This window comes from Rhinatrema bivittatum, chromosome 12, assembly GCF_901001135.1.
Source record: "Rhinatrema bivittatum chromosome 12, aRhiBiv1.1, whole genome shotgun sequence".
Taxonomy (NCBI): domain Eukaryota; kingdom Metazoa; phylum Chordata; class Amphibia; order Gymnophiona; family Rhinatrematidae; genus Rhinatrema; species Rhinatrema bivittatum.
Window position 1 is genome coordinate 12,342,865 of NC_042626.1, and position 72,089 is coordinate 12,414,953.

Here is a 72,089-nt window from a genome sequence, read left to right on the forward strand (position 1 = left end):
TTCTGAGCAGTCCGCTGGCTATTTATTTATTTATTTATTTATTTATTTAAAACTTGGATCAGTTAATTCTGCCAGCAATGGCAGCCAGTGCCAGGAAAAGGGATTGCAAGAGCCACATGGATGGATTGGGACGATGAGAACCCTCCTCTTGTGCGAGAGGAGCACTCACTAAATAGGAACCATTTGACCGGAAAGCTCATCTGCATACTGTTCCAGCATTCCCCAGGAGAGGACTCCAGAGTCACAGCAAGTGGTCCAGGTTTCAAACTCCACAGCCCCAACTTCCAGAGGGCCTGCACTCTTTGCAGTAAAAGAGGACTGGCAGTGCACACCATTCTCAAACCTCTCAATCAATTGAGAGAAGATCAACTTGCTGGTGGTTGAAGAGGATTGGAAACTATAGCTTTGGGAAATCTTAGGACTTAACAAAGTTTGGAGAGAGGTGAAATAGTGGGATTTATTTATTTATTTGTCGAATTTTATATACCGTCATTCAGTTTTACCATCACAACGGTTTACAAAGGATCGATTTTTATACTCATATATTTGTTAACATGGCTTTTTAGTCATTCTAGTATATATTTTTTCATAGAGTCAGTCTGGTATAGTCTGGTATATTCTGGTATAGTCGTTTTAATATAATGTCATTAGGAGTTTAGGTAGGCTTTTGTAAACATCCACGTTTTTAGCTCTTTTTTGAAGGTTTTTAAATTTTGTTGTGTTCTCACATCCATTGGGAGGGAGTTCCAAAGTTCAGGGCTTCCTAGGGATATGGCTCTTTTCCAAGTTGTGATGAGTTTGTGACGGGTTGGTGGGATTTTTAGTAGGCCTTTGTTCGCTGATTGGAGATTTCTATTTGGTGAGTGGAGTTTTATGGATGCGCTGAGCCAATTTATTTGTTTTTCATATATTATTTTGTGAATTATGGTTAGTATTTTGTAGTCAATCTTGTATTTTATTGGAAGCCAGTGTAGTGAAATGAGGGTTGGAATAATATATTTGTTAGAGTTTGTGTGTCTGAGATAATAAGCAAGCCAGAGGGATTTAATTCTAGTGTCTGTCTTTCCCTCCCACCTACCCCTAGCTCATCTCTTGATTTATAGGCAAGAGACACTTTCAATCAAGCTCTTATCTAAATTATACTATTGCACCAGATCTAATTGAGAGTTTAATCATCCCCTTGTAGGTCATTACCAGATTAATTAGTGAACACACCTATAAACTTAAAGGACTCTAATTCCAACTTCCATAGCAACCTAAACTTAACTAGGAACTCAACAAAATTAAGATGAAGGCAGCAGTCCAGCAGCAAGGGGGGGGGGGGGGGGGCTTTCCAGTCTTTTGCATTGAATGTCATATGAATGATTTTTTACCCACCAGTGAGATGTTATATGTGTGCTCCTGGTGCAAGAGTTCCGGGCTCTCAGAGAACGAGTTTGATCTCTGGAGACTAGAGTGACAGACCTGGAGGAGCTGAGGCAGAAAGAGAGGTACATTGATGAGACCTTCAGGCACATAGTAGCCAAGTACCATAATTTGCAACTCAGAGACCTGGTGGAAGGAGACTAACCAATGGGACAGTGCTATATCAGGGTACAAATTATATCGCAATGATAGGGAGGATCAACTTGGTGGGGTTGTGGCACTTTATGTCTGGGAGGGCATAGAGTCCAACAGGATAAAGAACATACAAGAGACTAAATGCTCAGTAGAATCTATATAGGTAGAAATCCCATGTGTGTTGGGTAAAAGTATAGCAATAGGAGTATACTACCATCCACTTGGCCAAAATGATCAGATGGATAATGAAATGCTAAGAGAAATCAGGGAAGCTCACCAATTTGGCAGTGCAGTAATATTGACTGGGTAAACGTAACATCAGGACATGCTAGAGACATAAAGTTCCTGGATGGAATAAACGCTTTATGGAGCAATCGGTTCAGGAACCAATGATAAAATGAGGAAAATATTAAAAAAAAATGAAAGGTGCAGCTGCAAAGGTTAAAAGTGTACAACAGGCGTGGACATTGTTTAAAAATACAATTTTAGAAGCGCAGTCCAGATGTATTCCCCACATTAAGAAAGGTGGCAGGAAGACAAAATTAAGCTCTGAAATTTGTTGCCAGGGGATGTGGTTAGTGCAGTTAGTGTAGCTGGGTTTAAAAAAGGTTTGGATAAGTTTCTTGGAGGAGAAGTCCATTAACTGCTATTAATCAAGTTGGTTTAGGGAATAGCCACTGTTATTACTGGCATCAGTAGCATGGGATCTACTTAATGTTTGAGTACTTGCCAGGTACATGTGACTTGGATTGACCACTATTGGAAACAGGATGCTGGGCTCGATGGACCCTTGGTCTGACCCAGTATGGCAACTTCTTATGTTCTTATGCGGCCACTTAATCTGTTACGCAAACAATGTTCATTTTTTTCAACGTAAGATAGTATAATCTTCAAAATATCCATTTTCTGCTTGCTCCTCCCTCCCTCCTTACCAAATCATTTTATTGATTTTCATGTTAAGCAGATTAAGCATTAATTATGATATAATTACAATATGGGGAACTGTCATACCTCCCAAATTATATCAGAACTACAGTTGTTTGCAGAAGGTTGGAATTTAGCCTGCTGGTTTCTTGGCTGTGCTGCTTCTGCTTTCTTCATACCCTAGGGTCATCTTTATCTTGGCCCACTTCCTAAAATCTCTTGTTTATGTTTTAGTCATTCTTTGCAATGGCTCACTGCGATGGCAGAGTGGACTTCTGATAAGCATTGACACAGCAGCCCCCTGGAGAGGGTCAAATCCTTAAAATATGCAAATTGAAACTATGAATATTCAAATATCATGAAAACCCACCTGGCTGAGGTTACTAGGATAGGTTTGGGAATCACTAAGATAGCACCACCCAGCTTTGTCTCATGCATGATCATTGGGGGTGTCCTGGAAAGCAGACCTCTGTGCTGCCTTTGAGGACCAGGGCTGCCCATTCACAGCTCAGCTCCATATTGATGAAAGCAGCCAAGTAGGACCTCCAAAGGAAGCTGGACCGATCGGGTTCAGTGTATGTTATGTAACTGCTGGCACTGCTGGTCTGGCTGCCACCCCTGAAAACACTGGATCCAAGTGTAAGGCTGCAGGGCATGCGATCTTTTGAAATTCTGGAGACCCGGGGATGTGGTACAACCTAGTGGGAGACTTTAGGTTGGCCCCGGCTTTTTGGCATTCCCTTTCTGATGCATCATGTTACAGGCAGCTCTGATCACAAATGGAAGATGTGGTAACGACGAATGCCATAAATGCTCTCTGGGATAGAAACGGATAAAAAAAACCATGGGCTGGCTAAATATCCCTCTGGAAATTGGGTCGCATCACACTAGGGTTGCCAGCTAGCTCCATACTTTTTCAGAACAGACTGGTTTACAACCGGATTTACCTCTGTTGCCTACAGGTCCATGCAGTCCGCCAGAACTGGATCAACCTCATCTTGCAAAACCAGGGCCACTTGGCCACCCTACATCAAACCCCTCACAGACCGGCTTTTATATTTTTTGTCTACACAAGCAATGGGTACCGTTGTAAACGTTATTAGTGAGAAGTAACTAATTGCATTTCTACCAAGCAACTAGGAATTATTACTGGTTGCTATTACAAGTTACTTAAATAAGCAAATAACTCATTACTTTTTTTAGCTGCTGTGGATCTATGTGAACAAGATCCTGATCGCCTGTGATTTTACCATGACTGTAAATTCACCAAAATAAAATAAAACAACATACTGCAACCACGCTGCACAAGAGACACTCCCAAGAAACTGACACACATTAATCTCATGAGAATTAATAGGCTACTTTTTAACAAAAATAAACCTGTCATGCTGTTGAAAGAGTTGAGTATGGATACTTTTGAGTTTAGTTACAAAAATCAACTGAAATTACAGTGCTTTTGTTTTGGGATAAAAAGTAGTTGGATACATATTTAGTTACCTGATGGATAGTGTAAGTAGTAATTAATCACAGCTAAGCAGTTTCTTGATACTGCTTTAATCTACAGCACTTGGCAGCAGTATTGTTGAACAGTGAGGAAAATTATTCTGGCTTGCCAAGAATTCAGGTGGCAGTGTCATTGAAAGCAAAGCTTGGCACTGCCAGCACCGAAATGCTGACAAGTCAGTGTTATGGTATGTATTAAAAGCTTCGTGTTATAAAAACGTTTAATCATGAAAAAAGCCTCATGTTGTGGGTCCAGGGATGATTGTTAGGACTCTGAATTCCGGTCTTTGTAATTCTGTGAACACACTGATATTCTTTTGTATTTCCTGTTGTTCTTAAATGTATTCTCTGCTAAATAAAAAGTAAAAAAAAAAAGCCTTATGTGACTGACGAATCCTAACCCTAGACACAGACCTCCTAACGTCTCACGAAACAATTGATACATACTTTTGTATTTTGTCTTCTTTATGAGACAGAAAGCTGAATTCTCACTTAGATTAATTTGCTGCTTGGAAGAACCAAACACTTTGGTCCTGATTTTCAAAAGCATTTACATGCATAAAACTAGGTTTACACGTGTAAAGGCACTTTACCTGTGTAAGTGGGCTTTTGAAAATTGCTACATTCTATGCCATTGAATTGGCCATAGCATTTACCCACATAAGTGCGCTTTACACAGGTAAATGGCTTTTTAAAATTGCTATAATAGTAGTTACATTTACATGTGTAAATCTTTTTGAAAATTACCCCCAATGTGTTTATCAGGATGCCGGGAGACTTGCCCCAGTGCACACAGAGAGTCAGTGGCAGAGAGACGTCTTGAACTCCCATCCCAGTAACTTCTCCTGAATCTGGATCCCAAGAATTTAACTCCTCGGCCTCCTTCCAAATGTTAAGTTTGAAGCTTTGCCGATGATGATGCTTCCAAGCTTGCATCATCTCAACCATCTTTCTCGGTGTTCCCACGTGTTCAACACTTGCTTGTGCTTTTTTTTTTCCTGTGTTCAGTTCTTTACAGTAGCAGACTGAACAGATTGTTTAAGTACATTGAGAACTGGAAAATTGCAAAAGCTGCATTAAAGGAGCAGAAGCTGAAAAACATTGGTATAGAAGGGATGGAAGTTTTTTCCAGTTGACTTAACATCGTGTACTGGATTCTCACCTAGTAATGGCACAGTCAGGAAAGCATCTCCTATTCCAGTGGCATCTTTTTGTGTTCTAGGTCCAGGTCTGATGCAGGTCATCTCCATTATACAGTTCCTGTTAATTTATGAATATTTTAGTGTAAAGCCTGTTGCTCGTTAGTTCTCTCACGTGTTTCTTGTAAAGCCCGTTGCTGCATTATGTTCTATTGTAAACCGAGGTGATGTTCCAAACGTGCCTCGGGATATAAAAACTCATAAATTCATAAATAAATAAATAAATGGCACACACTTGGACTGCTGCCTGCAGGATGTTTTAGGATTGTTCCTTTATTGGAAGGCATCACCCTCTGCCTTCTTTGCAAACACACCCAACTGCTAGTACTAGGGCTCGTCAGACCATGAAACCTTTACTGGCTTGGCCTATGAAAACAAATTATCTCAAAATAATGTTGTACATGAGCTACGCAGGCCATCTGGGTTCCTTCTTCAGATGAACGTGTGGCCTAAAAAGCTCAGACACATCATCATCATGTGGACGGAAACGTCTCAAACACTGTTGCAATCAAGACGGGACGTTTGAGACGTTTCCGTCCACATAGAAGCACCCTTTTCAACAATTTATAAAGCACTCCTGAGGAAGCGATCTTAGTATCGCGAAACACCGGCCGCTGTCGGGGATTCAACTTCTGAAGCTTATTCTCAGGGACCAGCTGATATTCTAAGACTGTTTTGAATCACACTTAAAATATATACTTTAAAACATCTAACCACAAGTGACGAGTAGTCCGGACGGCAAGTGTTTATCACTGCCGTCGTCTGACTTGCTGATGCGGTATCATTTAAAATCGAGAATTTTTTGATTTTGAGTGTGGTCTGCACAGCATTGGAATTTATTCTACTTTGTCTTTTTTGTTTCGTGGTTTGATTGATAAGACTAGTGCCGCAGTTCTTTGTTTCATTGCCTATATAATTATGTGCAACACCCTTTTATCCATATGCCCTGGGATAAGGAGGAGGGAAAGAGCCACCATGTAGACTTTCAATGTGTTCCAAGCAAATCCATATCAGAGCATCGGTCATTGGCACATCAGAAGATCAAGACATTGTAACATATCTTCCTACCCAGATGGATGAACTGGACAGGTTAAACGTGCCGCTCTCTCGCTTATCTCTGCAGGCCCTCTGGGACTAGTGCAGCCCTTGCTGAATGGTTGTTATGGTTCTCATCGATTCTTGTGCTAACAGGACAGCCCTAGTCCAGCTGGTGTCAACCCAAAGCAAAATATCCCTCCTTGCACGCCTTTACAAAGCATCTCTCTGTTCTCAGACTCTTGAGGATGTTACACTGGTTCAGGGTTTGTTCCAAAAATAAAGGAAACAAGGTAAAAAGGGACAGCCACTGCCTCAGCTGCAACAGGACCCAGACAGGTTCTTGGGTTATTCTGCACATGTGCGCTGCTCCCCACTGCTCAGTTTGTTGGTTTGGATTTAACTCTCCCTACAGCAGTATATTACTGTTGGCTACCAGAGAAACTCTGCTATGGCTTCTTGTCTGTATCCAGTATGCTCTGATACTAAACAGCACAAGATGGGTGAGGCAAGTTTTATACATCGTTTGCAGACTTAACACTGATAAGCATTATTCATTGTACAAATCTTTTAAAGTTCTGTATTTAATAGGAATATAAATTCTTCCTAGGTTTCATTAAATTGCACTACAGCAAAGGGAAAATGTGAGATGTCAATAAGGGAAGTTAAAGCAGCCACACTAGGCTGGACTCCTCAGAAGAGCAGCTTTGTTGTTTCTGGTTCCATTGTAGTCTTGATTGATCTTACTCCTAGGACTTCTTTCCTTTTGACAATAATTGTACGCTGCTCTCCAGCCCACCAGGACATGACTTGAGAGGCTGATTCTTATTAATAAAGTACCATCTGTTTACACAACTTGCTAATGGTCAAAGTTAGAGAAAATCAATATAAACAAACTACAGATGGTTACAAGGCCCTTCCTCTTGCAGGCTCACACACCAGGGGAAACGCAGTCTGCAACCTTTGAAGACTTGTTATGGGGAGTTTTTGAGTTAAGGAATTTGCTGATTGCCTGTTAAAGAGAAAGAGTAAAATGATGTTTTGGCAGTTTATTTATTTATTTATTTAAATGATTTATATACCGGAGGTTCCTGTATAATATACATATCACCCCGGTTCACAAGGAACAATAACTGTCGCTACATTTAGCGGTTTACATAGAACAGAATAAGAATAAAACAGGAGTTTTTACAATTGAACATTGAAAATTAAGTAAACAAGTTTTAACATTGTACAGATTAATCGAAGTAGGTTACATTTTCTTCAACGTGTTCTTAGCTCTAGGGGAAAGCTTGTTTGAACAGCCAAGTCTTAAGTTTCTTTTTAAATGTAGGGTGGCAGTTAAGAGATGACTGCAAGATGCATGGGGGCCAAAATCTATTACAAGCAGACAGTGTGGCAGCAGCGAGGATAAACGTCATGGGCCACTTGCACTATGACTGTTGTCAGATCCTGGATAAAATCTCAGTGATGTGTGTACCAGTGAAAATCCTGAGATGGGCTGCCCTCTTCTCCTTCATCCAAGTCCCTGGGCCAAGCAAAGTATCCAACAAGCCATACAGTAAGTCCAGTACGTAAACAATATTCTTCTGATACATTGTTGGATAATGAAGTTCCTTGGTCAGACCACTCACTAATCAGTTTTTCAATTATTTGGCCTAAAGATGCAAAGTCTATTAACCCACAGTTCCGTCAAGGCTTTATTGATAGCTCTAAATTTATTGAAGACTTACAACCTTTCTTAGACTCCAACTCTTCTGATGACCTACATGATTTAATTGATGGTTGGACTGATTCTGTTGTTTCAGTGCTTGATGTTATTGACCCCCTTAGCCCCGTTTCTCATATCAACAGGACATCCCATCCATGGCTAACTCTTATTCTGCTTACAAAATCTCTGAGGAAAAGTGAGCAAGCTTGGCACAAATCTCCCTCGTCTATAAGTGCATCTAATTTTAGACTTTTACTGGCCAGGTATCATTCTGAAACACTCAAAGCTAAAAAGAATTTTTATGCTGAAAAAAAAATAAGGGAGTTAGGCAACAATTCTTTCAGTTAGCCAAAAATGTGACCTGCGACCTGAAAACTTGTTCATCTCCTTTTGATACACTATCTGCTGAGGCCTTTCTAAACTATTTCTTTTTAAAAGTGGAGAACCTCAGTTTGACTTTTGCCAATGTCAGCCCCTGGTATCACAATCTTCCTTCACTTTCTAGTTCAATTTGGTCATCTTTTAATGACATATCTTCTTTTGAAATTTCCAAAATTATTTCTTCAATGAACAATGTGTACTGTCCTTCAACCAATGCTCCTATTGCCCTTTTTAAAGCAAGTAATGATAGCATTGCTCCATTATTAACAACTATAGTCAACAAATCATTTCAATGTGGATGTTTTCCAGACTGCCTTAAAAAAATAATTTGCTAAACCCCTTTTAAAGAAGCCTAGTCTGGATCCTTCTGACCCAATTAATTATAGGCCAATTTCATCCCTACCATTTCTTTCAAAAGCCATTGAATGTGCATTACAGCAATTTTTATTTATTTATTATATACCGACATTCAATCTGAGATATCACACCGGTTTACATTCAGGTACTGTAGGTATTTCCCTATCCCCAGAGGGCTTACAATCTAAGTTTGTACCTGAGGCAATGGAGGGTAAAGTGACTTGCCCAAGGTCACAAGGAGCAGCAGCAGGACTCGAACCCTGCTCTCCTGGGTCATAGCCCACTGCTCTAACCACTAGGCTATTCTTCCTCCCTGATTTATAGATGTTATAGAAGATAATGAAATATTTGATGCTCACCAGTTGAGTTTTAGATGCTCCATGAGTACCAAACTTCTTTTAGTATCATTAATAGACACTATTAGATGTGGTTTAGATAATGGTCAACAATTTTTACTTGTATCTTTAGATATTTCCTCAGCTTTTGATACTGTCACTCATGAGATTCTTAAATACCAGTTGCAAGAAGGTGGAATGGCAGGAAATGGTTTAAACTTGCTTTCAGCATATCCTAATAATTGAACACAATAATCAGTTCTTTACCTGGCAGCATCTTAAATCTGGCGTTCTGCTCTTTCAGCAGTTTTATTCAATCTTTACTTAGCCCCAATTGCAACCTCCTTGCTAACATTACAGATGGATATAAAATATATGCTGATGACGTTAAATTCTTCATCCGATTACATCCCACATGGGATAAAACTCTTGAACATCTTCGCATTTGCATTTCTTCTACATCAAAATAAACTCTTTAAAATGTCAGAAACTGAATTTTTATTAATCCATAGGCCTCACATTGTCTGTCAGCATGGTTCTGCTTCAATTGAGAACCTGAGCTTTCCTATCAATGTTCCTATTAAAAGCTTAGGTGTCTGGATTGACTCGTCTCTTTCTTTTCAGCAACAAATCAAGTCCATAATTGAAGTTGACTTTTTTAAATTACGTGTTATTAGCTGGTCTATGACTTCTTCTGCCTAATCATGATTTCCTCACTATTGTTCGTGCGATTATTTTCCCCCACATTTATTATTGTAACAGTCTTTACTTAGGACTTCCTTCTAACTCTTTATATCCACTACAACTGCTTCTTCATTAGGCAGCTAGATAGATTACTGATGTTAAACATACGATATTACTCCTGTACTCTTGTACATTGGCTAATGCTTTGCTAAGAATATATAAACGTCCACGCGAGTTGAGATCTTCACAACAAGGATTGCTTGACGTACCATCTGTTCATCATGCCCATCTTTCGACAAGGGGACTCTGCAGTTTCGGTTGCTGCGCCCATTTTTTTTGAATTCCTTACTGATGGTGGACTGCCTCAAGAAATGTAGACTTCTTTTAAAAAGCTTTTTATTGAAGCAAGCATTTTATTAATAACAGTATGTCTGACTTCTTTTATCATATTTTTGGCAGCTTGAGCTTTCATCACATTGTTTGATTTCACTAGGTCATTTTGTTATTTATGTTTTTATGTTATTTGTAGTGTAAATTGCTGAGGTCTTTTTGTATGAAGCAATTAATAAATTCAATAAACAGAAAGAAAATTAAACTTCCCTCCATGGCTTTCACTAGGACACTAGTGAAGATTAGGATTTATAAATACTTTTTTTTGTTAGTAAGGCTTTGTACAGACCACTCCACTTCTGATGCAACATTTGTGAACTGATAAAATACCAGCAGAAATCTGTACGATAATAGTGTCTACAGCCATTTGCCCTAGGCCTGAGTTTAATAACACACAAAACCTGCTATACAGCAGGTGGAGTGTGCACAAACAATATTTCCAGTGGAAATTAAATGTTTTGGCAAAAACCTCCACATTATTCATACATTATGCCAGTAAACTGAGTGGTAGGCTGTTTGCATTTTTTCTTTTTTGGTCAGCCTCTTAAATTTGGGTCTATTGTGTTCTAATATCACATCCAAGTATACAAGCTTTAGCAGTCAAAAGAAAACAGTTAAGCAGCTCTCCCTGTATAGGCTACTGGGGCTCAATTACAATCTTTAGGGAGAATACTTCCCCCCCCCATTTAATTTTCTAATGTGGATCAACAGAATTAAGCAGGATGGGTGATGTAGGCCACCTGGAGCAAGTCACCTCTGTTAGTTCCTCTTCCTGCATGTCATAACTTCTTCCAAAATTTTATTGCCTACAAGACGTTATAGCCATTTACGGACCAGCTTGGCAGAAGACGTGTGAAGGAGGGATAGGCCTCAGTAGTTCAGATGGCAGCTGGCTGAAAGAATGCATTCATGAGCCCCAACCCATGCAGGCTCATTTTGCAAGGGTCAGTGAAACGCTAATAAGAGAAATAGTTCTCAAGCCCTCAGAGGCTGCGGTAAAACACTCCTGTAATTTTATTAAGGCAAAGATATAACAGGAAAAGCAATTCCACCCTCCCACACCAGACAGAGCTGCCTTTTTTTTTTTTTTTTCAAGTTGTTCCTGAACACAAGGCAACATTGAACACAGCATAAGAGGGAAGGAAGAAAGGCTGTCAGGTAATTGATTGGCTAAACTAGCACCCGCTGCTAAGAGTAGCTTTGATAATATATTTTATCTAAATGCCTCTTGAAAGCTTGACACAGGCAATGATGCCCGCAAGTGGTTGCCAGAAATTATGTCACCCAGTACTATTTAAAGTTATAGAATTACAGTGTATGTATTTAGGAGCTAGATATTGCACAAAATGTACATGATTCCTTTAACAAATAAAATAAACATTTATGCATCACTGCCTGTAGACAGTAGCAGTGATGGGGCTTTGTTTCCTATGAACCTTCTCCACACCATTTCTTAAGGTTTAGAACATGTTTAGAGGCCCTAGAAAGACATTGGCTTGGAGAGGCAAGCTTATTATTTTGCAGACCCTACTACAATGGTTGTGGATAGAAGCTGTACCACCCTTTTTGATACAGCAAACATGCTGAAGACAGTGAAGAGCTTGTTAGAGAGTTGTAAGTGTAGAGATATAGAAAAGGCTCAACCAAATATAATAGAGGTAGCACCAGGCATAACAGTGCATGTGTCAGGGATGTTAAAAGATTTAGAAAAACTTAGGCACCAGCCAAGAAAATAGATTTTTGTTTTACATTTGTGTTGGCTTCGCTGCCTTCAAGGATCATCCTTCCAGCAATTTTCCTCCTCTGCAGCTAAACAGGATCCCTTACTAGCAGTCACCCTGCCATCCTCGCCCCAGCCTTATAAACCTAGCAGCCCACGGGCCTTCTATAGCGCTGCCGCCTTTGGGCCTTTGTGGTTTTTGTTCTAGGTTGTCTTGTCTAGTCCTAGTCTCCTTTTCCCATGTTGCCTGCATCTCGTCTTGCCCCAGCCTGTACCTAATTCTAGTCCCTGCACAGTTCCAGCTTTTCTGTATCTCAGTTACATCCCGGCTCTGGGTCTGTTCCAGCCTGACCAGCTTTGTTCGCACCTGCATAGACTCACCCTGATGTACTGCCACAGCAAAGATCTACTGCCCCCAGCACGCAAGGGCTCAGCCTGTGGGAGAGGAGGCTGCCTAGGCCGAAATCAAGCCCTGGTCCTGTATCGCTCCTAGGGTAATGTACCCCATCTCCAACAACCCTGTCAATACGATGTACACAGGTCCCAAAAATATGAGGAGAGCACGCACTACTGGAAAGGACATCAGGAACAATAACTACTTCCAAGGTCAGCATGGGGTTAAAAGGGGGAGAGGTGGAGGAGACCTTAAACTCACCTTTCAAAAGGCCAGCTGTAGGCAAAGGGGGGGGGGGGGGGAAGGGATGAAGAGCCTGTGTCGTGAATCACGTGATATGTAAATGCAGCCCTGCATGCCCTCCCCACTCAGGTAGCAAAGGAAAAAACTGTTTGCTTAAAGGAGTTACCAGAGTTGTCGAAGAGAAGAAAAAAAAAAAAAAAAGAGGCATCACTGCAGAACATATTTAAAATCTTAATTTACACACAATAAGCAGAGAGAGGATACAGGGAAACAAACAGAGTTATGCAGATACACCAGAAAGAATGATGAATAGTTGTTAGTTTTCACAGCAAATCCTGAGCTATAACTATACACCCTCCCCACTTCCACCCACAAGTTTCCCCGTCTTCCCCAACCCCCCACAATTCCCATTCTTTGGTGCACACAGTGGCCATTTTACAAAAAGAAACAGTCAAAACAGCAGCAAAGTGGCTCACAGAACTTTACAATATGTCAGAACTTAAAAAAAAAAAAATCTTTGAATACAAGTATGCTTGTATTGTGCAAAATTACAGCTTCTGCTCCTGTTTACGACACACAAACCAGCCTGGTTTCTAGGACACACAGAATGCAGGTGAGTGAGGACACAAGTAAATCTGAAAATGAACCAGCTGTTCTGTACCTGCAAGCCCTCACCCCCTCCCCTGCCCTGGACTCAGCCAAAAGCCTCAATATTAAAAAAAAGTGCAAGGCTTTGCTAGACAGAATTTGAATGCACTGGGTCAAGACCAATGCAAGGAAAATCCAAGGTCATTTCAGTCTTAATTCAAAGAGGTCCCCAATCTTAAAAACGCAGATTTACAAGGTATCCAGGCTTCCCACGCTGGTTCAAAATCGTAGTTCCCTTCTTTTAAAGAAATCTACATTTTGGACTGAAACAGTACTCTAACCTGTTTACTGTATTTCAAGAAAGCTTAGGGCAAGCAGAGGATCCTTAGTGGGGAAGGGTAAAGCCTGAGATCCACTAAGGAAAGTTGGACTGCAGCAGGACAGGAGGGGTGGGAATAGGCAGATCACATCGGCCTGGAGGTCTTTATCTATAAGTATCTACATAAGGAAACTTTTTGCATGATGCCAACATCACTTGTCTAAATTCAAGAAAAATAATCCAGAAAACCTGTCAACGCTTTCTTCCTTTACAACTCGGTATCCCCAAGGAAGAAAGGAAAGGAAAGGACTCTGCTCTTAAATCCCAGCAGTAGCAGCACTATTTTTTTTAAGCTGGTGACAGTAAAACCAGCTGAAAGCTTTTCTTGATGTCCGTCACCACTCTGTGGCTCCTACAGTCAGCCTCACTCGGCCTGTGTCGCATGCACATTATCTAGCAGGTGCCTCCTAAAGAGGAGACAGATTTAGTGAGCAGAACAATAGCAAGAAGTGCTAGGAGGTATGAGCTATCTACAAGAAATGGGAGGTTTCTGTGCTATTGGTGGATGAGCCTAGCATTACCGGGATTTTCACAGCGACAAGCAGCAGCTTTATTTCGTGGAAGTTCTAGCCTTCTGCACGGCATCAAACAATTTCCGCCACTGCTCAAAAAAAAAGGCCAGGAGGCTGCCACACCCAACATACAAACAGGATCACTATTCCTGTACCCAAAACAAGATGCACCACAAATTTAGACTACCAAGCTTAAAAAGAATTAAAGGTTCAGGGTTACTGATGGTGCACCAACTCATGATCATCACCATCAAAGGAAGCTGAAGGCAACAAATTCCACCCTCCCTATATGCCCTGTCCACCCCAGACTATTTATTGCTTTATTACTTCTGTACAATAGCCCAAAACTGCACATTAATTCTGCTAAAGCACAGGGCTGCTACATGAAACCAAAAAAAGATGAACAAAGGCAACAGGAGGCTTTCATATTTCTAACTCGAAAATCAGCTGCATAGTCACCCGTCTGCATTCCTACAGCAAACGTCCAAGAGCTCTGTGCACACTCATCCATGTTCTGCAGAACCTCTGTTCCCCTACCCCCAACACAAAATAATACACGAAAAAAAAGTGATCAGAGAGACTACGAACTGGGGCTGAAAATTAAGAGCCAAAGGAAAGCATCTAGGTCAATTTAAAGGTTGTTTGCCGAAAGGCAGTTCTTCGGTATGAACAGCTGGGCAGAGAACAGGGATCAACTGATTGGCACTTTCCCAGGGATATGACTGGTTGCCTACTAGCAAGAAAAGCATGATAGACGTGCAGGGGACAACAAGGTCTCATTGACAGTTCCCTGCCAACAGCTACAACCCTCAACCTTATAAATAGCCATTTTTAAACAGTCAGCTACATGTACATGCAGTTGCACAGTGTGGCCACTTTATTTCCTGCTGAACTCCGAGTCCCTGCTGACTCTGAAGCCCCCCTGCTCCAGACACGAATGGCGCAACGCCCGCTGACACAAGGCCTCCAAAGCAGTGCATGATGGGAGGTGAAGTGCCCCCAACTCTTCTTTCTTCACAGAAGCTTCATGTTCTGGATAATGCAAAAGCGGATCCCGCTGTAACAAAGGCGCCCACAGTGCATGTTGCTGTGGTTTCAGAAAGCAGCGAAACATCTGTCCCATCCACTGCAGGAGACTTCTAACAGAGTAATATCCAAGCAGTCACGTGAAGTAATGCTCCAAGGGCAGGCAGCGAGCGAGGGTGGAGGGAACGGGAGCAAAACAAGTGCCAGTGGCAACCAGGAGTTTCTTGGGAATCTGTCATATGGCAGCAGAAGTAAATAGGCCATAATTAGAGACGGGGGGGAAAAATGCACACAAACCTCTGTAACAAAACAAAAAAAAAAAAAAAAAGTGTCCTGCCAAACAGCATAAAATGTCAAACCCTGAAAGGGGCAAAGTTTGAAAGGCAAAGGTGGTACAGAGAAAGGTGCCCAGTGGTCCCAGAGCACAAGTTTCACTTCCCTGACTTCATATAGGATGGGATCGCCCCACGAGCAGTCAGACCCTCAAAGCGCTTGTATGTGTAGTTGATGAAGACCCAGTCTTTATTCTTGTAGTCTGTCTCCGGATGGTTACTCGTGGCCACTAGTAAGAAGAAACAGAGTCAGGGGATGAGAGGTGTCGGATGCAACCTCTACACAAGCCTCCCCCCCACAGCCTCTGAAAGCCGCGTCCCCGCTATCAGTAACAGAGCAACGCGGAAGTTTAAGAGGTCATCGTGCAAGAGAGACTGACTTTCTCACGGACCCTGCTCCTACACTACTGTCATTATGTATGTTGGTTATTTATGGTGGGCTGGTGCCCCATTTTTGTTTTTACTGATTTGGGAGTAGAAACAAAAGCACCAAGTTACCAGCAAATTAAATCTGCAAGCAACTTCAGCCTCTGAAAAAGGTCAGAAATCACTTCAGATGTAGATCAGCAAAGCCTTCAGCAAGACCTCTGCCGGCACATCTGCAGCTTCGTCCTGCACAATATGGCGTTGCCATGGAGGGATTTTTGTACAGGATCAGAAGGGTCACGCACTGCCATGGCAAAACCATTTTATACCAAAGATGTACTCAGAGACTGGTGTGCCTTTCAAAAGACTTCAGTCCTGAAGAAATAAGTGATTAAACGCAGAGCCTAATAGCGTGAAAGGAACAGACAGGAAACAAACAAACATAATAGTGATCTGTGAACATGGTTCCTGCTGCTTCGGGCACACTTCTCTCAGGAGCACGCGAAACGTAAAACATGCACCAGCAGGCAAGGTCCTGCCCACGTCTCTCAGGAAAGGGAGCTCTGGTTACTTTCTCCCCTAAAACTGCTTTCCAGCTAAATGCATAAAACCCAGTGCAAGGAAGCCCCGAGCTTCTCAGCCGTGCAGCAGGGCTGGCTGGCTCCGAGCCACAGCTTACCCAGCGGCTTCAGAATGTCGGACTCCGGAAACTCATCAAAGTTTGACGTGTCATCGATGCTCTTTATTTCAATGGAAATTGCAGCAGGTCTTTCCCTGTTTAGGAAAAAAAAAAAGAGGGAGGGAGGGAGAAAAGATGAAATGCCTTTCTGGGTGATTAGGCGAGTCACAACTGTGAAAAGGTTTTCAATAAAAAGTGAGAAATATGCCACAGAAAACCCGGGACTAAGCACTGCCACGCAGCCCAACATGGTAAGCAATTTCTCCATTTCCTTTCCTGCTCTGACAGCTCCGTTAGCTCACTCTCGCTTTCTGTCTCTGCTTCTCCTCCATGAACTTATCTAAACCTTTTTTAAACCCAGCTACACTAACTGCACTAACCACATCCTCTGGCAACAAATTATAGAGCCTAATTGTACATTGAGTGAAAAAGAATTTTCTCCAATTAGTTTTAAATGTGCTACTTGCTAACTTCATGGAGTGCCCCCTAGTCTTTCTACTATCCGAAAGAGTAAATAACCGATTCACATTTACCCGTTCTAGACCTCTCATGATTTTAAACACCTCTATCATATCCCCCCCTCAGCCGTCTCTTCTCCAAGCTGAACAGCTCTAACATCTTTAGCCTTTCCTCAAAGGGAGACTGTTCCATCCCCTTTATCATTTTGGTCACCTTCTCCATCGCAATAATATCTTTTTTGAAATGCTTATTAACCCCTTCAAAAAAATAAGTAGATTTGTTAGGCAAGAATTTCCTTGGGTAAAGCCATGCTGACTGGTTCCATTAAACCATGTCTTTCTATATGTTCTGTGATTTTAATCTTTAGACTAGTTTCCACTATTTTTCCCAGCACTGACTTCACTGACTTCAGTGCTGACTTCAGTGCTGGGAAAAATAGTGGAAACTGCCACCAATGAGGCCACGCCTCTGGCTGAAGTATGGACTAGATCCAAACCTGTGTCCGCTAAAAAGGTAGCGATGGGTTCCAGAACTGCTCTGGAATTCATCCCTGAATCATACACCTCCTGAGAGAGGAGTAGGCACAAACGAGCTACCAGGGCACAAGAAGCAGCAATCTGCAAGGTCATTGCTATAGCGTCAAAGGCTTGTTTAAGGATAGACTCCATCTGTCTATTGTGTGCATCCTTTAATGCTGCTCCTCTTTCTACTGGGATAGTTGTTTGCTTCGAGTCGGCACAGACCAATGCATCCACTTTAAGGAAACGCAAACACTCTCTCACTGCCAGATCCAGTGGGTAGAGAGCTTCTAACACTGGTCCCCCTTTAAAATTTGCTTCCAGGGCATCCAATTCCAGCATCTAGGCGGGGCACACGCACAGCCCATGTGCCTGGCTGTTCCTGGTTCTGTGCGCAGAGCTGAAAGTGCACATACCAACGTTCTATAGAGGCAATATGATACGCACAAAGACGTGCGCAAGATGGCGCCACTGCGGCCTACTATGCGGTGTGCCGACCAAGCCTAAAGGGGCCTAGCCCACTGGGAGCCGCTCAACCCGCTTGGAAGCTCACTTTCCCTTACCCCAACAGGATCGGGAAAGACGTCGGTACGGCACCAAGCACGGAGACTGGAGGAAGTCTGACCGAAACCCCACCAAATGTTTCTGAAACCGGAGGTACCTTTTTTTTTTTTTTTTTAAACTTACCTGGGCTCCGCGCTCACTGGCTGAGTACAGAGATGGTCTCCAGCTCTGTGTGTGTGTGTGTGTGGGGGGGGGGGGGGGGGGGGGAAGAGGACTTTGGCCATCACCGCCGGACTCTGCTTCCTGCATTTGCTGCCTTTCAGCTGCTTAAGCAGAAAATCCACACCAAGAACCAGCCCCCGGACCAAGGCACACCTCCGAGGGATCTCAGAAATTGCCTCAGGAATTCTCAACTGGGGAGAGACATTTAGGTATCACCGCAGGAGAGCGGGGCTCAATTTTCCTTCAATTTAGAAAGTAGAATTTCTCCTTCCAAAAAGTACAGCAATCCCATAGGGATAGGCATGGCCACGGAGAATGCTGGAGGGCTGAGGTCACTGCAGGGGCATATGTAGGGTGACGTCTGCTTTAAAATCTTATTTTTTTTTATAATTGAAATTTAGAGTTTCTCTCATACAAGCACCATAAAATAAGTCCAAATACAAAACTAATCATTGTACCGTGATGGGAACAACAAAAACAAAAAGTTATCTCTCTCGATATAGCAATTAAGTCCTTCATCACACGCACAACACCTCAAGTAGCAAAAATAAAGTTAATGTGTACATTGAAAGGTGCAGAGACATCTGCTTTGAAACCTGACTCCGTCTCCATCTGCTGGCAGGGGAGCATAACCCATTGGACCTGAGTCCATCTGGCTACACGCTAGGAAAATGTGAATTGGACAAAAAACTGAGAACAGACGGAGAGTTGGTGCAAATCATCTCACATGATGGAATTCTGCTTTCTATGCTTTTTTATGTAATAAAACTACCACCTGCAGTCACAGGACACTGTGCTCCCTTTTTGAATGTGGGACACTAATTACCTTTCAAAAATGGACGCATGAGGAGTGGATTAAATATTCAGAAACATTAAAAAAAATAAAAAAAAAAATTCACCACACCCAAACATGAAAGTTTCCCTCAAAGCTGGACTCAGGTCATGAGCTGAGCCCAAGATGGTCTGAGGGCACTGCAGAGGCAGCAATAGTGAGGAAGCTATGAACCACTCCACTGGAGTGCACAGGAGGCTGCTGCTGACCAGCTGGATGGGACAGGGCAAGTCCATCCTGGAAGAGGCAGCCAAGTCGGGATTTGAGAATTCAAAACTGCTACTAAAAAGAAAACAAAAAACTTTTCTTAAAGACATCCAAGCTTCAGAGTAAAAATTAAAATTGTTCAGAGATCCCATGAGCTACAGACAAGTGGCAGAAAGTCATGCTCCACTCGTTTGCATTTCAACTCCATTCAACGAACAGTGTTTAAAGGCTAAAGCAGCTGATTTAGAGATCCAATTTTCCCCTTTGTATATTCTGCATCAGCTTGATGCACAAATTTGCCAGGCAGACACATTCAGCAATCAATCAGAAGCACTGTCTGAAAGCAGAAGCCCAGCTCCAGGTCTGCTCTCCTCAATGCACTGTAGGGGACAACTGGAAATAAGCGACTCATCCGAGACGCACTGTCCATGCAAACACTCCAGGCACAGGAGAACGTCAGTGTCCATGGACGTGCAAACAGCCTGTGCTGCCTGGAAGGATGGAAACAGCTCACCTGATATGCTCCCAGTCAACACCTTCAAAGAAAGGGTTTGTTTTGATTTCTTCTACCCCAGGTGCTCCGATTCTGTGTTCCCACTCACAACAGAATCTGTAGGGAAAAAACAAATCACACAATAGCGAGAAAATCACTTCAAAGTTACAAAGTGGTAGGAAGAATACAACACAGGGAAGAAATCACTATCCAGTCATGAATAAAGGTCATGGGTTCTCATCCAAGCAGCTCCCCCCATCCTGCAGTTCTGGCACCCAATGAGGTTGAGGTGGATTGTGTGTTAAAAAGTCCAGGCTAGCTGTTAAACCCCTACAATCCCTCCCCCTCCCCCCAAACACACAAGCAAGCTCAGATTAGGTTTCAGTTACGCTAGCAGTGACTGGGGGTAAACACCTGGCCTTCTCCTTCCCGTGGGAACACAATTTTCAGATCAAAGCTTCATCCCAAGGGAAAGCAAGGGTGGGGGGAGTAGCAGCCTAGCCGGTAAAGCAGCTTCTCCCACCAATGCTCCTTGTGACCCTGGGCAAGTCACTTCACCCTCCAATGCCTCAGGTACCAACTCAGATTCTAAGCCCTCTGGGTAGGGAAACTGCTGTACCTGAATGTAACTTGCCTCGAGCTCGGGTCTGGAAATCCAAATCCGAGATATAAAACGTACTGCCATTAACCAGCAGGAAGTGAGCCACTGCTGGGTGCTGACTTTCCATGAGACTCAATCATTTCCAAGTACAGTGAGCAGCTAGGGCCGTTAGCATTCTCTTATCCCACCCCGGCTCTACCAAGGCCACACCTAGTGACAGAACACCAAGGACCACACAAATGCAGAATTTTCACCACAGTCACAAAACCTGCAAACATTTTAGTGTCCCAGGACCTTAAAAGCTCATCTTTTTGCATCAACTATGCATTTCCTGAATACTGAAAAAAGAAAAAAAAACAAACAAACAAAAAGTTACCTGGATGTTAAAGACTGAAAATTCTGAGATGTCATAGTTACGATCAGTGGTGGATTTCTGCCAGATCAGAGACTGCAACCCTTTCACCACAATGACCTGGAAACTTTTTAAAGTTTTTTTTTCCTTTTCCCCAGGATTAGACATGGAGTTCACTACTGGCCCCAAGCCGGTGTCCCCTCCCACCTTTTTTAAGAAAATAACTACCAGTCACGATCCCCTAGCCCTCACATAAACAAATGAATGAATTACTACCATATGCTGATGCCAAACTGAGCCCCTAGGAGACCCTCTATCTACCTGAGCCTCACATACAAAAAGGGGTGAAGGTATTCACTATGAAACCAAATGGGCAACGGCAGCCCAACCTCCCCCATGATCCCATTACACCCCTCAGGCAGCAGCAGCATCCTCACCCATACCTTAGAATGAGGTCCTTGGCCTTTTCTGAGATTGGAACCTCCGGAGGGAAGTTCAGGGTCTCTTTCCAGTTCATCACCTTCTTGTAAGTCTCCTGTGGCGTCTCTGAACAGAACGGCGGATAACCTGGCAGAAGATGCACAGTACAAACAGTGAAAATGGTTATGCAGAAGGTAACCCATGTGCAATTAGCAGAATGTTCTATGAACCGACAGGCAATAAATCAGGTGGAGTTCATTGCTGGAGGATGTGATGAAAGCTGTTAATGTAGCAGGGTTTAAAAACAGTTTGGACAAGCTCCTGGAAAAAAATTCCATAAATCAATATTAAAAGTGGACTTGGGGAAATCCACTGCTTGTGCCTGGGATAAAGCAACATGGAATCTATTGATCTTCTGGGATCCTGCCAGGTACTTGTGACCTGGATTGGCCTCTGTTGGATAGTTTGCTTCATGTATCTTTGTTCTGTCTCGGTATGACAAATCTTATGATTTGCCACTGAAATCCCGAAAATCTGAGGACAGGGGGCTATACCAAGATTCCATGGCTATTTAGCAGTAATTCTTTAACAAAGCAAAACAAAGCCATCAGCCACTTAGATTTCTGTGTTTGGGGTCCCATGCAAAATCTAAGTCAGATACAGGAAGCAGAAAATGGAAAAAACTTGTTTAAGGTTTCTTTCATTAGCAGGGGGAGGGAAGATGGTTGGGAATGTAGTTAAATGCCAAAATACACTGTAAGACTATGCCAAACTCCAAGTATTGAGTTACTATATTAATAACTTCATTTTCCCAGCAGTAATATCACATATACTAGCTGGAATTCATATTCATTCACCTTTGTAATTTGCAAAGAGCACATTTGGGTCTGCCAGTAGCAAAATGCTGTGCATTGCCATACAGAGGACCTGGAGTCAATTCCTGGGTCACACCCTACACCCTCTCTGATCTGGGCAAGCTGGGGATGCTGCAGAGATGGGCAGTGCTCACAGTCCCTGGGTAGAAGGAAGACCCAGTCATGCAACGGTGAGACTTCGTGATTGGATTTAAGCTTCTGGCTTCCAGACAAGGACTGAGCTAAGTCATTGGGAAGGGAAAAATCCCCAGGTGGCTGCAAATAAAGGCTCCTGGAACCACAGCCCAGAGACCTAAAAAAGTAATACAGCAATAGGACTGAAATGGTGCATTCAAGCAGACCAATGTGCCTTACAGGTAAAGTTTTTCTGGTTAACCTTTTACAGCTCCCCTGCCAGCAGATGGAGATGGAGTCAGGTTTCCAAGCTGACATCTCCCTACATACACCCCCTGCAGTGACCTCAGCCCTTCAGTATTCGCTTCAAAAACAACTGTGGATATACTATTGAAAAAAACGGATAACCAAATCTGTACTCAACCAAACACACTGAACCCCAGTAAGATTATAGATGTATTTATTTATTTTTGATTTTTATATACCGGTGTTCCTGTATGAAATACGAATCACATCAGTTTACATTAGAACATTGAAACAGATCGCTCGAAGACTGTACATGGAACAGGGGGTACAAAAACTTGGGACTGGATGACAGTTTACCCGTAATCTCTTGGAATAGATATCCACTCCACAGGCGAATCCTTGGCACCGTTCTTGGGCATCCAGGGGCAGGATGCTATCTGACTGCACTAAGGAAAATGAAATTATCAGGTAAGTAATTTCTCCATTTCCTAGTGTGTAGCCAGATGGACTCAGGACCAATGGGATGTACAAAAGCTACTCCCGATGGGGGCGGGAGGCTGCCCGCAGTCCGGTTAACACCACCCTTGCAAAGGCTGCGTCTTCTCGGGCCTGTACGTCCAGGCGACAGAACCTGGAGGTGTGCAAGGAGAACCACATCGCCAATCAGCAGATGTCGACAAGAGACGGCAGCCTAGCTTCTGCAGGAAACCGCCTGAGCCCTAGTGGAATGAGTTTTAACCCGAGAAAGTAATGGCTTTCCTGCCTCCACATAGGTGCCCGCGACCACCTCCTTAATCCAGCGAGCTATGGTAGGCCACGAAGCTGATTCACCCTGCTTCCTTCCGCCGTGAAGAACAAACAGGACTGGTTCTGTAACTTCCCGATACTGCACAAAAGGCCTGACATTCAAATGGCAGAGGCAGTATTCTTCTGCATCCTTGTACTTATCTAGGGATGGTAATGAAATGGACTGATTCAAAGGAAAGTCCAAGACTACCTTGGGCAAGAAGGATGGAACGGTACAAAGCTGTAACGTTCCTGGAGTCACCCGGAGGAACAGTTCTCGACAAGGCCTGTAGTTCAGAGAGATGCGACATAAGCAAGAATCCAGGTTAGACTAAGCAGCCCTATATGACAAGCGGCGCAAAGAGAAAGGCGCTTATGTTTCTTTGCTGCCAGAGCCATTGGCGATGGTAACTGCGTGTTCAGTCGGCTCGCGCTTAAAATTTTAGGCATGCAGATTTCGGGCATCTACGCAGGCTGCGGCGAGGCGCACGCAAATCCTGTGCACCCGGCTTTACTTGTATTCTGTGCCTAGTAAGTTGTGTGCGTATGTACACCCGCGATGTTATGCGCATGAGCGAAGCACTGCACGTACCAACACTCTTATTATGGGCAATACAACATGCACAAAGACACGCACAAGATGGCACCGCAGCAGCCTACCACAGTGTGCCGACCAAGCATAAAGCGGGGCCTAGCCCACCAGGAGGCCACTCAACCCACTCAGAAGCCCACTTCCCCTTACCCCAGTGGGATCGGGAATGTCAGGACAGCGCACTGAGCAAGGATACCGGAGGAAGTCATCAAAACCCCTCCAAAACGTCTCTGAATCATAAGGTAAATCCTCTTTTTTTTTTTAAACTTACCCGGGCTAGGTACAGAGACTGTCTCTGGCTGAAGGGGAAGAGGGCTTTGGCAGTCACTGCTGCGCTCAGCTTCCTGCACCCGCTGCTTTCAAGCTGCTTAAAGCAGAAAATTCCACGCCAAGAACCAGCTACCGGACCAAAGCACACCTCTGAGGGATCTCGGAAATCACCTCAGGAATTCTCAACTGGGGGAGGGACCTTTAGGTATCACCGCAGGAGATCGGGGCTCAATCTTTTCTCCAATTTAAAAGTAGAATTTTTTCTTCCAAAATGTACAGCGATCCCCATAGGGAAAGCACGTCCTCTATCCGCTGGAGACAGAGAAATACTAAAGGCTGAGGTCACTGAAGGGGTGTATGTAGGGTAACATCAGCTTTGAAACCTGACTCCGTCTCCATCTGCTGACAGGGGAGCATAACCCATTGGTCCTGAGTCCATCTGGCTATATGCTAGGAAATGGAGATAACAGAGCCTGGAATAAGCACAGAGATCATTACTTGCTAAAAGTGGAGAAAGCAGAAAGCACAACCTAGTGGCATGTGTTGTTCTTGGGAACTGTATTAGCCCAATTCAACAAAGAGAGTGTTGGGGTTGCCAGAATGAACAGCAAAGAGGTTAATACGAAATATCAGAAGTCCTAGTGGCAACAGGCATCCACATGGCAGGATTTGCCTGCAATGGTAGAACTGACTAGCAGTTGGGTCTGTCTGGCCGGCTGCAAGTTCTGTAATAATTAAAAGTCCTATTAAAAACCCAGGTGCTCCTGTAGACACATCTATGTGGCAGGCCACACAGGGGACCAGATGTCTGAGCAACGACCACACCACTAATGCTGGCAATTTAAGATTATAAAGCTTTCTGGCTACACATGGAAAAGGCGGGAGCTCGAGGAAACTAAGTGGGAGATCTTATCTGCTCTTCTACCAAAGATGGTGAAATACAAGGATGAAGACAAAAAAAAAAAAAGTGTCTTGGTTAAGAAGTAATCTTGCAGGTGGTCACACTGTGTGGCTAGCAGCTAGGATGAATCCTTACTGTGAAAAAAATAACTAGGCAGACTGGATGTATAATCATAAGTGTTATCTTCCTGACGCCATGGACACGTCAAACTCAATACCATCCTTACCAATTAACATCTCGTACATGATGACACCGAGAGACCACCAATCACACAGTTTGTTGTATCCAGTCTGCATGAACACCTCAGGGGCAATGTAATCCGGAGTTCCCACAGTGGAAAAGGCCTAAAACGAAACAGTTTTAGTTACAAATCGACAAAATTATAAACAGTCTTTCAAGTGAGCACATCCATGTCCCAAAAAGTGGGGGGGGAAAAAAATCTTGAATCTCTCTCTTCCTCACAGAGAAAAAGCAACAGAAAGAGCATACTCTCTACACGTCAATTGCACCAAAAGGAACACAAAAATAAAGAAATCCGGAGACCCTCCCTGCTGGACACTGTCAGTATTAGAGCTAATCTCAAGAAAGTGATGCAGTTCAGTTTAAGAGGAAGGGAAAGAATCACAAAGAGGAAAAAATGTACCTTTCTATAACCCAGTAAAGACCCAAGATAAACCCCGTCAACTCCTGTCTCTAGTCCATCCTCGCACTTCCAATCACATTGATGCTACTACAACGGAGTGGACTGGCAGCCGAGTTGCTAGAACAGCGGACTGAGAACCAAGGAAGCCAGGGTTCACATCCCGCTTCTCCCTGGGACTCTCCTCGTAACCTTGCTTCAGGGTCTAATAGTTACTAAGGCTTTTCCCCATTCTGTGTTTATGTGAAAAAAAGCTTAGAAAATCGGGCCCAAAGATTGTAAAGCTCCATGGGGCAGGGACCTACCAACTACACAAGATATTGCAAGTCGCTTTAACCTTGGATTTGGAAAATCGAGTAATTAAATCTAAAATGGCACAAATGCACAGGACCAAGTCACTGGAGAACTAACTCTGCTGGGGTGATCTGGCTTCTGTACTTCATCTCCTGAGCCACTTCAAACCAGGTACCATAAGAATCTGCTTCAGCAGAGCACGATTTCTCGACCGATAAGCCCTACACTAACCCATCCTCTCCAAGTCCATTAAGAGAAGCATAGGTAAACTCAAAAATGAGTGGCCGGATTCGGACTGGGTTCTGTGTTTCTCTATTTCGCACAGAGATCATACTTACTAACTGGCGTCGATTTCTTTTCCAAGTCTCTGCTTTCCTTTTGGAATTCATGTTCTGGAAAGCTTCAAAGAGAGAAGACGACACACATGCAAACATTGTTACTGGGAGTTTATGCTTGTACCAGATGTAACAGCTAAATAGGACACTTTTCACATCTACATATAAGCAAAGTTACTACCTCAAGAGATCAGCAGTGAAAAACCTCTATTTTTACAGCAAAAATAACCAGATCAACCGTTTCTCCACATATGAACACTGCTTTGTCAGAAAGCCCCGAATTTTTCACTCAAAAAAAAAAGACAGGGCTTCTAGCATTTGGTCCACACCACTGAATATTTACATATGAATTGTGCCTGCAGAGTATTAAAAAATGTTCTATGCTAACACTGGTGAGCACATGAAATCCAAAATAATAAAACTAACAGGAAAAGTACCTAACAAAGGTATCCTACTTCTTAATTTCAAGCAAACCAACAAGGGGAAAAAAAAAAAAAGCTCCATGAAATAAACGTCACACTACAGAGCTATCAGAACTTGCTGAAATGTATCTATCACACTAACTAACTGTTCCAAAGCCACAATTATTTGCAACAGAAAAAGTACCATTCATTGTCAGGAACTGTTTGCCTGCAAAGGGACTTACTGAAGTCACTAGGAAGGCTGTGGTTCAAATTTCTATAGAATTCAGTCCTGTGAGCTTTCTTTAGTCCAGTGCAAAGTCCAAAATCAGAGAGTTTGACATGGCCCTAAGCAGGAAATACAGAATGGTCATATTTTGATTAATAAAAACAGTACATGGAAAATAAGCTGCTACAGATATATGCCTCCTCCATGTAGACATCGGTTTCACAGATTCCTCCCCAGTGCCTTTCCAGATTTCAGTGTTACCCTTTACATAAGAAAACATAAGAAAATGCCATACTGGGTCAGACCAAGGGTCCATCAAGCCCAGCATCCTGTTTCCAACAGTGGCCAATCCAGGCCATAAGAACCTGGTAAGTTCACAAAAACTAAGTCTATTCCATGTTACCATTGCTAATGGCAGTGGCTATTTTCTAAGTGAACATAATAGCAGGTAATGGACTTCTCCTCCAAGAACTTATCCGATCCTTTTTTTTTTTTTTATATGAATAAATAAATGCAACGAAAGGCACAGAGAAGAGAGATGTTTTACAGCATGCAAACTGAACTCCTGTGTGCTTACAGGACCACCAGTGTGGCCTCGAAAGCCCATGCACAGTAAAATGGTTCCACAACCTGCAGAGAACCCCTTTATAAAAACAAGCACAACTGCATTTACGTCAGACACAAACATCCTCAGCAGGTGACAAGGTCTCTTCTGGGAGGAACCAGCTATGGTGGTTTCAGTTTTATTCTCCTTTTCTAAAAGGAGAAACGTAAAAGCCAGTACTTACTTTTATTTAGCCATCATTTGATTTCTATTCCGTTTTTTCTGGCATGTCAAAGCAAATTACATTCAGGTACTGTAGGTATTTCCTTGTTCACAGAGGGCTCACAATGAAGGCTGAAGTCACTTGCCCAAAGCCACAAGGACAGAGTAAGTAGCCAGTAAAACTACTATGAAGAATATTTGTGTTTTCTATTAAGAATGACACAGTAATAACAGCGTGTGATTGAAATCAGTGCTGCTATGTCTGAAAGAGCCTCCACTCGTGGCCTGCCGGACAAACATCTCTTACAGAACCATGGCCCATGTGACAGTAAAACACTCTTCTGCCATATCATTGCTACAGGGAACTGAAGGCCTTGTTATCTTTGCTAAATGTCAGATGGACTCTTTGTGTGTGCATTTTAAACAAGTGCACCTACATTACAGACAGAATAGCCCTTTGTCGTTCAGGTTTCTCCTTTTCTCTTTCCATTCCTCTCCCTAGCCCCCTTTCTTTTTTTTTTTTGTCTCTGCACAGGTGACATGGGTTGGAACCAAAGCTCAAGCAGAATTGTTACCTTACTATCCAGCAGAAGGTTATCTGGCTTAATATCACGGTGGATAAACCCGAGCTGATGTATGGAATCAATTGCTAGGACAGTCTCTGCAATATAAAACTGAGTCTCCTCTTCAGTAAGGGTGTCCTTCTTCATCAGCAGGGTCATCATATCCCCTGAAATACCACAGCAAACATGTGCTAAACAATTTGAAGCTGAAGGGTTCTACCCATCTGATTGAAAATGCAGCTCTCTCTTCGCCATATAACTACATCAGTTGCGATATAACATGAATAAGCAGAGTACACTTGCATGGCAGATACTGTCTCCCCCACCCAAAGCCTTCGTCATGGCTTTATGACACAAGGCTATCGCTTAAATACGATGTGGGCCTAAAATAATGCTGTCTGCCACCCGGGTAAAGGTGTTTATGTATGCTATATTCTGTGCATTTGGAGAGAAAAAAAAAACTACAAGCACACAGACTGCTGGTGGAATTTTAATGTACCTTAGCTTTAACATTAAGATTAACCCACTTAAAAAAAAACATGCCAGCTATCCTTACAAACTTCAGATCAATAATGCTGTAGTGCATTTTATCATTTCTATTCCAAACTATGCTGGTTTTAAAAGGAGGAGGAGGATAAGAATGATGATTTAATCATCTGTATTTTCATTAAGTATCTCCTTGATTTAGTCTTCTAAATCAAAACTGCACTCCCTGCGTCTTAAAAAAAAAAAAAAAGCAACTTCTGGCACCAATTCCAGGGCTGGAAGCACAGCAGCAGACCACACTTTATCCTCAGCACTGGGTCTAAGGAAGGAAAGGTTGCTCCATAGCACAGACATTGTGGGGAAATCCGTTTAGGATTTCATCATTACCCTTTCTTTACAATTTAGCTGAAAGTAAAGAAACAAAAAAAAAAACAACCCCTCCATTTTTTTCAGGACCATTCTTATGTAATTCTTAAATGGTCTCCGTGTACTCAGTGTCTGAAACCTCCTTCTTAGATGCCAAAAGGGGGCAGTGGCTAAGTCGACCAGGGCACTCCTGCACTGATCATCAGAAACCACCTCCTCCCCTTACAAAGGTATGTGTTGGACTGATGCAAGCAGAACACAAATGCAGAACAAACTGCTGAAGGACAAACTCAGAAAAGAAACATCTTTTTTTCAATAAAAGCTTAAAAATCTAAGCAGCAAAATATATTCACAAAAAGGAAGGAAACAGTAATATCAGAAGCAGCAGCAGCAACAGAATTGAGACTCATGCAAACTGAGACACAGGACTGCCGTCTTAATCTCTGCCACCAGAGCAAAATCTATACATTTAGGGACCTTTGCTTTCAGTTTTTATTTTATTTTCCCCCAGATAATGTTTATTACAACAAGAGGAGAAATCAGTGGAAAAAGTGACTCAGTTTTTCGGTAAATATTTTTGTCCTTGTAATAAACAGCAATTCCTGTGAAAAATGTTTACAAAACCAAAAAAGGTCCCTACATATATTTCAGTCAATCAATCTGCCCCCACCAATTGCTGTGGAATGTGCGGTGTTCTTTATGATTTACATTTTACAATGAAAAACACAGCTTAAAAAAAATCATTTTCTGATTCTAGTGTGATTACTTCAGACTGCCAAGGCAATGCTGGGAATCAAAGGCAATATTAATTATTTGGTTCAAAACCAGAACAAAAGTTTTGGAATCTGTTTACTTCAGGTTAGGGAAAACATGCAGAATATCCAATCCTAGCCCCCCTATTCCTCAAGGCTATGCCATTTCAGACAAGGAGGACGGGCCCAGCATATTTCCACATTTCCTGTGCTTGCAAAGGACTAACAAGATTTTCCTAACTGAGAAAGGCAGAGGTTTAGCTGCCACCCTGGTCCTGGAGGAAAAAAACCAGAACACTTTGCTGACCATGGTATCTTTTCTTGGACTAATGGAAGAGTAACCCAAAGCTATAGTACATGCGTTTTCTGGGCCCTCCTCCTGAGGCTGAAAAAAATTGACAGGGGACTGGAAAGCTCACGTTTCTACACCACCTCTGGATTATATTTATGTCAGCAAAATTAGTCATGCCTGCAACTCCAGGACATGATTTGTGTACACAGCCCAGGAATTGTGAGACAATCCATAAAAACCTGGAGGACAAAAAAAATCGGTGGCAAAGAATACAAGGTTCTCCTTAAAATCTGACTGCATTCACTTGTTTTAAAGGGGGTTTCCTCAGTAAAACCCACATTCTTCCATTTTTAAGGAGGAAATAGTACATGTTCTTTGGAAATGTCATGATTTTGGGCCAGGTCTATGGTTTCCGGGCTGGCTGGCGATGCTGCAGAGCCAGTGCTCACAGCCCTTGGGGAAAGGAGTCTCAGTCGTTGCACAATAGCAACACCAAGGGCCTCATGCTAGTTGGGTTCCAGGAAGAGGCACAGTTTGTAGGCACCAGCTGAGGCCTGCTGCTAGAATGGGTGAAATAAAGGGATATAAACAGGGCCAGAAAAAAAAAACAACACACACACTTCCTGGATAACTGTACATAAGGTTCATGGCACCACTCTTAAGAGGCTGATCCTACTTGAGCCAGAAACTCAAAAGAGGAGGAAACTACTTTCTGCCCCCCCCCCCCTCCCACCAAAAAAAAAGGTTTTTGATGTTTCTATGCACAAGAGGAGGGAACAGGTTAGAGCCACACTGGCAAGAAGACCCAGAGTTAAGAGTGAACCAGTAAGTAAACGTTTCCCAGAACTGGAGATTTGTAGCAAGCGAAGAGAAGAAAAAATGCAAAAACTTTCCAAGTCACTGTGTTACTTTAAGTGACTTTAAAAATTCTACAACAGCCTCTACATAAATATAATTTGAATAATTGTAAGTTTACTCAAAACAAGGTCTTAACATATTTACAAATACCCCAAGTTAAGTGGGACAAGACAGGTTATATAAACTGAAATCTAGCTAAATATTTACACCTTGCTGTATTAATGGCCCAACACATTTGAGACATCAAGAATATTAAACCCAGAAACCTTGTTTAATTTAATAAAAAAATTGCAACTGTTAAGAAATGAATGTAAATCATTTTGTATTTATATGCACAGTGCCAGCCACTGTTAAGTGTTACCACAATAGGTGCAGCGATTCGACGGCAGAGGGGAAATGTCCTGTTTTAATCTATATGAAAAGATGGCAGGGCGAGATGGGAATCACTTATCAGTGGTCAGCACTGCAAGACGGTCCAGACAAGTAGGGCTGTGCGAATCATTTGAATGCAGAAATCAAGCCTGGAGAAGGCTGCCAGGCTCACATATGAGAAACATTCAACCAATGTTGCCACAGGTTCAGGGCTGTAACTTATTGCTTTCAAGGAATGGAGAATACTTTCCAAATGAATTTTGCAATCCCAGATAACAAAAGAGGGCAAGAGGGCCTGACCAGAAGCTCAGCACACTGTTTGCAGAAGTCAGGGCAACACGATATCTGCCCATCGCACAGCCCCACCTGCCAGTAGTGCAAGCCAGGAAACAAAGATTGAGAAGGAAGTTTTACTACTGAGAAAAAAAGGAGAGAGAAACTTGCCAGAGAACAAAATGAAAGTAACCTTTAGGTCACAAGTAATTACCTCCTGGCAGGAACTCCATGATAAGGTAGAGGTTTAGCTTATCCTGAAAACTATAGAACATTTTCACAACCCACAAACTGTCTGCCTCCACTAGTATGTCCCGTTCTGCACGAATATGTCCAACCTGGAGGTATATGCAGCAGGATTAATTACAACGCGAGCTTTGGGTTTCATGAGACGCATCAGTTTTCTGAACAAACATTCAAAGCTCTGCTCTGGAAAAGCAAAAAGGTCAAAGGCGCCAGAAGAACATGCAGTCTTCAGATGATTCCACAAATGGTAGACTGCAGGAAAAAAATACAGTTATCTAGAAACACCACAACCTGTTACAATGCCTTTTATCATGGAATACATGAAAGCTATAACAAATTCAATTCTTAAAAGGCAAGTATAACAGACAATGCAAACCTATTAAATAGGCTGATAATATTTAGATGACCAAAAGGCCCAGCAACAGGTTTTCACTTTTAAATATAATTTTGGTTTCATATGTTCATTAATGGACAAAAACTGTTAAAGGCACTACATCATATGAAATTATATTGAAGATCTTGTACACATGCATATATACACACACACTTTTTCTGATATTCTCTTTGGACAGTGTACAAACGCATTACACTCTGTTCACAAAGGTAAATATGCAGGAGGCATTCACTATAACATGCACACTACCAACCTCCCATGATGTTATCCAAAGCACCCATAGATGTGTTTTTCATTATCTTTGGCATAAAAGGTTCATTTTCTTCTAAGAATAAACTAGGTGCAGAACCAAATTTCACTGGGTTCCCATCACTTTTTAGCATAAAACAAGGGAAATCAAATAATTCACACAGAATATGTATCAGTGCTTCCCAGCTCAGTCCTGATGGTACAGCTAATCAGTCAATTTTTCAAGACAGCCATGGTGAACATGAGGGAGATATCTGCATACAATGGAGACCAAATGTACACAAATCTCTCTCATACAGCTATCCTGAAAAATCAAACAGGTAAGTACACCTCCAGAACAGGACTGGGAACTGCAAGGATGCACTAACTCTGCAGGGCAATGTTTCCACTGCGACAAATACAAATTCCCACAAAGGCAACTTTAATTTTCCTCCTCCTGAAAAGCTGAATTTACAATGAGGCTCAGTTTGAGAAAAAGCAATTTCCCTTTCTGCAATACAGATACTTGGTTTCTCCCTCAGCTAGACCAAAATCAGTCCAAGATGAGCAAATATAAACGTTGGACGTAAACCAAACCAGGTTGTATGACGTGTACCTGCTCCTTCTCCAGCATATCGGCTTTCCGCAGTATTTTCATCGCATACACATGCCCTGTATCTTTCTTCTGAACCAATCGTACCTATAGATAGCACAAAACACAAAGCACCTCTCTCAGTCCTGGAGAGATAATGTTCCATTGCAATAAAGTCAAGAGAGTTCTGTATGAAAAGGGCTGGAGAAGTGCCAGTAATAACAGCCTGGTTTGCATATTGTATTTATTTTATTTGCGTCTTTTGTATTCTGCAAATTCCATGTTAATTTCAATGCACATAGAGTATTTTCACATTTTTTGTTTTGCTGTGAAGCCAGCAGAGTGGGTGCAGCTGCTACTGGCCCAGAGGGAGTTTATTTTAGGTTTAATCCTCTGCTTCGATAATGATCACATTATTGTGTCCCCAGCGAGGTCCAGTGGCAGGGTGTTAAACCCCCTCCAATATCATATAGGTTCTCAGCCAAATGGCCAAGAAGACACTGTCCTGAACTCATGGCTCAGATCCTGTATTTGGATCTTAGCCAGAAGCATCTGGAATACTGCCCAGCCTGAAACCACTAACCCTGACTTCCATAAACTGCACATGCTTTGTAGAAAAACACATTCCGGTTCTACTCAAGAGGAAAAAAAAAAAAATCAGCCAACTAAAACCAAACCTTGACCCAACTAAGGATACATATAAACTATTTTCCTAAACCAAATTCAATCTCTCATTGAGAAGTAGATAATCCCTCCCTTCCCATTATCTATTAGGGATGCGCATTCATTGGTCATTCGTTTCGCGTTATGCACATATCTCTAGTAGACACCTAAGTTGTGAGTGTACTACGGCAGAGTACACATGTAACATAAAATGAATGACCAACGGATGTACATCCCTATTACCTATAACAAATTTAGAATGCAAAATAGAGATGAACATCAGAATTTTTTTTTTTTTTTTAATACAAAAGTAGACCATACAAGTCTGCCCTCTCTAGACAAGCAGCCCAGGGACTAATCTGAAATACAGTGTGAGAGTCACAATCTGTAATGTCCCAAACATTAGACTGCTGCCCACATCCTATACATTCGCAACCAAGCATTATTACAAGCTTCAACTTCTTTACAGCACTGCCCAGAAACCACCCCCCCCCCCAAAAAAAAAAACTGATTTCCATCTCCAGCGGTTTCTTTAGCAGTCACGTGGCCATCCCTCCGTGATAGGCTTACCTCTCCAAAAGCACCCCTTCCTATTACTTTTAAAGATTCAAAATCTTCCAATCCAAGCCTGGTCCTCTTTAGGCGAAGAAACTCAGTCTCTTTTCGTGCATGTGCTGACCTCCTCATTCGCTTCTACATATTTGAATAGGAAAGCAAAGAACAATTGCAGGACAATTCTGCATTGATTTCTGGGAGGTGGCGATTAGGACATTAAACCACAGTCTGGGAAGGGAAGGAGGCACCATTAGTTTACCTCCCTGGGTTTCCATTTATCTGACTCGATACCAACAGTAAAAACCCTATTTCTTCTCCCAACCTCTCTCTGGAAGCACCCATACAGTCAAGGTACAAGAATTGTGCTCACGAGCCACCTTTGAAACGACTGCATACATCAAGGGTAACCAACTCCAGTCCTCAACAGCCACAAACAGGCTTGGTTTTCAGGATACCCATAATGAATATGCACAAGATAGATCTGAATACAATGGAGGCAATGATTGCAAATGTCTCATATTCATATGTATTGTGAATACCCTGAAAACCAAACCTATTGCTTGCTGGTTCTTGAGGACCATAGCTGGGCACCCCTAGCATACATTTCATATTTGCATAACTACCACAGAAATGTAAATTACTAGTACTTGCAAGTAGCTAGAAATTCCCTGACACAGGCAGCAATTATCAACACAAGCAAGATGCCTTATTCATGCCCAAGGGCCTCACTAATTAACTATATTGACAGGACTACAAGATAGCAATGCCTCTGTGATAAGTCAAATCATTTTTGATCTGGGCTCAAAGTTTATAATCGGTTCAGCTTTAATTACCTCCTCATCTTTTAAGCCTTCTTCTTCCATCACTTTCTCTAGCTTCTTCTGTCTACAAAAAATATTTTTTATAATTAAGTACAGTACAAATTGTAAATGAAATCACATGGTGCAGTACAAACTGATAATTTGTTTCAAATAGCAGAACAGATGCATTTATAAAAGGTATCACAATGAATTGATACAGCACTGTTCAAAGAAGCAAAAAAACAAAACAAAAATGAGCCATGGTAGGTGGGAATGGATCTTGTTGGGCCTTCTTGGTTATATTTGGAATCAATTCTGACCTGATGATGCAGCTCTTGAAAGCTAGGCAGAAATGCATTAATTTAGCTCTATAAAAAGGGATTACCTACATTTCTGTTGACTTTTATTTATATGTACAAAATAGACAAGCATATTCACACATACTGAGCTATGCACCTCAGTCTCCAAAAAATAATTTGGTCTTATTTACAGAGCTATGAATGGGGCTACCCTAAAGATTGAGGTCTTATATTTTCAATGATAACCCTCATTTTCCCGTCGATAGCAGGGCTGAATTAGCCATGCTGTCATGGGATCTGTCAATCAGGTCCGGGAGGCGGAGCTTGTTAAGCAGAGGTAGAGTTTTTGTTCCTCTGCGGCTGCGCGTGAGTTCCCGTGCAGGAAGTACAGGATCTCCTCAGTCTGTTCTTTCCGCACGCGGGATCGCACGCGGAGCACTTTTCTCCTCATGTCAAAATCAGGATTTAAGAGATGTCACTGTGGCAGGGTAATGTCGGTCACGGACGGACATGACCGATGTTACCGTTGCCTAGGCGTCAAACACAATGTGCGGGAATGTGAGCTTTGCGCTCGAATGTCGCCCAGGGCACAACGACAACGGGCCTACTGTCTCCAGGAGCTTCTGCGCACCTCTGAGCCCTCGGAAGCCCATTCTTCGCCGGGACAGACGAAGAAAAGCCCGCACCCTAAGAAGAGAGTAGCCTCCTGGGACAACGCACGAAAGAAGGATCAGGGCCCTGATTCTTCAGACCGGGATCAGTCGACCATTCGTGCGCCGCAACCCTCAGAGGACTCTGGAGAAACCGGACCGCCTTTTGCAAAGGTACCAAGTAGACCCAGGCAGGGCGCGGATAAGCATTCTGGGACGCAGAAAAAGTCAGCGCATAACGATCAGCCTTCGGCTTGCTGCGCCGGGATGTGGCGCCGACACCATCGACATCGAAAAGGACGATGCCGTCAGGACGCTACACGGCGCCGCCCTCATTGGCGCGGGAAAGAGCGATCCTACCGTCGGCGCACAAGGCGCCGCATCTGGGATCGGCGCCGGAATCCTCGAGGCACGGGGCGGCGCCGTCATCACCGGAGCATAGCTCGGCACCGACGTCATTGAAGCACACAACGGCGCCATCGTCACCGGCGCACAAAAGACGGCGCAAGTACACAAATCGATGCCATTAGCCTTATCAACGCCATTGAATGTGGCGCAAGCGACCGGGACGTCTTCTTCGGTGCCTCACACGGAACAAGCAAGAACATCCCGAACTCGGGTGACAGTGCATTCGCAATGCCGGCGGGACTGGTACAGTCTGTCGGGAAAACCAGACCTCAACCGGACGGGACAGGGAGTCCATTCGATGGTCCTGCAGCGGAAATGCAAGCATCATTCCCCACAGTCGGCTACGACTTCCAGTAGCTCACAACGACAGTCAGTGGCATCCTCGAAGGTACGGAGGCGAGACCATAGCCACTCAAAACATAAGAAGCATGGCCAGAAGCATAGGCACTGCCATCATTCTAGCAAAGAAACCACAGCTAAAAAGGACGACTGTCCACGAATCAGCCCGTCGACCTCTTCATCTTCTAGGTCTTCGAGACAGGTAACAAGATCACCAATCTGCCTTACTTCATCTCAGACATCTGGGTCACAGAGAAGGTCCCCCATACCGCGTGACCGTACCCTGTCACCACAGCAGAGACCCGGGTCCCGTAATATATCCAAACCAGCCATGCCACCTCACGCCAAAGAAGCGTTTATGCAACTCTCTCAATCCCTGGCAGGGTTTTATGAAACGTTGGAGTCAGCATTCGTAATGAATACTCAACAACAGTCACCGATTAGTGACCCAAAGTCTCCACCGTTACCTACTCCACAACGGGACATACCCCTTTCCCCTGCCTCGGTCCAGTCGTTACCGTCACGGGCCAGTCAACATGACCCGAGGGACTCTCAGTCCCCTTCACTATCGCCTTCTTCATCCACAGGGTTCCCTTCTGACGCACAGGAGCAACCTCAGGAACCTTATTCGCCACCTGAGGATCTCTTCTACCCTAGATTCCTTGAGAAAGTGGGAAACATCTTACAGTTACAGCTGCAAAAAGAAACAGACCCCCAAGCAGAAACTCTAGGCCTGTTAAAGATTTTTGATACACCAGGAGAGCCTACTGCGCTGCCGCAGCATGATCTGCTACACCAGGTACTATTAAAATCATGGGAAACACCTCAGGCAATTTCGGCGATTTCCAGAAAATCTGACCTAAAGTTTAGGATGAAGAAGGATCCGCCTTATTCACTCCAACTGCCACATGAGTCGATTGTGGTCGAGTCAGCGATGCAGCGCTTCAAAAAAGCAAAGGCTCACTCCACCTACCCTCCTAATAAAGACCACAGATATCTCGATGAAGTGGGACGGAAAATGTTTCAAAATGCCATGCTTTCAACAAGAATCATGCATCACCAGTTTTACATGGTGCAATACCTCTATGAGTGTATCCAAGCCACTAAAGGTATGATAACAACCTCAGCGGAGGCGCCACCGCAAACACTCCATGACATGGAGGAGTGCACTAGACACTTACTCTGATCCATTTATGAAGGACTTGAAACTTCGTCCAGGGCATCAGCCATATCAATAGCGGCACGCCGCACGGCGTGGTTATGCTCCAACTCTATACGGGAGGATGTGCATGACAAGCTGGCCAACCTCCCTTTCACTGGGGACAATCTGTTTGGAACCAAACTGCAAGAAACAGTGGGGAAACTCAAGGATGAGGCCATAGCGGTGGAGTCGCTGCAAACAAACTCACCCTATCAGACTACAAGATGGGCTTACGCTTACACTCGACCTACGTATGGTTGCAAACCATATCGTTCATACCAAACTTACAGAGCGCTATCATACTCCACCTATCAAAGGCCACAACAGCTGCCTCAATCACAGTTACTGCGTAGGGGTAAACCATGCTCTCAACGTCAGCAAACACAGCATTCGACTTCAGCACCCAAAACAACGCAGTCTTTTTGAGTATACAGCCACCACCACTCACTTTGGCACCACCGGGGAGGATACAGGCATGTCTTCCAATATGGATACAAATTACATCCGATCAGTGGGTCTTACAGATTGTTCGTCAAGGTTACCAGCTGCAGTTCCTAACAAAACCACCGTTACCTCGCCTACCCACAACACAACTACGGAGGGCACAGGAACAACTCGAACGGGAGATCTCCACCCTGCTTCAAAATCGAGCCATCAAAATAATCTCCACGTCGCAATGGAACAAGGGATTTTACTCCCCATATTTCCTCGTACCAAATAAAACGGGTGGACAACGCCCAATTCTAGATCTCCGGGAACTCAACAAATTTCTCACAAAGGAAAAATTCAAGATGGTATCCTTAAAATCCATTCTTCCTCTGCTACAACCCAACGATTGGATGTGTTCAATCGACTTGAAGGATGCCTACACTCATATTCCAATTCACCCCTTGTGGCGCTACCTGTGCTTCAGGTACCAGCATCAACATTACCAGTACAAGGTGCTCCCCTTTGGCTTGTCAGCTGCACCCAGGGTCTTCACCAAGTGTATGGTAGTGGTGGTGGCTCATCTCAGACAACAGGGTATGACAATCTTTCCATACCTAGACGACTGGCTCGTTGTAGCCCAGACAAAGGAGACACTACTCAGTCATCTCCAAAGAATTATCCACTGTCTACAAGCGTTGGGACTAGTGATCAACTTCCAGAAATCACATCTGCAACCGTCCCAACAGTTGCAGTTCATAGGAGCACGCCTGGATACCGCGAAGTGCAGAGCTTTCCTGCCAGTGGACAGACAACTACTTTTATAGAATCTTCTGCACAAATTGCGAAACACTCAAACACCAACAGCGAGACAACTGCTAGTAGTCTTGGGCCACATGGCGGCGGCCAATTTCACAGTTCCCAACACCAGATTACATATGAGACGTCTACAGTGGGGTTTAAAACATCAATGGAAACAACACACTCAACCGTTGACACAACCAATTACACTTACTGCCGAGATGAGGGAAGACATCACATGGTGGCTGTGCCACAGCACATTCTCCAAGGAAGCGTTGTTCCATACACCCAACCACGACATAGTCCTCACCACGGATGCATCAAGAAAGGGCTGGGGAGCGCATCTAGAAGTCTACGAAACGCAAGGCCTATGGACCTTAGCAGAACAGAATCTACAAATAAACTTATTGGAACTCAGAGCGATCCGGAATGCTCTGCAAGTTTTTCAAGACTACCTGAAAGGCCGCAGAGTCATGATCTATACGGATAATCAGGTAGCGATGTTTTACATCAACAGACAAGGTGGATCCGGGCCCTGGGCCCTCTGCAAGGAAACTCTGCTGATTTATCAACATACGCATCAACATTGTATTCATCTACAAGCGACTTACCTTCCGGGTGTGGCCAACACAAGAGCGGACAGGTTAAGTCGAATCTTCCATCCCCACGAATGGGCACTCCATTCGGACATCGCCCAACATGTATTCAAACAGTGGGGAACCCCAGCGATCGATCTTTTCGCGACCGAGCTCAACACGCAGGTTCCTCAATTCTGCTCCATACGACCCAGCACCCTCAGGATGCCTTCCTGATCCCTTGGTCTCTGGACCTTCTTTATGCCTTTCCTCTCATTCCTCTCATAACAAGAACGATTCAGAAGTGCATGGAGGACAAAGCTCGTCTAATCCTCATAGCTCCAGCTTGGCCGCGTCAACCATGGTACAGTTTCCTGCTCAGATTGTCTCAGGAGCCGCCACTACGTCTTCCAGAGCATCCCGACCTTCTCATTCAGGATCAGGGGACTCTTCTACACCCGTTGCATGCTTCTCTCCATTTGACAGCATGGCTGTTGAACGGTGCCTTTTGACGGAACAGAAGGTATCACACCAAGCACAACTTATATTGCTGGAATCCAGGAAATTGTCCACGCGACAAAATTATACGTATAAGTGGAAACGTTACTCCACGTGGTCTATGGACAATAGCATACCGCCCCTGGATTGTCCGCCGGTACGACTTATTGATTACTTGCACACCCTATATGACATGGGGTTAGCCACATCTTCCATTCGAGTACATCTCAGTGCCATAGGGGCCTACCATAGGCCTATCAACAGTACCTCTATATCCAACCATCCACTACTTTCGCGTTTCATTAAAGGGCTGTCTCGCTTGCGTCCTGCCATTGCGAAACCTCCCGTGCCATGGAGCATCAACATGGTCTTGGAGCAACTCATGCTTCCTCCCTTTGAACCCTTGGAGTCTGCACATGTCAAATACCTCACGTGGAAAGTGGTGTTTCTTATTGCAGTGACTTCCGCAAGGAGGGTCAGTGAATTGCAGGCATTGGTGCATTATTCGCCATATTTACAGTTTTTTTCTACAAAAGGTAGTGCTCAGAACGCACCCATCTTTCTTACCGAAGGTAGTTTCGCATTTTCATATCAACCAAAGCATTGAACCACCAACCTTTTTTCCAAAACCTCACGCAAGTGACAGAGAAAGGCTACTACACATGCTAGACTGTAAAAGAGCGCTAACTTACTATATGGATAGAACACAATCCATTTCCAGAGCTTCTCAATTATTTGTCTCCTTTGATCCAAAAGCACTGGGACTACCGGTATCTAAACGAACCATTTCCAGCTGGATTGTACAATGCATTCAATTCTGTTATGAGAGGCGGAAGATACCTATCTCTTCTACACCAACGGCCCACCAGGTACGAGCCCTATCAACCTCATGGGCTCACCTTCAAAATGTGCAACCAAAAGACATTTGTAAGGCAGCTACGTGGTCTTCACTCCACACCGTCACATCGCATTACTGCCTGGATCAACAAGCAACTGCAGATGCGAAGATAGGGCAAGCAATTTTGCAATCTCTATCCTCCGGTCTGCCGTGACTGCCACAATCCTGAGATCACTTAGAGCCTGTGGACATACCATACAACGTGATCAGGAGCTTGGGACTCCCATGACAGGATGGCTAATTCAGCCCTGCTAGCAACGGGAAAAGCAAGTTTGCTTACCGTAAACGGTGTTTCCGTAGATAGCAGGATGAATTAGCCATGCTGACCCGCCCTCCTCCCTGGCAGTCATCAAGTCATAACCGCACTACTAATCACAGACTGAGGAGATCCTGTACTTCCTGCGCGGGAACTCACGCGCAGCCGCAGAGGAACAAAAACTCAACCTCTGCTTAACAAGCTCCACCTCCCGGACCTGATTGACAGATCCCATGACAGCATAACTAATTCATCCTGCTATCTACGGAAACAACGTTTACGGTAAGCAAACTTGCTTTTCCTTCAGTTCCTGCAACAATGCTCAGGCCACAACCTGACAAATTACAACCTGAAAGTTAAGAATAGGCTTAGGCTTCACAGGCTCAAAGGATCTCTATACAATACACATTTCTAAAAGTCCTGTCTCCTTCTGCTTCATCTCAAATTGAGAATGCCTGGTTGTAGTGGAGATTTCTGCAGCACCTCCACATCATGCACTGCATAGTCCTTACCTAACAAGTTATATTATACATATCTCAGCATGCATCAGGAATTATGCTACCAGGAATAAGGAAGGTATACAGCGACATGAAATGCAGGTCAGCCTAGCCCATTTCAAAACCGCTGTGTTGAAATTTATCAAACCTCTCTAAACACTTCTCCTCCCCCATGCTATGTTTTTGCAGTGCATTACATCTTTGAAAACAAACATGGATGCTTATTTGTACATTGGGCAACATATTTAACCCTTTTTATAACGGAGTAGCTCTCCAAACATATTGAGTGATTTAAAAATAAAAAGCTTCACCTAAACTTGTTTGACTTTTAAAGGTTTCATAGATTAGGAAACCTACTCTAACGTAGTAAACTTCCGGCCATGAAAAGTAGCTCAGTTCCAACTTCCACAAATAAACAGCTCTACTTTCTGTAGAAGGGCTGAAGTTTTTATTTCATGCATGCTCTACGTACTCCCTGCAAAACGCACGTTTGTCTAGGGATAAATGTTTTATATATTTACAGGAGTCAGTCACAGATGGTTATGATCTGTAGACAAGTCCTCGTCCCAGCTCTGCGCGTTCTCCGTATAGACACGCACTCGTCCTGCCTAGACGCGCAAGAGTTCCCCCCCGGGAGGGCAAGAGACGGAGCCAGTCAGGGTTTTTTGCTGGCATGAATATGTAAGTTCTCATTTTCCCCATCGACCTCCCTAAGAACAACAAAACCACCAGCCGTGCTCGCCACGGGGCAAACCCAAGCCCAGTCTCGCATGTTCGGTGACGTGGGGAGCCCGCCCTTCCTCACCTCAGCTCCCGCTCCTCATGCTGGGCGATGAGGTTGCTGTAGAAGTTCTCTAAGGTCACTTTGGCCACCGTGACGCGCTCCTTGGTGTGGCAGCTCATGGAGGAGCAGGGGGCCTGGCCCGTTGTGGCCATGGCGGCGTCGGAGGGGCAAAGAGAAAATATAAAAAAAAACAACAAAAGGCACAAGGACAAGCGCGACGGGACGGACCGCTACACCGGCGGCGGCAGCTGCAGCAGCGCGAGCTCCAGGGCCTTCCCGGGAACGCAGGCCGCGGGCTCCGCCATAGCCAGCGGGCCGAAGAGGAAGCGTCGAAATCGAGGCGACAGCCGCCGACAGCTGGGAGGGGGATGCCCCGACGCGCTGTGCGGAATGACGCACGCACGCGTACGTGACGCCGAAAGCCTCGGACGCACGGGACGTAGATCACGTGCACACTGGAAACTTTAGGAAGGGGAGCGGCGTGGCGACGTTGCAAGGTCCCAGCCTCTACAGTAGGGAAAAAATAAAAAGCGATAACCCCCTGCGGAGCCTGAGCATGTGATTGGTTGATGAAAGGGGCACGGAAGCGGTGTTGCTAGGTAGCAAACGCGTCGCAAGCAATGGCGGCCAGGGCGAAGAAATGAACATATGGAAAAATCCGCGTTGGTCACTAGTGGCAAGTCCGCTGGGGGCGGGGAAGAACTTTGTAATAACTATGAATTCAGCATTTGGACATTTCGAATATGGTTATTTTGGGGGTTTCTTGCCTCGCTTCTTTCCTGCAGTCGGCATGTGGATCAGGACCCGCAGGGGTTGGCATGTTTTACATTTCCATCATTTTTTTACAGGAAAAAAATTGGGGTCAACAAGAATCTCTTGTCTCCAGGCTGTTACATCGTCTCTGCTCTACTGTTTCCATAATTTTGGATCTTAGGTAAATCAATTTATGAGGGATTAAACTGGGCAGACTAGCTCAGTAGTTCATAAATAATTCGGTCCTGGAACCCCCCTCCCCCCCCTCCCAGTCCGGTTTCCAGGATATCCCCAAGGAATATGTATAAAATAGATTTGCATACGGTTGAGGTAGTGCATGCATATCAGCAGTCATTGTAGATATCTTGAAAACTAGTTCTGTTTGAGGACTGAAGTTGGCCATCCCTTATTAAAGGGGGAAAAATGAAGAACTTTGACCTTTAATATAATTTTTTTTTTTTTTTTTGCACACAAGAACTGGGTTGTTGTTTTTTTGGATCTAATTAATGTACATGGGTGAGATTATCTATGAAGTCATTAAATTGGGTTTTATTGGCTATAAATGAGTGTATGAGTGATTGTGTAGTGTTGTGATCGGCCCTGTATAGTGGTTATATTTTATGTTTTGCTACTGTGATTGTTTTAAATAGCCAATAGATATATATGATTGTAAGTATATATTTTTTTAAATTATTTGTGAATTGATTCATATGGGAATCTTGTAAGGTAATACTTTCTTCGCAACAAGAGCTATTAGTTCTCCCTTCGCCCAAGTTGATAAGATTGGAACATACTCTTGAAATCTGTTTTTCTTATTTGGCTCTTTGGAATTCTTTTCCTTTGGCTTTATGCCTTGAAAAAACAGTCAAATTTAGGAAGTCCCTCAAAACCTTTCTTTTCACAAAGGCTTTCCAAGATTAATTTTTTTCTGGTTTTACAGGTATTTTAAGTTTTATTTAATTTTATACATGTATTTAACATTTTTTACTATAATTACTATTATTTGTATTTGATTTTATTTTCATTTTTTAATTTTCTCATTGTTTTAAGATTTAGAATTTTTAATTTGTTCTTTTCACTATTAGCAGCAAAATATGGTATGTTTATTTTTATGTACTTTGCATTGATATACATATGTGAGAAATGTGATTCATCAAAATAAATAATAAAACTTTTTGAAATCTTTTAATTGTAACATACATTCCCTTTGTGGGGTATTAAGTGACTGCTTTATGTATATGGGTACCTCATTTGTTTTTTACGACATTATAATAATACTGAAAGAGGCAACAGAGCCAAGAAACAGATCATTTAAGCTTCTAGTTCAGAGGTAAGTGATTCTGGCCTTTGAGGGCCACTAACAGGTCAGGTTTTCAGGATATCCCTAATAAATATGATGAGACATTTGTATACAATTGCGGCAGTGCAAGCAAATCTATCTCATGCATATTAATTAGAGATATGCTAAAAAAAAACCTGACCGGTTAATGGCCTTCAAGACTAAAATTGCTCACCTTTCTAATGCAGCTGTACCATTGATGCTATAGCTGGAATTCCCTACTGCTGGCCTTTCAGCTTGAGAAGGATTATATCAAGTTTAGAAAGGCCTTGAAGAATCTTTTGTAAAAGTCTACGAGAACTGTCAGTCCATCAATCTACTACTGGTTTCATCTTTGATTTTATTCTGATCAGGTCTTGTGTCTTAGTTTTAATTTGATTTTTTTGTACTGGTTTTATATTTGTTTTGTTATATTTTGCTTTTATGATGTGTTATCTTGATCACAATTTGAGGATTGTTTTCTGATTATTAATGTTATTTCTAAGTTTTAATATTTTAGTTTTGTTTTGTACATCAGTTTGATTTACTGTTTTGTAAAATATGTTGATTAAGTAAATAAATAGTAACTCGTAATACTAATAAAATTAAAAAAAAGGTTGGGGCTAGTGACATTCTTCATCTTCATCTTCCACTCCGGTTCAAAAGGGCTTCAGGTCAGTAATCAGATATGACCGGGCAGAAAATCATCACTGGTGACCAAGTTCAAATCCTCTGAGCCACCTGTCGGCCAAATTTTCAAATTAACACTAATGAATATGCATGAAATAGATTTGCACACATTTGCTCACCCTTCATTTTAGACAGTCGTATTTTACAATTAAATTTCAGTGCTAATTCTTATTTAAATACAGTGATGTATTTTGTTGGTTCTCATCTATATACTGTATGTGGTTGTAAAATATCTTCAGATAGTTTTGTGGGATGGACCACATTCAATTCTGTCTTACAGTTTGGCCCTTGTAAGGGCGCTTATGGTGAAGAAGGGTTATTTGCTAGCTGTAGTCTTTACTCTTCTGAAGGCCAAGAAGTTTTCTGCTTCCTTCGTTTATGTGCGTGTGTGGCAAGTGTTTGAGGATTGGTGTTCCGGACATGGCTGGGTGCCTGACCATGCCTTGATTTCCCAGGTATTGAATTTCCTGCAGGAGGGTCTTAGTAAGGGTTCAGTTCTCAATACTTTGAAGGTGCAGGTGGTGGTGCTTGCTTGCTATAGAGGACAGGTTGAGGATCGAGCCCTATCTTTTCACCCAGATGTGTCTCGTTTGACCACCATTCTGGATCTCCTTTGCTGTTTGGGATCTGACTTTAGTTCTGTCTTGTTTGGCAGGACCTCATAATGTTCTTTTCAAGAGTGTGTTCTGGGTTCAGACTGTGCACACAGGAATTCTGCCCAGGGGCTCTGACCTGGGGGCTAATCTCAATGAGGTTTACACTGGGGGCTACCTGAGGGACTTGTCACCTGCATGCACACAGAACTGCATCAGGGACTTTACCCAATGCAAATACACACAATTACTGGGATTATACCTGGGGGCTTGAACCCAGGAGCTTATCCCCTGCATAAATAGCCACATAAACTTTGATTTAGTACAGCACAGTTCCAGTTACTTAGGAAAGTAAGCTTATTTGAGCAATAGGAGGATAGAACAAATAATATCAGATCATAGAGAAGAATTACTTGCAGATAATAACAATTGCGCTATATATATATACACACATATATATCTTACATGTTTCCAAAGGCTCAGTCTGTGCTATCCCATCGAGAAGCGCTCTCTTTCTCTCTCTCTACCTGTTATTTCCCCTTATACACTAAATGCTGGGAGAGCAGCTGTGTGGCCTTCACTCTCTCAGACATTAGTATCAGCTAATTGCTTACTTTCTCACCAAAGAAGTACTGGCTCTAGTGTTCTCAGATTCTTGCCTGTTCGTAAACATTTCACAGTACAAGACAGTAAATAGGAGTTCACTCAGAGGTTGGCTGTGGCCTTCAGCATAGTCTGTGTCTGGGTGAGAACTCTGAATCCATACAACCCAACCTCTAAATACATCTTCAGCCAGAGTAGTCAGAAATAATTTTATTACAGAGCATTTCTCTGCGTTTGTTCACATTGAAGACTGTGTTTCTGATTGCAGTTTGTTCAGCATGCAAGGTATTGGAGTGGCAGGCTCTTTCTTGTAGAGAACCTTTCCTAACAGCTACTCAGGATAGGATACAACTTCACATGGTTCCCGCCTTCCTTCTGAAGGTACTTTCCAGTTTTCCTATGACTCAGACCATCATTGAATAAGCATGGGCACGTGGAGGACTATGCATGTCTGCATCTTCTGCGGTATCTCAAGGTTACCGATGAATTTCGAAGATCGGATCAACCTTTTTGTGCTGTACAGTGGCGTATGGGAGGGTGAAACAACTTCTAGGACTACGGTGGCACTGGCTTAAAGAAGTGATCACAGCGGCATACGCAGAGGTTAAAGCAGGTTCCAGCTCATTCTAGCTGATTTGTGGGATGGCAGCCTAGTCATCCCTGCATCCCTTTTCCAGGCACTATCATCTGGATGTCCCAGTTAGGGAGGAAGTCGCCTTTGGCTCCAGCAACTTCCCACCCACAGAGGGAGAAGCCTTTGGTACATCCCACATGTAATGGACTGGCCTGACTGGAGAGGAAGGTGAAATTACTACTTACCTGATAATTTCATTGCCTTTAGAGCAGTCAGGCCAATGCTGCTAGGTTTCTCGCCAGGAACCTGATTTAACAGGACTTGACAGGCGAGACGGATCGATGGAATTACGATCAATTTGTCGTCTTTGGGTGAGTAAGGCTATTCAGCTTTATACCCTGTTCTTGCTATTGTCTACCTTGCTTCTGGCCCCTTTGATTTTTTGCTCTTCTGAAAGTTAAAAAAAAAAAAAAAAAAAGAGGGCGATTATCTGCATGTCTATATGAGCGCCAGTTATTTTTTATTTTAAAGTTGTCCACACTTAGCTTTTGCAGATAATACTGCAGGCTGGTGTCAGCACGGTTGCATATAAGAAGTGAGCTTGTTCTCTGCCTCCATCTGCTGCTAGGCCTGCATATCCCACGTGTAATGGACTGGCCTGACTACTCCAGACAAAAGGACATTATCAGGTATGGAGTCATTTCAGCTTTTAATTGTTGTAAACTGTTTTGAGTCCCATTTTTTTGGTGAAAAAGGTGGTGTAGAAGAGTGAATGGAAATGACAAAATTAAATCACAACCCTCACTACCCCTCAGCCCCCAGGTCATGGAGGGAATATTGGCCATCACTCAACAGCGACCCCTACTGGGGAAAACTCAGGGTGCATATGTGCTGGGTTCCAGAGCCAGAAATGACTCCATACCTTCTATTAAACCCCTATGGCTCCCTGGGACTGACACAATGGCACACACCCCACTGTGTTTCCTACCAGTCCTACCACACCACTTAGACTGGAAGCCCTTCAGGGTAACATAGTAAATGTCGACAGAACAAGCCCCAAGGGCTCCATCCAGTCTGTCCAGTAATCCTTTAGCTTTATTTCTATTCTTAGGATGGTAATTGTTGCTCTGTGCAGGTTACCCCAGTCAACATGGGTTACTCTTTTCTTCCTCTTCAACATTTAGCCGTTAGGGATCCCTTGAGTTTATTCCATGGACTTTTGAATTTCATCACTGTCCTTGTGCTCCCTACCTCCTCTGGAGGGCATGCCATGTTTCCACCACTCTTCTGATGTGATCTCCTTTGTTCTACGGTTTTCTTTCCATAGAAAAAGATTTGATTCTTGTTCATTATTAATACCTTAAGGATATATGTCTGTATCCTTCACTCCTCTCCTCCAGCGCATAGGTCCTTCAGTCTCATCTCATAATGTTTGGTGCAGATCCCACACCGTTTTGGTCGCCTTTCTCTGGACTGCTTCCATCTTGTCCCCATCCTTTCTGCAATTCGAACAGATGAGACCTCACCAATGACCTGCACAGGGGCATTATGTCTTTTTTTTCCTGCTGGTTATGCTTTTCTATGTGCAGCCCAGCGTCCCCCTGGCCGTAGCCACTGCCTTGTCACATTGTCGGACACTATCATCCCAAGTCTCTCTCCCGGTCAGTGCACATCAGACTTTCACCCCAAAATGTCTGCACCTCCAATCAGGACTCTGCACTTCTTGGCATTGAATCCCAACTGCCAGTTCTTCAGCAACTCCTTGAGCTTTCCTTGATTGCTTTCCATTCTCCCGACTTATTCAGGTGTGTCCATTCTGTTTTAGATCTTAGTGTCATCCTCAAAAAGTCAAGCTTTTCCTTCTAACCCTTTTGCAGTATCACTCACAAAGATATTTATTTATTTATTTATTTAGCATTTTTATATACCGACGTTCTCGATACAAATATCAAATCAAATATCAAATCAGGTCGGTTTACATAAAACAAAACAGAACAGAATTGAACAGAACCGATCCCGGAGGCACTCCCCTTATCACTCTTTCCTCCTCGGAGTAGGTTCACTTTACGACTACTTGCTGTCACCCTGTAACTATGTTTGTAGGCTTTGACTGTGTATCAGGTCTCATTTGTAAAGTTTTATCTCCCTGGTCTTGTAAAGAGCTGAGTACATTGATGGCACTCAGTGCTTCAATCTCCTTTTATTTTTAAGCTCTATTAATGAGCTGAAATTCATCCATACTCGATGATGGCCATCATTATCTCTGCATGGCAAATTATTTCCATAGATTTTCATCTAGATTTTGAGGTTTTACTTAACCACTGACAAGGCTGTAGAAAACTTAAAAAAGAATTTTACAAAAATACAAAAAATAAAGAGCTCTGCATATAGACTGGTTAAGTTTGGAACAAATTATTGAAATGTTACCTCTTCATAAAAACTACAATTAATGATAATCAGAGCTGGGACTGGGGGGTGCAAGAGTGGCAGCTGCCAAGCCCTAGGAGACGTCATCACAAGGATGCTTTTACCTGTGGGCATAAGCACCCAAGGATATGCTCCAATATCTTTATTGACCAGTGCGAAAATTCCAGGCAGTAGAGATCAGCCATCTACTTCCTACTCCCAGGTAGCATGCAAGGAACTGGATGGGAGCCTGGAGTAGACAGAGCACAGTGCCATGCAAAGAGGAGGTGGTGGAGACAAAAACCAGGAAAGAATTCACAGGGGCATGGGATAAACACTGTGAATCCCTAAAAACTACAGGATGGAAATGAAGAGAAGAGCGCATGGGGTAGTTACTACCCTTAACCAATCAGCCTTCATACTGTTGATGCAGCTCCATCAGTGCTCTCTGCTTCAATGGCAAAGAGTAACGGAGAATCGGATTCAGAGAGTAACCAATGAGGGCCCTGACTTTTACAGTTTGGGAAACTGATAAGCATGGGGGTCACCTGCATGGCGCGGCAGTGTTGCGACCATCGGTCTACGACGGCTTTGCTCTGCCTACCTTACTCTTCTTGTGGCTCCTCCCGCTCACCTCGGACTATTGGCTGCCGCGGCGTCTGTCTGCCGACCTCTCCGGCGTCCCCGGACCGGCGTTGGTGCTGCTTCCCGCCATGCTCCTCCAAGGTACCATAGGGCGCGTGCGCGTGCACGCCGCCCTCATCTTTATTTCCTCATTGGCGCGAACCTCAGGAGCGTCCCCCCTGAGATGACATCACGCTGCCTGGATATTTAAGCCTACCTCTTTTACTAGCTAATCGAGTTAGCAACTACTCAGATTACTATGGATGGGATTCGCTCTCCATACCGAAGCTACTCTGCCACTCCAGCGTTTTCTGGAACTCATACTGCTAACGGGGTACTCGCTCCTCGGGGCCTCTCCTATTTCTTTCAGGTGCTATCAGGAACTGGTACTCACTCCTCGAGGGCCCATGTTCCCTGAGTCGCTGCCTGCATCTACAATCCTTTCTACTTGGAAGACTTCACTAACAGAATCCATCTGTGAGTACAACTACCACCTATTCCACAGTACTGCTTCCCTGGAACCAGGTACTCGCTCCTCGAGGGCCTGCCCTCTGTTCCAGTGCCAGACCTCTCGTCTAGTGGAACCGCCGTGTGAGTACAATACCACTGAGTCTCTCTACTCTAAGGGATCAGGTACTCGCTCCTCGAGGGCCTGCCCTCTGTTCCAGTGCCAGACCTCTCGTCTAGTGGAATCGCTGTGTGAGTACAATACCACTGAGTCTCTCTACTCTAAGGGATCAGGTACTCGCTCCTCGAAAGCCTGCCCTCTGTTCCAGTGTCAGACCTCTCGTCTAGTGGAATCGCTGTGTGAGTACAATACCACTGAGTCTCTCTACTCTAAGGGATCAGGTACTCGCTCCTCGAAAGCCTGCCCTCTGTTCCAGTGTCAGACCTCTCGTCTAGTGGAATTGCTGTGTGAGTACAATACCACTGAGTCTCCCTGCTCTAAGGGATCAGGTACTCGCTCCTCGAGGGCCTGCCCTCTGTTCCAGTGCCAGACCTCTCATCTAGTGGAATCACTGTGTGAGTACAATACCACTGCGTCTCTCTACTCTAAGGGATCAGGTACTCGCTCCTCAAGGGCCTGCCCTCTGTTCCAGTGCCAGACCTCTCGTCTAGTGGAACCGCCGTGTGAGTACTAATACTACGGAGTCTCCCTGTCTCAGAGCTTCACCAATTCTACCTGGGACTCTGTATATTTCTCACTGTGTACTCATAACTCTCAGTCTCTTTCCACTACAGCACAGCCAAGCAGAGGATTCGCTGTTCCAGCGTCCTGTGGGATACTCGCCCAGCCGGGCTCAACATCTACTACTCACTACTGCCACCTCTGGTGGTTTCCAAAACTGTTTAAATAAAGATTCAATCTGTGTTTGTGTGGCCAGAGTCTAGCCTGACACCGTGGTCCCTCATGGGACTGCCCCCCCGTGGGCGTGGTCAGCTGCCACAGTGTCCAAGGATCCACCCAAACACCAATAACCATAACAGGCAGATACTACCATAAGCTTGCTGGGCAGACTGTATGAACCATTTGGTCCTTTTCTGCTGTCATTTCTATGTTTCTATATTTTAAGAATTAAGAAGCAGCCTCCTTAATCCAGCCTCTTATCTTGTTCCCCCTGCTCCTGTTTGCAGGGAACAGAAAGAAGTGTACTAGAGAGGATAGCAGAATAAACAAGAATTCATTTTTTTAACTGCATATTTCCATTTCTAATTTGTGATCCCTTATTCTGTATTTGATGAGAGTCTGTCGATGTTCTCTATGTGTGATGGGGGTGAAGTATTCTGCTAGCATGAAGTTTCTGTGTAGGGATCTGCAGAAGTCCAGATTGTTCTCTTTTCCCATTAGAAGGTGTATTGGTGTTCTAGGCCCAGATGGAATATTTTCAGTCTTGCTTTTTCATGCAGGGTTGTTGCATGAAGGTTTGAGTTCTGGGAGTTAGTGCTGTGTTGCTGTGGCAGGCTTGCTTGCTATATACGTTCTGAGTGACCATTTTGCAGGGTTTGTGTGTTAGGTCACAAAGTGCCTGGTAATGGAGGGACTTTGTGTCACTGTAACTGAAGTGACAACATAATTTGAATGTTTCTCCTGTGATGTGTAGTAAAAGGGAAAAATTCCAGTTCAGCCCAGCCAGCCATTTCAGAGTTTACCTTCAACCAATGTAGTATGAATATCTTTTAGATTTGAAGTTATCCGGTTAAATGAAAATTTGGCCACTTATTCGTCTACATTTTAGCTGCATAACTATTTGACCAGATAAGTGAGGGGTGTTCCAGGGACAGTCCAGATGTGTTTTGGGGAGGAGCTGAGTTAGCCTAACTCCAATATTCAGAGTTAGCTGGACAACTTATTGGGCTAACTTTGGTCATCCCATAGCCAGATGAACTTATCCGGCTAACTTTAAGATAGCCGGGTATATTCAGTGGCATAGTTGCGCCACTGAATATACAACACTACTTAGGCGGATATGTTTATCTGGCTAACTAGCAGAACCACACAGCAACTGAATGTGGACCTCTTAATTGGTAACTTTAGGTAATCCTATTTCCAAAAATCACAGAACACATATTCATCAGACACATGACATGATTTCTGAAACATATATTTTGCAAAACAAAGTTTAATATTTAAAAGTATGCTGCCCAATCATATGATTTTACAGGATTGCTATGGAAGGGTTGTGGTGGGGACCTAAAGATAGTTGAGTTTAATTATAAAAACGCAGGGGGCGTCTCTGAGTCTGAAAATTAATTGAGGAGGGTGCGCAAGGCTGAAGGACCTAAGGAAGTGATTCGCAAATCTGTTCTGGTGGACCCTCGACCACTCCTGTTTTTAGGACACTGCAATGGATAGGTTTGGGTAGGATCAAGCTAGGGGCTGCCTCTTGGCTCACTGGCCTTGTGTTGATTTTTTTTTTTTTTCATGTATTGCTGCTGCCTCTGCAGAAAGATCAACAGCATTGCAGCCTGAGGTGCCCAGGAGGCAGGCGAGACAGAAAGAGGGCTAGGGGAGGGGGCTGCCAAAGAAAGGAAAGGACTGCTGAGGGATTGATGGGGAGAGGGGACTTCTGGTGTGCGCGAGGGTGAAAGGAAGACCCAGGGCAAGTGGAAGGGGGATGCAGGGCGTGGAGCGGAGTGGGGGTAGAGGTGTATATACTGGAAGGAGGGGAGGGGGCGAAAGAGAGGACTGCTGGGGAGGGGGAGGGGGAGAGAGGTGCTTTATTGAAGCTGCCACCACTATAAGGGCAGTTGTGCCTTTGCTGTGCAAGAGGAAAGCACTGGTAAGTGAAAGGGGGGAGCACGGCGTAATTCTGCACCTCTGCCCTGGCTGCAGAAAAAACCTGGTCCCGACTCGGCTGACGCCGCTCCCAGGACTGGACTATCAAAAGTCGGAATTTTACAGGCGATTGGAAATGGATTTTTTGATGTAAGGGGGGAAGCTTCCCCCCTGAGAATGCAGAGTGCGGGGAAAGAAAATTGCCTGCATGTGTCCTTCTTATAAAGGGAAGACCCACTTAGCCACTCTCTCGGCTCTGAAACCTGGCGGAGAGGTCTTGCAGGCCCTAGCCAGACACTGAATTCTTTATATGCTCCAACTTGAAGGCCACATCACTTGCCCATTCATCCTGCTGCTGCTTCGGATTAGGGATATCCTCCGAGCTGACACCTCTGGCCAGCTCACGGCCGAGCAACTTTTTGTTTTTTGGCTCGTCCTTCGAAGTGTCAATAGTATTCATCATCTCCATTAACCACTTCAGCCTCTTCGCTTTTTCAATTGATGCTTTCTAATCGTGCAGGAGTTGCTGCTCTGCCACTGATTTGCTGAAATGTAATAACAGATTAGTTACTAAACATGTTTCATGGAAAATTAGGAGGCAGCTGTCACATAAAGGTAGTTTTGACATTTTTTTTCTTACAAACTTAGCACAAAAGTTCATATTTAATTCAAATTACAAAACCGTGAGTAAAAAGTACACTTGGTAACAGAGCCATAACTAGCCTATGGCCAATATGGCCTCAGCCATGGGTGCCGTAGTGCTGCAGTATTGACTGCTTCCTCCCATCCCCCCGCAGAGAGACGTAGCATGGCCCAAGGAGCTGTTAGAGGTATGAAACACCTCTTCCATCTTTCTGCCTCGGCAGGGACTAGCAGCAGCCCTCAGGGCCGCACTGATGCCTCGGGCTCGTTCTCTTTCCTCTACATCCCAACAGCAGCCAGCGCGGCCCGTGCGGCTGTGAAAAGTATCAGCCTCTTCCTTCCATCCTCCATCCTGGCAGTGAGGAACAGTGCGGCCATCAGAACAGCAACAAGCATCGAACTTCACCACCCTCACCGCATCACCCCCCACCCTCTCCCCAGCAGGGAGAAGCAGCATGGTCCATAGGGTGTAAGAAGCATCAGCCTTCCTTTGCATACGCTAGTCCCCGACTCCCCAAGTCAGAAGCAGGAGCAGCACTGCACAAACGAAGGCTGGAAGAAAGCTGAAGAGTCTGCTGGGTCCCGGGGCTGAAGGAGGAGGCTGCTACTGCCCCTTGTGCTTCCAGAGGGGAAAACCAAGATCGTGTGGGAAGAGCATATGAGCACGTGTGTGTATGTGATTGAGCAGGAGAGAGGGAGAGAGCGTATGAGCGTGTGTGTATGTGATTGAGCAGGAGAGAGGGAGAGAGCGTATGAGCGTGTGTGTGATTGGGATTGAGCAGGAGAGAGGGAGAGAGCGTATGAGTGTGTGTGATTGGGATTGAGCAGGAGAGAGGGAGAGAGCTTATGAGTGTGTGTGTATGTGATTGAGCAGGAGAGAGCATATGAGCGTGTGTGTGTGTATGTGATTGAGCAGGAGAGAGGGAGAGAGCATATGAGCGTGTATGTGTATGTGATTGAGAGGGAGAGAGCGTATGAGCGCGTGTGTGTGTGTGTATGTGATTGAGCAGGAGAGAGGGAGAGAGCGTATGATCGTGTGTGTGTGTGTATGTGATTGAGCAGGAGAGAGGGAGAGAGCGTATGAGCGTGTGTGTGTGTATGTGATTGAGCAGGAGAGAGGGAAAGCGCGTATGAGCGTGTGTGTATGTGATTGAGAGGGAGAGAGCGTATGAGCGTGTGTGTGAATGGGATTGAGCAGGAGAGAGGGAGAGCGTATGAGCGTGTGTGTGTATGTGATTGAGCAGGAGAGAGGGAGAGAGCGTATGAGCGTGTGTGTGTATGTGATTGAGCAGGAGAGAGGGAGAGAGCGTATGAGCGTGTGTGTGTATGTGATTGAGAGGGAGAGAGCGTATGAGCGTGTGTGTGTGTATGTGATTGAGCAGGAGAGAGGGAGAGAGCGTATGAGCGTGTATGTGTGTATGTGATTGAGCAGGAGAGAGAGGGAGAGAGCGTATGAGCATGTGTGTATGTGATTGAGCAGGAGAGAGGGAGAGAGCGTATGAGCGTGTGTGTATGTGATTGAGCAGGAGAGAGGGAGAGAGCATATGAGCGTGTGTGTGTATGTGATTGAGCGGGAGAGAGCGTATGAGCGTGTGTGTGATTGGGATTGAGCGGGAGAGAGCGTATGAGCGTGTGTGTGATTGGGATTGAGCGGGAGAGAGCGTATGAGCGTGTGTGTGATTGGGATTAAGCAGGAGAGAGCGTATGAGCGTGTGTGTGATTGGGATTGAGCAGGAGAGAGCGTATGAGCGTGTGTGTATGTGATTGAGCAGGAGAGAGCGTATGAGCGTGTGTGTGTATGATTGAGCAGGAGAGAGGGAGAGAGCGTATGAGAGTGTGTGATTGAGCAGGAGAGGGAGAAAGCCTATGAGCACGTGTGTGATTGGGATTGAGCAGGAGAGAGGGAGAAAGCCTATGAGCACGTGTGTGATTGGGATTGAGAGGGAGAGAGAGCCTGTGAGCACGTGTGTGATTGGGACTGAGCAGGAGAGAGGGAGAGAGAGCCTATGAGCACGTGTGTGATTGGGATTGAGCAGGAGAGAGGGAGAGAGCGTATGAGTACGTGTGTGATTGGGACTGAGCAGGAGAGAGGGAGAGAGAGCCTATGAGCACGTGTGTGATTGGGATTGAGCAGGAGAGAGGGAGAGAGCGTATGAGTACGTGTGTGATTGGGATTGAGCAGGAGAGAGGGAGAAAGCCTATGAGCATGTGTGTGATTGAGATTGAGCAGGAGAGAGGGAGAAAACGTATGAGCATGTGTGTGAATGGGATTGAGCAGGAGAGAGGGAGAAAACGTATGAGCATGTGTGTGATTGAGCAGGAGAGAGGGAAAGCGTGTATGAGCGTGTGTGTGTGTATGTGATTGAGCGGGAGAGAGGGAAAGCACGTATGAGCGTGTGTGTGTGTATGTGATTGAGAGGGAGAGAGCGTATGAGCGTGTGTGTGATTGGGATTGAGCAGGAGAGAGGCAGAGAGCGTATGAGCGTGTGTGTGATTGTGATTGAGCAGGAGAGAGGGAGAGAGCGTATGAGTACGTGTGTGATTGGGACTGAGCAGGAGAGAGGGAGAGAGAGCCTATGAGCACGTGTGTGATTGGGATTGAGCAGGAGAGAGGGAGAGAGCGTATGAGTACGTGTGTGATTGGGATTGAGCAGGAGAGAGGGAGAAAGCCTATGAGCATGTGTGTGATTGAGATTGAGCAGGAGAGAGGGAGAAAACGTATGAGCATGTGTGTGAATGGGATTGAGCAGGAGAGAGGGAGAAAACGTATGAGCATGTGTGTGATTGAGCAGGAGAGAGGGAAAGCGTGTATGAGCGTGTGTGTGTGTATGTGATTGAGCGGGAGAGAGGGAAAGCACGTATGAGCGTGTGTGTGTGTATGTGATTGAGAGGGAGAGAGCGTATGAGCGTGTGTGTGATTGGGATTGAGCAGGAGAGAGGCAGAGAGCGTATGAGCGTGTGTGTGATTGTGATTGAGCAGGAGAGAGGGAGAGAGCGTATGAGCGTGTGTGTGTGTGATTGAGAGGGAGAGAGCGTATGAGCATGTGTGTGATTGGGATTGAGCAGGAGAGAGGGAGAGAGCATATGAGCGTGTGTATGATTGGGACTGAGCAGGAGAGAGGGAGAGAGCGTATGAGCTTGTGTGTGATTGGGATTGAGCAGGAGAGAGGGAGAGAGCGTATGAGCGTGTGTGTGATTGGGATTGAGCAGGAGAGAGGGAGAGAGCGTATGAGCTTGTGTGTGATTGGGATTGAGCAGGAGAGAGGGAGAGAGCGTATGAGCTTGTGTGTGATTGGGATTGAGCAGGAGAGAGGGAGAGAGCGTATGAGCGTGTGTGTGATTGGGATTGAGCAGGAGAGAGGTAGAGAGCGTATGAGCGTGTGTGTGATTGGGATTGAGCAGGAGAGAGGGAGAGAGCGTATGAGCGTGTGTGTGATTGGGATTGAGCAGGAGAGAGGGAGAGAGCGTATGAGCGTGTGTGTGATTGGGATTGAGCAGGAGAGAGGGAGAGAGTGTATGAGCATGTGTGTGATTGGGATTGAGCAGGAGAGGGAGAGAGCGTATGAGCGTGTGTGTGATTGGGATTGAGCAGGAGAGACGGAGAGAGCGTATGAGCGTGTGTGTGATTGGGATTGAGCAGGAGAGAGGGAGAGAGCGTATGAGCGTGTGTGTGATTGGGATTGAGCAGGAGAGAGGGAGAGAGCGTATGAGCGTGTGTGTGATTGGGATTGAGCAGGAGAGAGCGTATGAGCGTGTGTGTGATTGGGATTGAGCAGGAGAGAGGGAGAAAGCGTATGAGCGTGTGTGTGATGGGATTGAGCAGGAGAGGGAGAGAGCGTATGAGCGTGTGTGTGATTGGGATTGAGCAGGAGAGAGGGAGAGAGCGTATGAGCGTGTGTGTGATTGGGATTGAGCAGGAGAGAGGGAGAGAGCGTATGAGCGTGTGTGTGATTGGGATTGAGCAGGAGAGAGGGAGAGAGCGTATGAGCGTGTGTGTGATTGGGATTGAGCAGGAGAGAGGGAGAGAGCGTATGAGCGTGTGTGTGATTGGGATTGAGCAGGAGAGAGGGAGAGAGCGTATGAGCCTGTGTGTGATTGGGATTGAGCAGGAGAGAGGGAGAGAGCGTATGAGCATGTGTGTGATTGGGATTAAGCAGGAGAGAGCATATGAGCGTGTGTGTGATTGGGATTGAGCAGGAGAGAGGCAGAGAGCGTATGAGCGTGTGTGTGATTGGGATTGAGCAGGTGAGAGGCAGAGAGCGTATGAGCGTGTGTGTGATTGGGATTGAGCAGGTGAGAGGGAGAGAGCGTATGAGCGTGTGTGTGATTGGGATTGAGCAGGAGAGAGGCAGAGAGCGTATGAGCGTGTGTGTGATTGGGATTGAGCAGGTGAGAGGCAGAGAGCGTATGAGCGTGTGTGTGATTGGGATTGAGCAGGTGAGAGGAAGAGAGCGTATGAGCGTGTGTGTGATTGGGATTGAGCAGGAGAGAGGGAGAGAGCGTATGAGCGTGTGTGTGATTGGGATTGAGCAGGAGAGAGGGAGAGAGCGTATGAGCGTGTGTGTGATTGGGATTGAGCAGGAGAGAGGGAGAGAGCGTATGAGCGTGTGTGTGATTGGGATTGAGCAGGAGAGAGGGAGAGAGCGTATGAGCGTTTGTGTGATTGGGATTGAGCAGGAGAGAGGGAGAGAGCGTATGAGCGTGTGTGTGATTGGGATTGAGCAGGAGAGAGGGAGAGAGCGTATGAGCGTGTGTGTGATTGGGATTGAGCAGGAGAGAGGGAGAGAGCGTATGAGCGTGTGTGTGATTGGGATTGAGCAGGAGAGAGGGAGAGAGCGTATGAGCGTGTGTGTGATTGGGATTGAGCAGGAGAGAGGGAGAGAGCGTATGAGCGTGTGTGTGATTGGGATTGAGCAGGAGAGAGGGAGAGAGCGTATGAGCGTGTGTGTGATTGGGATTGAGCAGGAGAGAGGGAGAGAGCGTATGAGCGTGTGTGTGATTGGGATTGAGCAGGAGAGAGGGAGAGAGCGTATGAGCGTGTGTGTGATTGGGATTGAGCAGGAGAGAGGGAGAGAGCGTATGAGCGTGTGTGTGATTGGGATTGAGCAGGAGAGAGGGAGAGAGCGTATGAGCGTGTGTGTGATTGGGATTGAGCAGGAGAGAGGGAGAGAGCGTATGAGCGTGTGTGTGATTGGGATTGAGCAGGAGAGAGGGAGAGAGCGTATGAGCGTGTGTGTGATTGGGATTGAGCAGGAGAGAGGGAGAGAGCGTATGAGCGTTTGTGTGATTGGGATTGAGCAGGAGAGGGAGAGAGCGTATGAGCGTGTGTGTGATTGGGATTGAGCAGGAGAGAGGGAGAGAGCGTATGAGCGTGTGTGTGATTGGGATTGAGCAGGAGAGAGGGAGAGAGCGTATGAGCGTGTGTGTGATTGGGATTGAGCAGGAGAGAGGGAGAGAGCCTATGAGCCTGTGTGTGATTGGGATTGAGCAGGAGAGAGGGAGAGAGCGTATGAGCGTGTGTGTGATTGGGATTGAGCAGGAGAGAGGGAGAGAGCGTATGAGCGTGTGTGTGATTGGGATTGAGCAGGAGAGAGGGAGAGAGCGTATGAGCGTGTGTGTGATTGGGATTGAGCAGGAGAGAGCATATGAGCGTGTGTGTGATTGGGATTGAGCAGGAGAGAGGGAGAGAGCGTATGAGCGTTTGTGTGATTGGGATTGAGCAGGAGAGAGGGAGAGAGCGTATGAGCGTTTGTGTGATTGGGATTGAGCAGGAGAGAGGGAGAGAGCGTATGAGCGTGTGTGTGATTGGGATTGAGCAGGAGAGAGGGAGAGAGCGTATGAGCGTGTGTGTGATTGGGATTGAGCAGGAGAGAGGGAGAGAGCGTATGAGCGTGTGTTTGTATAGAGTTGAGCACGTGACATGGAAAGAGAATGTATGTATGTGTACAGTTGAGCATGAGAGAGCAAACGAGCATATTTTTGTGTATATGATTGAGCATGTAAGAGAGAGTGAGTATGTGTGTGTACGATTGAGCATTTGAGAGAGAACGCATGGGTGAGTGTGTGTATATGTGCATGGTAGAGACAGAAAGAGCTTGGAGAATATTTGTGTGCAATGAAACCCCCCGCCCACTCCCTACCCCATCTGCTAATCCATGATAATATCAGAGCATCTGGAAATCAAAAATTCCCAGGCATGAAAAGCAAGGGATTGTTTTTATCCTTATTAGTTTTAATTATTGGGTGTTATTGGAATTATCAACTGATTTGAAATTTTTTATTGGCATTTGGAAAAGTTTTGTATGAGTTTTTAATTATTGGGTGTTCTGTTTGTCAGGTTTTTTTTACATTATAACTTGTATTAGTATGATATTGCTATTATGACATATATTTCTTAAAGATATAGAAACATAGAAATTACATCAGAAAAGGACCCTGTGCTCCATCCAGTCTGCCCAGCAAGCTTATGGTTTATTGAAAATCCCACCCATATATACCATATATAGGTATATATGGGTGGGATTTTCAATAAACTTTGTATGTTTTATATATACATTTTGGCTCTCTAAGATTTGTGTAATTTATGACAAGACTATAGAGAGTTGTATTTATATACCCTTTGGGTAAATTTACCAGCAAGCTAATGGTAGCATCAGCCGCGCCATGCAGATCTCCCCCATAACGGTAACATCAGGGGGTGGAACTGCCGCGCCATGCAGATCTCCCCCATAACGGTATCATCAGGGGGTGGAACTGCCGCGCCATGCAGATCTCCCCCATAACGGTATCATCAGGGGGTGGAACTGCCGCGCCATGCAGATCTCCCCCATAACGGTATCATCAGGGGGTGGAACTGCCGCGCCATGCAGATCTCCCCCATAACGGTATCATCAGGGGGTGGAACTGCCGCGCCATGCAGATCTCCCCCATAACGGTATCATCAGGGGGTGGAACTGCCGCGCCATGCAGATCTCCCCCATAACGGTATCATCAGGGGGTGGAACTGCCGCGCCATGCAGATCTCCCCCATAACGGTATCATCAGGGGGTGGAACTGCCGCGCCATGCAGATCTCCCCCATAACGGTATCATCAGGGGGTGGAACTGCCGCGCCATGCAGATCTCCCCCCTGCTTACTTTCCCAAACCGTTAAAGTCAGGGCCCTTGTTGGCTGCTGTCTGAGTCCAAGTCCCTGTTATAGCAGAGAGCAAGGTTGGAATTACATCACAAGTATAAGGCTTATTGGTTAGGGGTAGAAACCGCCACACCAGCAAGTTACCCCCATGCACTCTTTTCCTCATTTCCATCCTCGAGCCTTTAGGGATCCACAGTGTTTATCCCATGCCCCTTTGAAATCTTTCACCGTTTTCATCTTCACCACCTCCTCCAGAAGGGTATTCCAGGCATCCCCCACCCTCTCTGTGAAGAAATATTTCTCCCTGGAGTTTCATTTCTACTGATTTCTTTCCAATGGAAAAGGTTTTTTGTTGATTGTGCATCATTAAAACCTCTCAGGTACCTGAAGGTCTGTATCCTATCCCCCCTGCACCTCCTCTCCTCCAGGGTGTACATATTCAGATCCTTCAACCTCTCCTCATAAGTCATTTGATGGAGACCCCCCCACCGTTTTTGTCCCCCTTCTCTGTTTTTGCCTCCATCCTGTCTCTGTCCCTTCGGAGATACATTCTCCAGAACTGAACACAGTGCTCCCGATGAGGCCTCTCCAAGAACCTGTACAAGGGGATTATCACCTCCTTTTTCTTACTGGTTATTCCTCTTTCTATGCAGCTTCTCTCTTGTTCTCTCTCTCTCTCTCATCTACCCTTAACTGATTTGCTCATAATGACTCCATGAGTGGTGGAGGTAAGTGGCCCTTACCTGCTCTCTAAGGTAGGCTGTGCTGCCCTAATATGGGGAATGAATAGTAAAGAGAAAATATGTATATACGTGATTACCAGGTTCCATCCCCAAAGAGCTTACAGTCAAAGTTTGTGATTTGCTCAATCAAGGTCACACAATAGGAGGTATACAAACCCTTCCTCCTCTGTTCTCCAGTTGACCGTTTCTCAACTTCGAATGGTCCCCTTTAAAGGTGCACAGCACCCACTGGAGCCAAGGCAATCCAGCCCTGTATAAGGCAGACCCTCTGTGGGATGATGGTGAAAGCACACAGCTCAGGAACAAGAAGACAAGTGGCCTAATGCCAGAATCACGTTACGGTTTCCAAGAGGAAAGAATGTCTAGGGGTAGGGCTAGAGATGCACACAAGTAGGGAGAGATGAGACTTGCAGTTGCCACCAACTCTAATATGAATGAAGTGTTGGCTGCTGCAGAAGTTTGTGCCGGTGCCTTTTAGAACTAAAAGCTTTCTATGTACAAAAGATCAGAATGAAAGGCTGCCCATCATCTACCAGCCCTTCCTAATGAAAACTGGTTAGGAGGGAAAAGAGAGGGGAGGTTACTGGAAAGAACTCTTCTCTTACCGATTAATTTCTCGAGATGCGGCAATGAAGGCAAGCGAAAGGATCCCCAGGTATGTGACTCTCCGCAGAGATCTTTCAGACAGAAGCATTTTGGGTTTTTTTGGTTTTTTTTTAAAACCTAGGGAAGGAGAGAGTAAGCACAAGAAAAACATTGTAAGCCTTTCTGTAGCATTTTTTAATTAATGCATTTATGAAATGTATAACATTATAAACAAAGTAATTACTTTGATACAGCCCACACGATATTGGTAACAGCTAAAGGCATCCATAAATTAGAGAAACTTCCAAATATCCTTTAGACCATCAGAAAGGGGGAAGGGGGGGAGGGAGGGAGAAGTTCAAAATGAAGGGAGATCATAGGGAACCAGTAAAGGAAAAAAACATAGCATATAGGAGAGCTAGCCGGGGCAGTGCAGCCTGTTCAGGAAGAAAACCATTCTACAGCGTTTTAACTATTCTGTTCAGTTTAATCGACAGAGTTGAATTGTAAGAAATGTTTTCGATTTTTATTAATTTAAAGTGTAAGTTTAGAATAACATAATTAAAAATAAAATAATTAGAGAAATAGAGACATAACCTCAATCTGTGGCAAGGCAGTAAAACCGTAGGTGACCAAGGGAAAGGGAGGAAGGCGACCTTAGCGAGGACAGACAGAAGGTGGGTAAAAGCAGGATCAGAAGAGAAGCAGCTTTACCAGCAGAAAGGCACAGGATAAAGGGGCCGCTGGCAAAGCTCACCTCACATTCAGGCCCGTACAATAAAATTCGCGGGAGAGCCGGTGCTCCAAGGCGAGCGCCCGCTCTCCCGACGCGCGCCCAGGCCACTCTCCTGGGCGCGTGGTCCAGCATGCAAATGAGGGCCCGCGGTAAAAAGAGGCGCTAGGGACACTAGCGCGTCCTTAGCGCCTCCTTTTTGACAGAAGCGGCGGCTGTCAGCGAGTTTGACAGCCGATGCTCAATTCTACCGGCGTCGGTTCTCAAACCCGCTGACAGCCACGGGTTCAGAAAATGCACGCCGGCATAATTGAGCGTCCGTCTTTCAACCCGCCGGCCAATTTAAAATGTATTTTTTTTTATTTTTAATTTTTTTTTTTATTTTGGGGCCTTCAACTTAATATCGCTATGATATTAAGTCGGAGGGTGTACAGCAAAGCAGTTTTTTCTGCTTTGCTGTACACTTTCTGGTGCCAGCAGAAATTAGCGCCAGCCTTTGGGCAGGCCTTAATTTCTGACAGTAAAATGTGCGGCTTGGCTGCACATTTTTCTTTCTGTATCGTGCGGGAATAACCAATAGGGCCATCAGCATGCATTTGCATGTTGCAGGTGCTATTAGGGGCAGATTTTCAAAGGCAACGCATGTAACATACACGCGTAACCCGAGAAAATCTGCCCCTGCGCGCACCAAGCCTATTTTGCATAGGCTCGGCGGCACACGCAAGCCCCAGGATGCGCGTATGTCCCGGAGCTTGCAAAAAGGGGCGGTCCGGGGGCGTGGCCGGGGGCATGATGGTGGTTCGGGGGCATGGCAGGGAGCGTGGTGGCGGGGTCAGGAGGAGAAGGTGGGGGGCCGGAAAAAAATTTCCCTCCAAGGCCGCTCCGATTTCGGAGCGGCCTTGGAGGGAACGGAGAAAGCCACCGGGGCTCCCCTTGGGCTCGGCGCGCGCAAGCTGCACATGTGTGCACCACCTTGTGCTCACCTAGCCTGGATTTTATAACATGCGTGAATCTGGCCCTTAGTTTCGGGGGGGGGGGGTTGGCCGCGCTATTACCCCTTACTGTATAAGGGGTAAAAAATAGCACATCGAAAACTCGCACTGTACTGTATCGGCCTGATTGTGCTCAGCCTTCTCCAGCAAGGGGTAAGATAAGCAGGGGCTGAAAGGAAAAGTGGCTTTAGTTTTATTGTTAAAATCCAGTAGAAGGATATACACCGAGAAACCTGAGAGCCAGGCTAAACATGAATGCATCGGACAATTTACCTGCAATCCAAAGTTTGCTCCTGTGTTAGAAATGAAAATATTCCAGCGTGTTTGTTGGACAGGGCAGCACCGGAGAAATTACTGCCACTCAGCTCAGATATATTACATGGCCACATGCAAGAAACGGTCGCATTGGCCCATCAAATCATCTATTTGGCGCAGTTCCACTGAAATGTGACTGAAATATTCCCTCATACCTCTCCCAGATCCATACCTTAGAAATGATCCTTAAACAGTGCATGAAAAATGCACCAGGAAAGCTGATGCACAAGAGACCAAGATTAGTTTGCAAAATAAATGGAAGATTTAAGGAAATGGTTGTGTTAGAATTTATCATTTATAGTCTGCATTTCAGTTTCATGCCTTCATCCCTCCAGGGTGGATTTCCTGGGGCAAAACATTTCTGGTGCATGTAATCATCCAAAGAGGAAAATGAATAGCGTTTCTTTCATCACCAGTTACAGATGGGTAAACTGGGGGGGGAGGAGAATAAACTGCCTTCCCTGGATTGTTGCACTGTGGCCGGAGTAGTCAGAATTTGAACTCGCATCCCATTCAGTTTCCTCTCCTGAGGAAACAGTATGAAAAGTCTCCATAGGACGTGGATACCAGAAAAGTTACAAGACTGTTTAAAATTACATTCTTCAGAGTAAACTCTACATAAATTAAAGAACGTTAGCAATGAGTAAAAAGCTGTTCATATGAATATGAATGACAAGTGAAAAAGCAAAGTAATGTTACCTTACAGCAATCATGTACAAATTCAGATAAAAGATTTTACATCAATTATATATTTCTTAACCAAAGTCTTTAAATAAAACTTATAAAAGGAAAATCACGTTTACATTTAAAGAAATGGCTAAGTTAATGGAATATAGCCCATTCTTCCAACTGATGTCCATTAAATTGATAATTATGAATTCTTTACAGCTACAGACAGAGCCAATACTTACTATTCAATTTAAAAGCATTTAGCAGATTTTTGACAACCTCGGGTCTGTCTCCCTCCTAGTCCTGCATTTGCTGGCGGACTGATCAATTCTGTACGGTGGCTTCTTTTATACCCTACAGGAGTCAGCCAGAGAAAAGAGGCGGGCTGTTTGGTTAGTGCTTCTGATTAAGATCCTTCAGTCTCTGGAAATTCTTTAGTCTTCCCGTTTCTGATTGCAGCAAACTGCAGAAGTCAGGTGTGAAGATGACCAAGAGTCCTAGCTTCCTATACTGATGCTTGTAGTCAAGTGATGGATTAAAGGCGTCGGGAAGGGTGAGAATGGGGCCAGTCATCCAGGGCTCCAGCCTAGAAGGAACCCATATAGGGTCGGATTAAGGATAAGGGTCTGTTAGTGCAGGATGCGAATGGCAATAAGGTAGAGCCCCATGCTGGTGTAGCATCCAAGGTCTAAGGTGCCCGTAATCCATCCCCGGTGACTAGAGGATGCAATAAAGCATGGAAAAGCCCCATTTAACCAGAGAAAGGTAACGAAATAACAATGGGGCCAAGTCACCCAAATTTGCAAATGTCACACAGAAAGTTAATTGCCATCTTTGGAAATAAAAATAATCTATCTCTATGTTGTACAAATGTTAATCAGAGGCCCTGCATATCTGAAAAAATGCATCACCCCCATGATGCAGGTTTATAAACCTCGGTCAGGTTTCGAGTCTCTGCTAATGAAAGCCACAGTCTCTTAGAGTTTCATACTTTGCTTTACTTATAAAAACAACATAACCATGAAGTTATGACTTACATGTGGCAGGTTTCAACGTAAAATGCAAGCCCAGTTACCTGAAGGGACGTTTCACCAACAGGGTGTCAGATCCAGAGGGATCCTATGATTAAGATGCCAATTGTATTGATGCATTGAGGCTGACAAGGCCAGAACTATGCAATTAGAAATAAGGCTTTAAGTTCTTCTTTTATCTATATACGGTAATTAAATAATGCAGAAACTGCTAAAGGCTGGACATGTGACAAGAGGGCTATGCAGCAGGCACATAGGAATAAGTAAGAAATAACCAGTTAGAACCTGTAGTTGTTTACTGCTTAAAAGACCATTAAACCAGGGAATCCACAAGGGGTTCCAGTTCCCAGCAGACATTCCCAAGCTTGGTTGTCATTTACGCAGGTCCGATCCAAGGGCAGAACCTTCTGTATCTCAATTCTAGGCTAGAAATCATAGTGTCTCATTTTATCCACTTCAACAAGAACATTAAATAACCATTACCAGACTTCACGGATCTCCTGCCGGATTCTCCTGCACAGCCCAACAGCCCTCAAAACCTCAGAGGGAGGGAGATTTATTTATTTATTTATTTATTTATTTAACATTTTTCTATACCGACCTTCATGGTTAAAATACCATATCAGGACGGTTTACATCGAACAGGGGTAAAATAACTAGATAAAGGAAAAAAACAAAGTTACATTAAAACGAGGACTGTGAACTTGGAAGCTTAGGAAGCTAGAAGAAAAATATAAAGTTAAGTTAAAGGGAGAGAAACTAATTCCGGACTAGAGGTAGTCCAGACTAGAGATAGTCCACATGTTAGAGATGGGTATTAGCATCTCCTACTTTGCTCAAACGTAAACTTACCAGAGCCACCCGGAGGTGCAAAGGAAAAAAACTAGCCTCTTGCCCCAGGACTACCCTTTCCACGTACTGGCTCTTCCTCCAACTCCTTCCAGATCATTTTTGCCCTGAAAGTCTCTCTTTATCCTCCGCTTGAAATCACGTGGTACACTAGTACAAAGCCCTGTCAAAGATGAGAGAACCCGATTTGGAGGAAACATGTACCTTCCCCTACTAGGCAGAGTGTCCGTGTGAATGGGTTGTGGGTAGAGATGAAGTGGAGGTGTAAGCATAGGAATGACTGTGTGTATGGGGTCTGTGTCTCCTGCTGAGTGTGAGCAGAGGCTGGGTGCATTTCCATGAGTTGGTGTATTATTTATTTAATTTCTATTTTTGTTACCCGCACCCTCCAAAGTTTGGGGCAGGGTACAAAACATATACATAAAATATACTTAATCGTATCAAAACACAGACACTGAAACAAAACAGTAAGTGAGCCACATATACACTAAGAGCCCCAGTTACAGAATAGGTGTGTGCATTGCATACCTGGCCGACTTTCTAGTGCACATGGGAAACGGAGAGTATGTGTGTATTTTTAATAGTGAGATACGCGCATACTTTCCGTTTTCCTGCTTAGATTTCCATCAGAAAGTTCAAGGGCCTTTTTAAATAAAAAAAAAGTTTTTAACGCTTTTTTTGAATGCCTGAGTACCTGTGATGTTACACAAACAACTAGGCAAGGAATTCCAGAGAAGGGGGCCGGCGACTGAGAAGGCCTGCTCTCATGTCTTTACCAGATGGGAACCTGCAGGGAGGGAGCATCTAAAAGGCCTTGGCTGGAGGATAGTAGAACTTGTGTAGGTGTGTGGATTCGAAGAACCAGACTCACCCCTGGCAATGTGGTGTATTCAATATTTTAAGAACATAAAAACATAAGAACATGCAGAGGGGGGATATAAGAACATAAGAAAATGCCATACTGGGTCAGACCAAGGGTCCATCAAGCCCAGCATCCTGTTTCCAACAGTGGCCAATCCAGGCCATAAGAACCTGGCAAGTACCCAAAAACTAAGTCTATTCCATGTAACCATTGCTAATGGCAGTGGCTATTCTCTAAGTGAACTTAATAGCAGGTAATGGACTTCTCCTCCAAGAACTTATCCAATCCTTTTTTAAACACAGCTATACTAACTGCACGAATCACATTCTCTGGCAACAAATTCCAGAGTTTAATTGTGCGTTGAGTAAAAAAGAACTTTCTCCGATTAGTTTTAAATGTGCCCCATGCTAACTTCATGGAGTGTCCCCTAGTCTTTCTACTATCCGAAAGAGTAAATAACCGATTCACATCTACCCGTTCTAGACCTCTCATGATTTTAAACACCTCTATCATATCCCCCCTCAGTCGTCTCTTCTCCAAGCTGAAAAGTCCTAACCTCTTTAGTCTTTCCTCATAGGGGAGTTGTTCCATTCCCCTTATCATTTTGGTAGCCCTTCTCTGTACCTTCTCCATCGCAATTATATCTTTTTTGAGATGCGGCGACCAGAATTGTACACAGTATTCAAGGTGCGGTCTCACCATGGAGCGATACAGAGGCATTATGACATTTTCCGTTTTATTCATCATTCCTTTTCTAATAATTCCCAACATTCTAGTCCTAGTGACTCTGACTCTTCCAAGTTAAAGCACCTATTAAGCATTTAACCGTACACCCTACGGTAACACTTTATATTTCTCCTGCCTTATCTTCCTTCCAGCTTGTCGCAAGCTTCCAAGTTCTCTTTCCCTGTTGATTGTAACTTTGACTTATTCCCTCCTATTGTTTAGCTCTCGTTTACTTGAATTGTTACTCCAGTTATTCCCTGTTAAATGTAAACCGATCCGATATGGTTATTACTATGAAGGTCGGTATAAAAAACTGTTAAATAAATAAATAAATAAATTCTGTTTGCTTTTTTGACTGCCGCAGCACACTGAACCGACGATTTCAATGTGTTATCCACTATGACACTTAGATCTCTTTCTTGGGTTGTATAGCGGTGTTTAAAATCATGAGAGGTCTAGAACAGGTAAATGTAAATTGGTTATTTACTCTTTCAGATAATAGAAGGACTAGGGGGCAGGAAGTTAGCAAGTAGCAAATTTAAACAAATTGGAGAAAATTATTTTTCACTCAATGTACAATTAAACTCTAGAATTTGTTGCCAGAGGATGTGGTTAGTGCAGTTAGTGGAGCTGGGTTTAAAAAAGGTTTAGATAAGTTCCTGAAAGAGAAGTCCAAAAACTGCTATTAATCAAGTTGACTTAGGGAATAGCCACTGCTATTACTGGCATCAGTAGCATGGGATCTTCTTAGTGTTTAGGTAATTGCCAGGTTCTTATGCCCTGGATTGGCCACTGTTGGAAACAGGATGCTGGGCTTGATGGACCCTTGGTCTGACCCAGTATGGCAGTTCTTATGTTCTTATGGAGTGTCATGGCTTAATATAATTACCTCTATTTTATCTATGTTAAGAGAGAGTTTGTTATGATGTAACCAACTCTTAATTGTTGCCAAACAAATTGTTGCAAGCTGAAATGTAGTAGATCAAGATGATGTTGTAGGAAAGAAAAACCAAATGTCATCAGCATAGAGTTTGCAATTCACGCTGAGCCCAGCTAGCAGGTCACATAACGGAGTGAGGTAGACATTAAACAAAGTTGCTGATAAGCAGAAACATGAGGGGCATCTGTTGAAAGTGAGCACCAAGAGGAAGTTTCTTTAGTTATTCTGATCTCTTGAGTATGACCATATAGATAGGATTTAAACCAAGCGAGTAAGATGTCATGGTTCAGTGCGTGTTGAATGTGGCACAACAGCGACATATAGTCTGCCTCAATCAAACAACACATTTGACTGTATCAAAACTAGACAGTAAAAGGTTTCAGTGCTAAAATGCTTGCAGAACCTAAACTGATATTGATCCAGGACAGAGAGTTCATCGAAAAAGTCAGACCATCCCCTATCCCCCCTCATGTAAATAAATGATGAACCACCAAATGGCTCCTAGAAGACCTCCTGTCTATCTGACCCTCACTAGCCTTCATTCCTTTTTTATATTCACTATGAAACAAAATGAGCAGGAAGAGCCCAACCTTCATATGATCCCACCACACCCCTCCGGCAATTGCAGCATCATCCTTGGCCTTTTCTGACTGATTCGAACCTCCAGAGGGAGTTCACCTCTTTCCAGTTCATCACCTTCTTTGTAAGTCTCCTGTGGCGTCTCGGAACAGAACGGCGGATAACCTGGCAGAAGATGCACAGTACAAGCAGTGAAACAGATTATGCAGAAGGTAACCATGTGCAATTAGCAGAATGTTCTACGAATCTACATGAAACTACCTGCAATAAATCAGGTACTGTGATTTGGCACTGAAATCCCAGAAATCTGAGGCTTTATCAGAACTCCACGGCTACATTGCAAACAAAGCCATCAGCTACTCAGATTTTCTGCGTTTAGGGTCCCATGCAAAACTCTAAGTCAGACAGGTGGCAGCAGGACATAGAAAGTTCTAGTTTAAGGCATCTATTATGGATGAGTTAGGAGAAATTGTCCAAGAGGATGCAATGGCAGTAGGCTGTACGTTCTGTAATAACTTGAAGGTCGATATTCAAGAAGCCATTTACTGAAAAGTTAACTGGCTAAATGGCTAATTGGCAATATTAGCAGCATATGTTGGGGGGCATTTCTGGGAGGAGCGGAATTAGCCACATAAGTTATGTGACTCACTCCGATATTCAGACTTAGCCACGTAACTTATGCAGCTAACTCTGGTCGCCCTGCTGACCTGTCGTAAAGTTAGCCACATAAACATATATTCAGTGGCGCAGCCACATCTTTAAATATACCTTGTTGGTTAACCAGATAGGTTTAGCCAAGCTGCTCAGCGGCTGAATATTGGCCCCTAATAGTCCTAGTGAAAACACAGGTGCTCATGTAGCCAGGTCTGTTTGGCAAGCTATGCGGGTGACCAGACGTTTAAGCAATAGCAACACTAGTATTGCTGGCTATTTAGATTATTACTAGGGACCTTCATTTTCAGGTTTTTTAAATATTTCCCAGGAATTTATCAGGGTTTATTTTCAAAAGAATAAAAATGGGAGGTACACTAGACAAGGACCCATCCCCCATCATCGAAGTCATAGCATCTAACATTTCATTCAACACACCAGCTATTATCCTAGGAGACTTTAATCTGCACGTAGACACCATTCCCCTATCCCACATCTCATGCATATTCATTGTGGATACCTTGAAAACCCAACTGGCTGTGGGATCCCAGGATAGATTTGGGAAGACATGACCCAATAAACAGCCAAAGAGCTCAACATCTGCATTTATTTTACACTGCATTGTTCCTAAGATATCTTACTATAATAAAGATTTTTCTCTTTCTGACTGTCAGTATTCAGTGTTTAATTTTGCAGTAAGAAATGCCCACAACAGACCACCAATCACACAGCTTGTTGTACCCGGTCTGCATCAACAGGGGTGATGTAATCTGGCATTCCCATAGTGGTAAATACATATGTATTTATTTATTTATTTGTTGAGTTTTATATACCGTCATTCGGTAGAGCCATCATAACGGTTTACAAAAGTATACATTTTTCTTAGCAGTTGTGTATCAAGTGCACCAAATGGAACAAGAAGATATAGAAACATGATAGCAGAGAAAGACTCTACAGCCTATCCAGTCTGCTCATCCCGACCAACTATTCAGTTTTACAATCTCTATCACTCCCTCAGAGATCCACTGTGGTTATCCCATGCGTTTTTTATTTCACACTCTGTCTTTGCTTTGTGGGGAGGCTGTTCCAATCATCTACCTCCTTCTCTGTAAAGAAATGTTTCCTTAGATTATTCCAGAGTCTACCCTCTTTCACTCTCATCCCATCAAACATTGTTCTAGAAAGAAGAGCAGGATCTGGGGCTGATCATATCTAATAATCTTAAAGTGGCCAGACAGATCAATAAGGCATCGGCAAAAGCCAAAAAGATGCTTGGCTGCATGGGAAGAGTAACGGTCAACAGAAGAAAAGGATATTGCCCTTGTATAAGTCCCTGGTGAGACCTCATTTGGA

The 72,089-nt window shown here is 44.3% G+C and overlaps 1 protein-coding gene across 1 annotated transcript; it reads right to left on the reverse strand.

Annotated features, from left to right (window-relative positions):
- Positions 1-11,070: 11,070 nt before the first annotated feature.
- Positions 11,071-42,836, reverse strand: STK38 (serine/threonine kinase 38). Its single transcript, XM_029572290.1, has 13 exons — positions 42,469-42,836; positions 34,849-34,900; positions 34,031-34,153; positions 32,822-32,905; positions 31,552-31,675; positions 27,951-28,105; positions 26,626-26,728; positions 25,983-26,044; positions 24,937-25,054; positions 20,950-21,073; positions 19,575-19,670; positions 16,319-16,413; positions 11,071-15,503 (listed from the first exon to the last, which is right to left on the reverse strand). The coding sequence occupies exons 1-13, from the start codon at positions 42,597-42,599 to the stop codon at positions 15,373-15,375; spliced, it is 1,398 nt and encodes a 465-aa protein (XP_029428150.1). The 5' UTR covers positions 42,600-42,836; the 3' UTR covers positions 11,071-15,372.
- Positions 42,837-72,089: the final 29,253 nt, after the last annotated feature.

Excerpts from the sequence above, each read along its gene's own strand:
- STK38 (XM_029572290.1), bottom strand. The coding sequence starts at position 42,599 with ATGGCCACAACGGGCCAGGCCCCCTGCTCCTCCATGAGCTGCCACACC. Across the intron at positions 34,901-42,468 it reads CATGAGGAGCGGGAGCTGAG|ACAGAAGAAGCTAGAGAAAG; the intron begins GTGAGGAAGGGC and ends TATTTTTTGTAG. Across the intron at positions 16,414-19,574 it reads GTTGACTGGGAGCATATCAG|GGAAAGACCTGCTGCAATTT; the intron begins GTGAGCTGTTTC and ends TTTCCTAAACAG.